At 33.1% G+C, this 72,089-nt stretch overlaps 5 protein-coding genes and 2 long non-coding RNA genes across 7 annotated transcripts in view; 5 read left to right on the top strand and 2 right to left on the bottom strand.

The window, feature by feature from the left end:
* The first annotated feature begins 13,280 nt into the window (after positions 1–13,280).
* LOC112040555 (topless-related protein 3) lies at positions 13,281–24,777 on the top strand. Its single transcript, XM_065766330.1, is given in 25 exon segments — positions 13,281–13,695; positions 14,366–14,479; positions 15,308–15,466; positions 15,887–16,061; positions 17,140–17,266; positions 17,805–17,920; positions 18,041–18,176; positions 18,297–18,406; positions 18,930–18,999; positions 19,073–19,146; positions 19,224–19,319; positions 19,396–19,488; positions 20,483–20,610; positions 20,730–20,964; positions 21,055–21,222; positions 21,314–21,400; positions 22,216–22,234; positions 22,237–22,367; positions 22,559–22,656; positions 22,773–22,903; positions 22,906–23,084; positions 23,225–23,320; positions 23,551–23,733; positions 23,813–23,988; positions 24,321–24,777. Coding segments are annotated over 25 exon segments (3,198 nt in total). The 5' UTR covers positions 13,281–13,615; the 3' UTR covers positions 24,538–24,777.
* Positions 24,778–30,032: 5,255 nt separating this feature from the next.
* On the top strand, positions 30,033–31,947 carry LOC136064505 (uncharacterized). Its single transcript, XM_065766331.1, has 2 exons — positions 30,033–30,832; positions 31,731–31,947. Exons 1-2 carry the CDS (start codon positions 30,033–30,035, stop codon positions 31,945–31,947), a joined length of 1,017 nt encoding a protein of 338 aa, XP_065622403.1.
* Positions 31,948–39,587: 7,640 nt separating this feature from the next.
* Positions 39,588–42,473, bottom strand: LOC112040564 (sugar carrier protein C). The gene is made up of 4 exons (XM_065766332.1): positions 42,335–42,473; positions 41,583–41,905; positions 40,146–40,781; positions 39,588–40,022 (listed from the first exon to the last, which is right to left on the bottom strand). The coding sequence occupies exons 1-4, from the start codon at positions 42,471–42,473 to the stop codon at positions 39,588–39,590; spliced, it is 1,533 nt and encodes a 510-aa protein (XP_065622404.1).
* A 10,424-nt stretch (positions 42,474–52,897) lies between these two features.
* LOC112022324 (pre-mRNA-splicing factor 38) lies at positions 52,898–58,324 on the top strand. The gene is made up of 7 exons (XM_065766327.1): positions 52,898–53,055; positions 53,279–53,491; positions 54,816–54,937; positions 55,083–55,173; positions 55,325–55,451; positions 55,955–56,025; positions 57,487–58,324. The coding sequence occupies exons 1-7, from the start codon at positions 52,979–52,981 to the stop codon at positions 57,968–57,970; spliced, it is 1,185 nt and encodes a 394-aa protein (XP_065622399.1). The 5' UTR covers positions 52,898–52,978; the 3' UTR covers positions 57,971–58,324.
* Positions 58,325–58,664: 340 nt separating this feature from the next.
* Positions 58,665–62,318, bottom strand: LOC136064500 (uncharacterized). Its single transcript, XM_065766326.1, has 2 exons — positions 62,126–62,318; positions 58,665–61,506 (listed from the first exon to the last, which is right to left on the bottom strand). Exon 2 carries the CDS (start codon positions 59,970–59,972, stop codon positions 58,950–58,952), a length of 1,023 nt encoding a protein of 340 aa, XP_065622398.1. The 5' UTR covers positions 59,973–61,506; positions 62,126–62,318; the 3' UTR covers positions 58,665–58,949.
* Positions 62,319–65,977: 3,659 nt separating this feature from the next.
* On the top strand, positions 65,978–68,548 carry LOC136064507 (uncharacterized). The gene is made up of 2 exons (XR_010626120.1): positions 65,978–66,193; positions 68,170–68,548. It is a non-coding gene; the product is annotated as an uncharacterized LOC136064507 (long non-coding RNA).
* Positions 68,549–71,658: 3,110 nt separating this feature from the next.
* LOC136064499 (uncharacterized) overlaps positions 71,659–72,089 on the top strand; it is a 1,186-nt gene continuing 755 nt past the window's right edge. Inside the window, exon 1 of the long non-coding RNA XR_010626114.1 lies at positions 71,659–72,021. This is a non-coding gene — a long non-coding RNA (uncharacterized LOC136064499). The remainder of the gene's footprint in view (positions 72,022–72,089) is intronic.

Here is a 72,089-nt window from a genome sequence, read left to right on the forward strand (position 1 = left end):
CAACCAAAACTACCGCATTGAGTCTATATATAATTTATCAAAGTGAGAATATGTTTTTCCTATCTGACAACTGTCAAGGTAGTTTGTCCACTGTAGATTGAATCTAAGTGCAAACAGAGTTCTTGATCGCTGATAGCGTTAAGACTTAATGTAAAAATGCTCTATTGTTAAAAAAAGTAGGCAGTTAAGCAATAAGAGGTACCAGTTGAACCCCAAATGTTTCTGATAAAAATGTCAATTGAGCCATAAGACTCTTGACATACATGTTTCACTTAATATTGTTCTTGTCTGAATCCTTTCTTAAATGAGAACTTGATCCAACTGCACATCTTGCGGACAACAATCCAGCCATTCAGGTCGTTTTGTGTGCACTTTAATGCCTCTTCTTGTGTTTTTGTGGTATTCTTGCATTTGGGTCAACTTGATATAAACTAGTGCGATTTTTTTTTTTTTTTTTTTTTTACCAACATATTAAACGCAATAAACTAGTTCCAACTTCCAAGTACCCTTCAGGGGAAAAAAATCCAAGTATTTTTTTTTTTTTAAATAATAATCACATATACGTCATTCTACACGCGAATCTGTGTGGGGGGCATGAATAATGATAGTCACTTACAATTAAGATTCTCAAGCAGCCAAACAGATGTTTACAGTGAAAAAAAACGCATGGGTTGGTCTTACAAAATATCATGCGCTGTCTTTTCAAACCATTTTTTTTTTTTTATATAATACGTTAGTTTCAAGTTGGCCAGGATATGAACTTTGAATATCTTTATTGAGATACTAACAAGTTGAATTGTAAGATTTTTTTTTTTTTTTTTAACGAAAATCAAGAAAATTTTATTAAAACTGCAAAATTTGAACAAACTATTCTGAATTTCCAACTAATTTTCCAACTAATGCTTGCTTAGCTATAACTACATCAAAGAAAACTTGAGGGGCAGAGCGTAAATAAACAAACCAGCCAGCCTGTTCGATAAAGACCAGGTTGTTGAGTAATAGGCTGCACCTAGGGCTGTAAATGAACCAAACCGTTCATAAACAGCTTAAGCTTAGTTCGATAAAAAGTTCGTTCAAGTTTGTTTGTTTATAAACAAGTCAAGCTTAACCTTTAGTTTTAGGCTTGTTTAATAAACAAGTTTAGCCTGAGTAAAAAATATTGTTTATGAACAAACTCTTGAACACCAAGACTCGATACAAAAGTAACAAAATAAGTTGAGTCTAAGCTTATTTATGAGTTTGGTAATAAAATTGATATGAGCTTGACAAGTAAACTCATATGACTTTAATTAATTATACTTGAGAGCACTCATTCAAACCAAATAGACTAGATAATAAACTTAATATAAGCTTGATAATATACTTGTTTTGGATCTCAAGCTCAAAAACATGATATTGAGCTTGAGTTTGGGCTTGATATTGAGCTCGAGTTTGGCTTAACTAATGAATCAAGTCAAGCCAAGTCAAGCTCAAGCTTTTATATTTTATAACAAGCTCAAGTTTAAACATTATTATTAGGCTTGCATCAAGTTCAAGCCAAGTTTGAACATTCTACTTTTTCTGTCAAACCGAGCTTGAACATTCATTACTCAACAAATCTTGGCTCGTTTACAGCCCTAGCTGCACCATTTGCTTCTCTTAGAACCCAGTTAAACTGCATATTCTGAGAGAGATTTTCCAGCCTAATTGTATAAGAAATCAAAACTGCAATTCTCCATGGATCCTCTCAAATATTCATCGATAAATAAAAATTAATTTTTTTATCAAAGGAAAACCTAAAAAAGAAAAATCTTTTAATTAGATGTGACAATGATTGTTTGTTTTTCTGAGTTTTAAAGTGTATAAATCATTAGTGTCTGTTTGGTATGTAAGTTCAAATAACAGTTTTCAGTGTTTAAACAATGAAAACTATGGGTTCTAAGGAAAAGTGTGTTTGGTAGGAGTGTTTGATTAAGAGTGTTTTTGAGTCACAATTCTCAATTTAAAGTGTTTAAACTATGCATTTTATGTACTTATCCAAAGTAGCTTTTAGTTTGTGTGTAACAGTTTTGAGTAGCATTATTGTACGTAATTATTTTGAAAATTATAGGACCAGATAATATTGAGCGCACATAAAACACACAATTTTTCTTAAAATGTTAGTAGTTAGTGTCCCTCATGTAGGAAAACGGTCCCATGCATACAACTTAATTAGGTGAGCTGATCAAGTTGCCTTGCTTAACATAATTGAATCAACTACTACTATTTCGACGTAATGAGATTCCCATCCCAACAGACACGGAAACATTTAAAAAGCAACCTTAGCTAGCGTGATAGTGCCTTCTTTGTGTGTAAAGAGCTCTCTCAAGCTCTCTCCACCTTTTCTTTTCTTTTTTCTTTTTCTTTTTTTTTTTTTTTTCCCTAATCACTCTCCACCTTTTCTTTTCATGCATCTGACCACCAAAGCACATAATACAGAGTACTGTTTGTTACACACGTGTGTATATACAAACGTGCATGTTAAGTTTTAGCCTAATACATATTATGTGGACTTTTTTTTTTTTTTTTTGGTGGGGAACGATCAAAATAAACATATAATATAAAATATATGCATCTAGTGAACTGGGGTATTAAGGGCCGTTTGGTATGTGATTTTGAGCAACAATTTTACATGTATTTCCACACACTTTTTCACCTACACGTATTTTCAAAAAATACAAATAACGTTACTAGAACAACATTATCAAATGAGCCTAACTCTTTGCAAGCCTAGGGCACTCAAAGAATTGAGCATATGTAAGATTGAGTTATTTAACACACGAACTCTATTTTGGCCACCACTTTGAAAAGCAAGTATTTTTCGATAAATATATAAATATATATATATATATATATGTGGAATGGAAGAGCCATGTGGATGTGAAACCTCTAATGCAAAGACACAATCCCTACCCAGACTCGGTGCAGAGTAGGCTCTGGTACATCTATAGAAGCGTATTAATAATTATGGATCTAGCAAGGAGAAAAAAGGGCCAAACAGGAGCAAGCTTTGGCCCTTAGGGCATCTATTAACATTTCTCATGTAATGATAGAATGATTGAGTAGAAGCATGAAAGAGATAGCACATATAAAAGTTTACGTGATTCGGCTTAACAGTCTATGTCCATAATAAGAAAACCCTTAACGATTGCATATTATATTAAGAACTTATGTTACAATGAACCTAATATATAGTTTATATATTAGAGAATATTTTACTAACTTAAGACTAACCATAAATCAACCTAAAGTTAAAATATGATTGTTTTACAAGTACATAAATCTACAATTGGTATAAGCAACCCACACCATAATATGTCATTTTCGAAGTTATGCTCCTAGTTACAATCATTTGGCCTCCTTTCAATGGATCCAAGCATATAGACTATAGTCTATACTAAGGATTGTTGCTCAAGGAACAACAAATGCATGTTTTACCCATCTACACGCCCAACTCAATAAAGAGGCCCACAAAATGGAAAACATATATAGTGGAACTCTAAACATCCCATGCATGTCTAGTCACTCTATTTATATATGGAAGCTGTTTCATAATGTTCTTCAAAGTACGAGCTCACAACAGGAGTAGAAGACATCTAAATAGGAACAACTCTTGTGCATTATGCGGGGAACAACCAGAGTCCAGAGTCCAGAGTCCAGAGACACAGGATCAACTATCTTTCTGATTCTCTGAATTGCCACTTCTCTCACGCCATTACTGCCTAGCTAACGTGTCTTTGTAATTTTGTTGCACCTGCACCCGAAAAATAAAAAATTAATCACAAAAGCGTTTGAAATATATACGGAATCATTTCATACATACAGACAAAGTAAAGGTTTAACTCCAAACATATATTTACAAATATTTTTCTCAGTCATTAAATAGATTATTTTTAAATATAGTTTTAGTTATATAATTTTTTTAATGAATTATGTGATATATTTTAATAATACATATAAATATTCTTATAAATTGTCATTAAAAAAGATAACTTCAAACATGTTTAAAGTCAATTTTTATTCATACATAAGAATTTTTCTTTCAAATAATTTGATAATTAAGCAGGGTTGAATGTTTCGTTTTCAAATGATAGGAGGTTCAAGGCTCTTCGAATAATACAACAACTATTAAGACACATGGCTTCAAAAAAAAAAAAAAAAACTATTAAAACACATGGCCAAAATAATAATTAAAATTAATGATTTTATATTTTGATGACCAAATGGCCAAATCAAAATTTGAGTTGAAAATGGCCAACAGCACATCATTGAGCGTGAAAAGGCACCATAGATTAGAGATTGGAGAATTCGGTGGAAATTGGAAAGTAGCCAACCACGCGCACAAGTGACAAACCACAAAAGACTTCTCTCGATAGGATAAACTGAAATTATCGCGACAAAATCAAGACTTTCCGGCCATGTCATAATGACGCACAACGTGCGCACCATACGTTACTTTTCTATTGCTAACTAATCTCGCGCGCCATCTAAAAGCGCTCAAGCGCGCGTTGTTTCTATAAAGCCAAACTAGCCGGATAGATGGCATGTGTACAGGCAACGATGTTTGTGAGGGCCCTCCAATCTGCGTGTTTTAACTCAGTGACTCATTTATTTTTGGAATAAATTTATTTTTGAATATGCGTCATAATAGTAATGAATTTAGTATTATGTGACATTGAACATAAGTCACACCCCTTTTAAAAAGATTTAGAACGGCTATAAATGCTCTGATGAATTATAGATCTCATTCATTTTATATATATATATATATATATATATGAGGTGGTATTGGTATTACATAATTTATATAGGACAAAATTTAGGTATAATATTTTAATATTGTTATTTAGATTCTCTTTTTAAAATTTAGTCATATGACTATTTAACAAAAAAATATATTTTATTTCATGAGAAAAATTCAGATGGCAAAATCTTAAAAAGAGAACCTAAGGAACAACACTTAAGTATTGTACCTAAGTCTTACTCATTTAATATATCAATATATGTATCTATCACTCTCTCACATAGATGATAATCCGACCTCATCAAGTCACACTCGCAATATAATTGATGGACGTACTCATCACATCGAATCTCGCTAAAATTTGATGGAGTACTTCCTCGATAGTGCATAAGAATGAGTCAACTGAATGGCATGATGATCAACTGAAGTGATGAGCCACTAGTTCTGCCACTGGAGCTGAGAAGACGTGGAGAGACTTATGCTATGACTAGAGTGATGACGTTGAGATGACTTGTGATCAGTTAGATACTTTGTATCATAATATGATTGTCAATTTAGTATTGTCATATCCTAATCTTCTTACTCTCTAATCTTATCTAATCTTTCTATTAATCTTTGTGATTTGAATCATTTGAACAAAGTAAGATTGTAAAATCATATGATTCTAATAGCCTCATATAGTACCAAAGTTTAAGTGACTAAATTGGAATGCCATATATAATTTAAGAAATAATAATTTAATAATACAAATAAAAAATAATAATAATATCTGATGTATTTATTAGTAAATTTTTAAAACAGTAAATAAGTTACAATGAAAGAAAGTGTGGAACTAAATGGAAAAACTATAATTCTTCATATTTTGTTAAACCAAAAATAAAAACAAACAAACAAAAGTAACTATTGAGTTACCCCATTCCATTTCTATGCACAAATGTAAACTCAAGAAATGACAATAGACAGAAGCAACAAGATCTCTTTAATCAAGTGAGCATACATAATCATTGGCAATAGCTACATTAAATGACTTGGAATAAACTCAGCATCACCACACTTTGAAGAGAAAATGGATTTGTCAATAAGTATTGAAGGGATGAAATTCTTTACTTGCCAATAGGCATTGATCAATGGACTAGACTTGTGCACACAATAACATTAATGAGAAACTTTTCCAACCACTTTTAGAATTAAAGATTGGAGAAAAAATAAGAGTCAAATTATCTTTTCATGATTTTGCGTAGAGATGGCTTTGATGAGAATTATTAGTAAAAGAAACTTGAGAATCGAAATTGAAAGAGAAAATCATAACTGAATTGGACACGCAATTTTAAAGATGTTGTAGTCACTGGTACCTCTATTAGATAACCACATAAAGAAAACCTATTGGACATCTTTTTTTTTTTTTTTTTGCTAAATTATTGGACATCTTAAAGTATTATAAAATTTGAATAATATGATTAAAATGTGAATAATTTTTTAATTTTTTGAGAATATATGTATATATATATATATATATAATTAATAAAGGGCCCTTCTTTTTAGAGGAATATAACCCCCTTTCATAAGGAAAAAAAGAAAGGGAAAAAATATAAAAAAAGACCAAGAAATGTGATAGTTCTGGTCGGTTAAACCAATCACATTGAAAGAAAAAATCAGGTGCTAATGAGACCACGTAAACAAATGGGTCCATAATGGAAAAAGTTCATTCTTTCTTTTCTTTTTTCTTTTTTAAATGGAAAAGGTCATTTCAAAGGCCCGTCGTAGAAATTTCTAGGAACGGATATAGAACCATCCTCTAAAGACCACTCTTATTCTTAAGGGGGAAAAACACTTGTATAATTAATCTCCCATGGACCATGGTATACACGAGAATCTCCTTTTCTTTTTTTTTTTTTGGCATGTTGTGCATTTCTCACGTGCATGTTTGATTACTAAATATATTGGTTTTATGTGCATGTAAGATAAGTATATACAATATGCAAGGCTTAAGATACCGGCTATTAAAATAATAACAAGGTCTTTTCCTTTTTCTTTTTTATAATTTCAATTTATAGTATCCCTTTTAATAATTATGCTCATTATTATCAAACTAAAATACCAATAAGTTTTCGATTTTTCGGTGTAGACGGAGATTGAATTCTAGATCTCTTTAACCTTTAACATATTCAATAATATCTTGAAAAATATATTGTCAATTTGTCATGCATGCATTAATATCATTTGGTTTTGGATATATATATATATATATAAAGATGAAAAATAGTTTTATGTTTTTTTTTTTTATGCATTTTTAGTTAAGTGGAAGTTTTTGTATAACTCAAAAAAAAAAAAAAATTAATGGATGATTTTGTTTTCAGTATTGTTGCGGATAAGCTAAGGTATCTTATTAATTTATCGGATACATACGTCCTACAACTTACAATATATGAGTCCAGTTTTTGTATAACTCAAAAAAAAAAAAAAAAAAAATAGTGGATGATTTTGTTATCAGTGTTGTTGCGGATAAGCTAAGGTATCTTATTAATTTATCGGATACATACGTCCTACAACTTACAATATATGAGTCCTACACAGTTATAAAATCGATACGTGGGTGATGGTAGTTGAATGATCGACTAAAACTTCCAGCACCAGCCGAAAAGCTCTTGCCAATACAGCACAAAAGGTTTTGTTCCCATGCCACTTTATTGCATTTACAACCATGAAATGCACTCACAAAACCTAGTTTGAAATGATGAAGCCTACACGCTTCTTCCTACAAAATTTTCAAACATGCAATCATATATTTGTTTCCACACTAACAAAGCATTTGGATCATTGCTCTCTTCTTAAACATGCTGCGTCATACTTCCTTCCTACCACATTCCATCTATTTTAACATATCAGATCACAGTGGTCAAGTATAAATGCACCGGTGCAAGAGTTTAGAAAAAAATGCTAGGCTACTAGCCAGAACAAATTTTTATCGCACTTAATTATTCAGTGTAATGTCATGATTGGTGCAATACCACATTTTTCATGAACTCACACTCACTATTAATACAATTTTTATACCGCACCAATCACAAGACAATACCTCAAACATGTTGTAAAAAAAAAAAATATATATATATATATATAATATAAAATTGAGTTAGTACACTTATAGTTAGATTTAACATATAAAGCACACAACACAAGTCATAAATATAGTGAATGACTGAATGTGATAACATGTTTGCTTTTTTTTTTTTTTATTTTTTTTTTGGGGGGGGGGGGGGGTGGGGTATAAGGCATGTTGAAACTGTACTTTCACACTTAAGTAAGGACTCAGTGCAACAAGCTCTTCTATAAAAATTATTTGTCACTCACTCTCTCTCTCTCTCTCTCTCTCTCTCTCTCTCTCACACACACACACACACACACACACACATATATATTCCAACTTTAGGATAGTTAGAGTTTGAATCCATGATACTTGTTTTATAACTTACTAATAAGATAAACACCTATAAAAAAGACACATATAAAATAGGTGTTTTATCTTCTTCTTCTTTTTTTCTTTTTTTTGGCTATATATGTGTTTACATGAAAATGAAACTTACAAACTGAAAAGTTTGCCCTCTTGATCAATTCTACGTTGAGTGTCTTGCATTTGTTTTTGGCACGTATCAAAATAAGCTTTAAAAAGATTAATTCATTTCTTATACCATTCCTACTTACTCAAAAAATCTAACCAAATATTCATTATTAATAGCTATTTAAAGTACCTTGATGAGTGACAAACAATCCCTTCTTCGTCAAGTAATGATGTCATTATAGAACACATACACGAAAAACAGGTTAGAGAAGATGGTATAGACCTTTTGTAACCTATAGTATATTGGCAACAATCTTTAAAAGTATAGGTTTCTTGTATTTCAATGAGTATAATTTTTTTATTGTCAAATAAAGAATATAATTTTTTGTCATCAAATACAGAATTTAGTTGAGAAGAAGATGCTCATTTGTTGATGTGATAACTTGTTATTTACATAAATCTATTATATATACAACTTTTATTAATATCAATTTCAACATACCAATTTAACACTTCTAAAATAAATTATAAAAACTATTGAGACCTTATCATAGGTGGTAGTTATTAGTTTTAATTTGACCCCACCTTTGAAATTACTTTTTTAACAACTAACTAGTCTCATCACACGCTCTTTGCGCATGGGATGAGCTTTTTTTTTAGTGGTCATATTTTGTAGAAAAAAAACTATGTTTTTTTTTAATTTATATATATATATATTTATTTTAAAATTTTAATTTATAAATGGATAAAGAATTTGAAAATTAATAGAAGAGTTGTCCTATTTTTTAGGCAATGTTTTATTGGGAGTTAGAGTTGTATTTTTACCAGATTATTTTTTAATTTTGTTTTTACTTAAATATAGGGACGTAGAGGTATTTTTGAATTAAAAAAATAGAGATGCTATATCTACAACAATTTTACAAATTTTTACAACAAATCATAGGTGTTAGTTGTTATTGGTTTCAAATTTGAAAACAACAGTAAGATTACTGTTTAAAAATGTTGTAGACATATCATTTCTCTAAAAAATTGAAAAAATCCAAACCAAAAAAGTCCTTAAATAGTAGTTTAGATAACATTAGTAGTGAGTTCTAATTAGCTTAATGGTAAATTATATTATAATTGAATAAGAGATATGAGACTTAATCCCTATCTACACTAGAATCTGATTAATATCTTAGTCTGCTGATAAGATGTATTATCAAGAACAGATACCATAAATTGAAATTTTCTTATAAAAAAAAATAGTAATAAGAGTATCATTTTCTTTTCAAATTCAAGCATTGAAGAGTATCATTTTCTTTTTTCTTCTTTTATGAAAGCAACTAAGAGTATCATATTCATATGCTCCATTACGCCCAAAAATAAAATAAAAGAGAAATATACGAGGGGATCATATCCTCCACTTCAATCTTTGTCGCACTTTCCTAAAATCAACCAGATCTGAATCTCTAATCCTACGCATTATGGGACCCACTCACATTATCACATAGTTTCACACTAATTGTCCAACAAATCCCAAATTAGAAACTGACAAAAACCCAAAAAAAAAGGGTCCCACCAGGCGCGTGAGAACCGAGTATGGACTTTTGAACCCAACCAGCCAATCCCAATCCCTCAAAAAGATACAGCCACAAAAGAAAAAACCGCGAGAAAATTTATGTTGAATTTAAAAATGAAAGCCACGAAATGAAATAGCGCAAGTAAACCGACAACATAAAAAACTAGTGGGTGGCATGTTGCGTAGGAACAAAAAACATTGTACATATGTTGCATTGTCTCCCATCTTATCCTATTTATTAATAATATATAATTTTTATAATTCAATAAAAAAAATTTGTTACCATGGTTGAGAGGATAGCCAGTTGAGTTATAGAGCTTTTGATACTATTTGTGCGTTTGGATACAGTTGATGCGCATCCAGTGTCTACATTTTTTTTAGAAGCGTGTAAAGATAGTTTTTGAGAGATTTTAGTGGGTCCTGTGCACTATTTATGAGACCTACAAACATACTTTTTCAACAAAATTTTCATTAAAAATTGGTCCTACAATACTATTCACACATTTAAAAATTATTTTACTACAATGTTGTCAATTTTCAGCAAAATAATTTGTATCCAAATAGACCTTATATATTTTTACAAATAAATAATAAAAGAATAGAGATAGAGTTTGAATATAGACATGAATACAGTATCATTAGAATATCATTTGATATTTTTATTTTCTATAATATGTGAAAACTTAATATAGACTGTTCATTATCTTATAAGCCTTTTTTGGTATAACTTATAAGTTTGGTTTACATTTTAGGTTAGCTTTCGTCCAATTTCTTTAAAAAAAAAAAAAAAAAAGCTTTTTTCTTTTTAAGACTTAAATTTATTTCCAAAAAAAATTTTGGTTTCCGAATTTTTTTTTTAATTTCCAATGTATAATTGTATTTTTAGTCAATTTATTTTCTAATTAAAATAAATTAATGAAAATAAAATATCCAACACTAGGAGTACGAGCCGTTTGAGAAAATGGTTTTTTTTTTTTTTTTTAACTTCTTATTTAAAAACAATGTATTTTAATATAAAAAAAAATAAATAGACTTTTTTTTTTGTTGAATAAAGGAAATATTATAGAAGGCCACCCACAAAAGTACACCAAAAAGGCAAAGTGCCAAATGGTACTAAGAGACCAAACAATCTCAAACTTAGAGCATTTGTATCAGTTCGGTCATATAAAAATTTATGTCTATTTTAACATAAGAACATATATTTTCTATTTTACATACTCACTTTTCAAAACACACCATGTTAGATTATCTATTTTATACTATATTTTACTAAAATATCAATTTTTAAAAATTTTTTAAAAATTTTTTCTCTTTCTGCACAAACAATAACTATCTTTAACTCTCTTCTTTCATACTCGAGATACGTAAAAAGAAAATAAAAAACTAAATGCAAAATAAATAATGTCAATATAAACTTACACAACTATTGTAATAACCACATTAATGTGAGTGCTTTTAGCATCTTACTGTGCCAAAATCCAATTTGGAATAGCTAAGATGAGGACAAACTTCGAATTGAGTTACAATCCACCTAAGCAGGAAGATTATTGGCAAAGCAGCTTAATAATTTATTATGAGTGTAAACAAAAGAACTTATGGAATAAAAGGAAAGAGATAAAGACATTAAACATTTAATATGTACAACAACTTTGTCACTTCTCTTTTATAAAGATATATATATATATATATAAGGATACAATAAAATCTCACAATATTTTTACAACATTTTTATTTTAAGCTCGGATGAGTCTCAAAATTTTTTTTTTAATTTATTTCATTTTATTTTGACATATAGAGTCTATTTGAAATCCGCTTATATTGCTGAAACTGAAAATTTTTTGCTGAACGTATTGTAAATAAAGGTAAAAGTTACCTAAAACAGTACAATAAAATTCATGAATAGTATCAAAAAGTTCAATAAGACCTACAAATAGTAACAAAAATAAACTAAATAGTAAAATAAGCTGGTAAAATTAAGTCATGCTATAGTGAGCTAATAACTCAATTTATTGAGAAAAATATTGTAATATTTTGTTGGGTTAAATTTTTTTATTTTTTATTGCTGGACTTCAGTGGATCATGAGTGAAACCAAAAAGTCGCGAGAAAATGGGGTGAAAAACAAAGTGATAATTTTAAGATTGAAAAGACCATTCACCCAATAGAACGAGAAAGATAAAAAAGCGAAAGCGACAGTGCGAAAAGAAATAAAAAATAAAATAAAAATTTGGGTACGATACGACTGGACGTGTGAAGCGAATATTCACTAGATTTGAATGTGTGGTTTCGATTCCGGAACACACTCTTTCTCTCTCTTTCAACTGACTTATCACTCAAGCAATGATAAGGACACAACGACAGATCATAAGTAACTCTGCAGATCAGATAAGTACATGGGGTTATCACTGATAGGTCAGTAGAAAGAGAAAGGACCCAAGCTTCTTCTCTGTACAAACGCATCGAAGATAGCGAGACCAGAATTGAGTTACAATCCACCTAAGCAGGAAGATTATTGGCAAAGCAGCTTAATAATTTATTATGAGTGTAAACAAAAGAACTTATGGAATAAAAGGAAAGAGATAAAGACATTAAACATTTAATATGTACAACAACTTTGTCACTTCTCTTTTATAAAGAAATATATATATATATATATAAAAGGATACAATAAAATCTCACAATATTTTTACAACATCTTTATTTTAAGATCAGATGAGTCTCAAATTTTTTTTTTAAATTTATTTCATTTTATTTTGACATATAGAGTCTATTTGAAATCTGCTTATATTGCTGAAACTGAAAATTTTTTGCTGAACGTATTGTAAATAAAAGTAAAAGTTACCTAAAATAATACAATGAAATTCATGAATAGTATCAAAAAGTTCAATAAGACCTACAAATAGTAACAAAAATAAACTAAATAGTAAAATAAGCTGGTAAAATTAAGTCATGCTATAATGAGCTAATAACTCAACTTATTGAGAAAAATATTGTAAAATTTTGTTAGGTTAAATTTTTTTATTTTTTATTTTTTATTGCTGGACTTCAGTGGATTATGAGTGAAACCAAAAAGTCGCGAGAAAATGGGGTGAAAAACAAAGTGATAATTTTAAGATTGAAAAGACCATTCACCCAATAGAACGAGAAAGATGAAAAAGCGAAAGCGACAGTGCGAAAAGAAATAAAAAATAAAATAAAAATTTGGGTACGATACGACTGGACGTGTGAAGCGAATATTCACTAGATTTGAATGTGTGGTTTCGATTCCGGAACACACTCTTTCTCTCTCTTTCAACTGACTTATCACTCAAGCAATGATAAGGACAAACCTCAGATCAATAAGTGCATCTGCAGATCAGATAAGTCCACTGGCTTATCACTGATAGGTCAGTAGAAAGAGAAAGGACCCAAGCTTCTTCTCTGTACAAACGCATCGAAGATAGCGAGACCAAGTCTCTCTCTCTCTCTCTCTCTTATCCGCAGCCTTTGAAACCCTAGAAACCTCGGAATCAGAGCTGAGAAATAGCCGGAAGGAGCTAGAATTTCGGGGGGTATAAGGTTGTTTTGAGCATTTCTGAGCTTGGAGTGTGTGATTTGGGCTTAATTGGGTTGTTTCTTTGGTGGGTTTTGAAGCTTTTTTTCTCTGTCTCTCTTTGTTTGAGCTGTTTTTGTTTTGGTTGTTGGGGGGTTTTGGGAATTTGGGCTTTGTTTGTTGGGTTTTTTTGGTTTGGAAAGATGTCATCTTTGAGCAGAGAATTGGTGTTTCTCATACTTCAATTCCTTGAGGAGGAGAAGTTCAAGGAGTCTGTGCACAAGTGAGTCTCTGTTACTCTCTCTTTCTCTCTGTTGCTTTATCTCTTTGTGTTGATATATTTTTTTTGATATGCTAAATATGTGTTTATGTATGTGCTTTTGATGTGTTCACGTGATTGGTTGTGGAGGGAAATGGGTGAAATAGAAGGAAATGTTTGTGATTTCAGCTTTATATGCATGTAGGTGATGTGGATTTTGTTTTTGTGTTGTGAAAACTGAAAAGGGAAAGTTTGTGAATTTGAAATTTGTATGCATGTATGTGTGTGTGAGACTTTTGGGTGTTGTGTACGCAACTTGGTGAACATGATAGGGCTGAATTGTTGTATTGATTCCAGTTAAGTGGAATTTTTTATAATATTTTTTTTTTTGGTCTGGTTTTAGTTGATAAGAGTGTGGAATTTGATGTAGGATTAGCTGTTTTTCTTTTTTTTGAAATCAGAAATGAGACTGTTTGGAAATAACCATAAGTAAAGGGAAGAAAGGGAGGGAAATTTTAAAATAAATTTGTGTTCCGTTGTTTTGGGTTCTTAAAAGTGATAATTTCAGTTAAACTTAGAATATAACTGCATTGGTTGTCACCGAGTGGGGGGTTTTGTTGTATTCGATTCCAGAATAGTATTAATTATTTCTTCTCTTAAGAAGTATATTTGCCTCCGTTTAATGATATTATAGGCAAGACAAGGCAAAGGCTGTTGAAATATTAGTGAATGATTTGAAAGTTTTCTCAACATTCAATGAGGAATTGTACAAAGAAATCACTCAGCTTTTAACTCTTAGCAATTTCAGGTAACTTCTCATACCTTTATGGTAAATGGATTTATTAGCTGGTATAATATTGATCAACTAATTCCTTCTGTGGCCTGTTTAATGAATTAAAAAAATGTATGCAAAGAAAGTAACACTGGTTTTCTATTTTTCTAAATTCAAAGCATGGAGAAGGGGATAAAAAGGGGGGTTTGGGGGGCAGGATTAAAAGATTTAGTTAATTGAGTTTGGTTTAACAACTTGGCTAAGTCACTCTATTTCATAAGACCTAAAGCAAAATATAAGGCAAAATTTGAGTCTCATCTTTTTACCTTTCCCACTTCTGCTCATAAACCTAATGAAGCACCCCATATAGTGTTATAAGCGCAGTGTATGTATGGTGGAGCTGTTTTGTATTTCTATCTAAGACTGTGGGTATAACACATTGTCCGCAGCACCTGAAAATGACAGGCATGTATTATGTATTGGATATTTGTTGATGTTGTTAAATTATAATTGGTAATTTGGTGGTAAATAAAATAATGGAAATTAGGATAAAGAAGACAGAAATCAATTGATTGGTCACCAAGGCAGAGTGAGATTGCAAGAATTTGATTATTGCTGGCTTACACTGGTATAATTCATTACATTGGTACAATTTGCGAGCAAGTGATCTACTCTGAGTCACAAACCCAAATTTATCAAGTGATTTCTATGTGCTTAAAAATGTTAAGCCTTACCCTGAAGATTCCTTTCCATATACATCTCCCCTTAAGGAAAAAAAAAGAGACAAAGTTTCAAGGTAGAATTCTAATTTATGGTTCTGCTTGTGTTATTTGTGTTGATGAGTCTCAAGTTATTTTTTACCAGGGAAAATGAGCAGCTGTCCAAGTATGGTGATACCAAAACAGCTCGTAGCATAATGTTGATTGAGCTTAAAAAACTCATTGAAGCAAATCCCCTGTTTCGCGAGAAGCTTGTTTTCCCTACTCTGAAGTCATCAAGACTTCGGACTTTAATAAACCAAAGGTACGGCTGATGATGTATGGGGTAAGCAAGTTAAGGTTTTGAATTTATCCTCTTTTGTTGTGCTGTTATACCGACTTTGCATTTTTCTAAATCCTTTCTATATAACAAGCTGCCCTACTTGTTTGCTCCTATAGAATAAGGAAATAGTGAATTACTGTGGCTGTTGCTATTTCGACATTTGTACTAATCAAACATTTGTCTTCTTGCAAGAAAAAATATTTTCATAAAACAGCTCTCCTCTCTCTCTCTCTCTCTCTCTCTCTCTCATTATGCTGTAAATAAAAATACCAATGCAATTGAGGATTATTGTCGCTCCCTTGCCCCTCTCTCATGTTATCTTATATATAGCTCGTAATGATTCTGATTGTTGTGCCTATATATGGTTGTCTGATATCTGATCTGTGACTGTTGTCTATGTAGTTTGAATTGGCAGCACCAGCTTTGCAAGAACCCAAGGCCAAACCCAGATATTAAAACTTTATTCACAGACCACACTTGTTCACCTCCAAATGGTCCTCTTGCACCAACACCGGTCAATCTCCCAGTCGCCGCAGTTGCAAAGCCTGCTGCTTATTCCTCACTTGGAGCTCATGGTGTATGATATTATGCACTGAGAAAATTTTATGCCTTCCTCCCCCCCCCCCCCCCCCCCCTTCTCTCTCTCTTTAAAGCATACCAAGTAATAAGTTGTTATTTGTGGACTAATTAATTTTTTTTCTTCCCTTTTAATGTCTGTAGCCCTTTCCACCCACTGCAGCAGCTGNAACAAAAATAAATTTAAGATGTAGGTTCCATTAAAAAAAAAAAAAAAATTTCTGGTTTTTGGCTTTTGAGAAATTCTGGAATTGAAACCGGAACATGTAATCTGAATATGAAGAAGAAAAGGAAAGAAATTTCTTAACTTTACTATGCTATTTAAATTTGTTGGTGGGGCTGAGTGGTCAGTGTGGACTTCATTGCACTCAAGTTTCTTTCCATTTGTCTCTCTCTCTGTCTCTCTGTCTCTCTCTCTCTCTCTCTTTTTTTTTTTTTGGTAAATTAAATTATTTCATATGAATTGGTAATTTGCTTGGCCATTTTTGTTTACTGAAAAAAGAAATTTTGGTTTTATAGGCTTGAGAAAGAAATCAGGGTTTTTCTTCAACATGAAGTACTTTGAGGAAAAAGTTCAGGCTGGAGAATGGGAAGAAGTCGAGAAGTATTTATCAGGATTTACCAAAGTTGATGATAATAGATACTCCATGAAGACATTCTTTGAATCAGGAAGCAGAAGTATCTTGAAGCACTTGATCGGTATATTTAATCTATATTTGTTATAATTTTTTTTTTTTAATTATTTCTTTTTATAGAAAGTATAATTTTTGCCTCTGTTTAATGATATTATAGGCAAGACAAGGCAAAGGCTGTTGAAATATTAGTGAATGATTTGAAAGTTTTCTCAACATTCAATGAGGAATTGTACAAAGAAATCACTCAGCTTTTAACTCTTAGCAATTTCAGGTAACTTCTCATACCTTTATGGTAAATGGATTTATTAGCTGGTATAATATTGATCAACTAATTCCTTCTGTGGCCTGTTTAATGAATTAAAAAAATGTATGCAAAGAAAGTAACACTGGTTTTCTATTTTTCTAAATTCAAAGCATGGAGAAGGGGATAAAAAGGGGGGTAAGCCCTTTCCACCCACTGCAGCAGCTGCCAATGCTAATGCTTTAGCTGGTTGGATGGCCAATGCCTCTGCTTCATCTGTCCAAGCTTCTGTTGTTACTGCATCATCCATACCTGTTCCACAGAATCAAGGTTAGAATTTTTCATTAGATGAAATGGGCATGTAAATGGTTCATCTTTCTTTCAAAGACAAAGGATTGGTTTTAACTTTGAAGAGCATGAAACTTATACTAAATTGTGCTTATAACATTTTTCTTCTTGAGATGCAAAATTGCCCTTAAAATTGTAAAACACTAATTTTTTCTTTTGATTCATCTGTTTCTTTTCTTCTTTTATTTGGAAAGAAAAAAGAAAAAGGGGAGGGGGTGGATGTATGAATGAAGAGATGTTGAATATCATTGTCAATAGTTACTGATTTCTAGTGGTGTTCTAAATAGATTTTGGAGGGTATTTTTTTTTTTTTAGTCTTGCAAACTTTGGTACCAGACCCTATAAAGACTCCTGGAAAATTTTGTCCAATTTTTTTTGCTCTGCTTCGGCAGGTGGCAGTAATAGTCACTTCAACCTGAAGGATATAATCTGATATGGGTTCTCAAGTTGATTTCTACTTATTTAATTATCTCTAAGTAGATATGTATGCATGGGATGATCTACTTTTTAATTTAAACAGTTCCAATCTTGAAACGTCCAAGAACACCTCCAGCAGCTCCAGGTATGGTGGATTATCCGAGTACTGATCATGAACAACTAATGAAACGGTTGCGGTCTGCTCAATCTGTTGAGGAGGTAATATTCTCAACGTTTCTTTACTATTTGTGATTTTGAGTTCTTGCCTCTTGTATTTCTGCTACTAAACCATATTTAGTGATCAATTCTGGTATTCCTTTCTGCTACTTCAATTTTCAGGTCACATATCCGACCACTCGACAGCAAGCTCCTTGGTCACTGGAGGACCTGCCCAGAGCAGTAGCTGTAACACTGCATCAAGGATCCACTGTCACAAGCATGGATTTTCATCCTTCTCATCACACATTGCTAGTTGGTACAATAGTTTTATCTTGGCCCTTCTTACAGTTAATAGCTAATTTTGTAACAAATAGATTATTGTTTAATTTATTTATTTAGTTTTCCCTTTGTCTGACTTGTAGTTTCTGTTTAACAGTTGGTTCTAGTAATGGTGAAATTACCCTCTGGGAAGTTGCCTCACGTGAGAAGTTGGTTTCAAAGCAATTCAAGATATGGGAAATGGCGTCCTGTTCATTGGGGTTTCAGGTGTCTAGTCTCACCTTTTAGTGTGTATCATACAATGTCTGAGTTTTAATTTCTTAATCCCCATTTTTGTAAAGTTAATAATATAATTTAAAAGTCAATAAAATGTATCTTGAAATAATGCTGACATTTTGGCAACTTTATTGGGTTTTATTGGAAAACTAGTATCTTGATGGTGGACCAATAATAATACTCCTTTCGTCCCAATTTGTTTGTCCTCTATTCCATTTTGGGATGTCCCAAAATAGTCCTGTTTCTAAAATTAAAAACCACTAATATATTAATGTTCCTATTATGCCTCTACTTTATTTCCAAAACCATTTTTGATAAATTTATTTAAGGGTAGTTTTGGAAACTTATACATTTTTATACAGCAGACAAGACAATAAATGATGTTTTCCTAAAAAGTTGGATTTTTGAAATAGGACAAACAAATTGGGACAGAGGGAGGAATAATTAGTACCATGGTGCTCGAGAATATGAACCTATATTCATTTTGGAGTCTGACAATTGGGTGTCTATTCAGGCTTCTGTTACCAAAGATGCACCGATATCTGTCAGCCGAGTTACATGGAGTCCAGATGGAAATTTTGTGGGTATGTGAACAAAGTGGTTGACTAAAAATTTTAACATGTCAGTTAGTGTATCTTATTAGTTTTCTTGCTGCAGGGGTTGCATTTACCAAGCATTTGATTCACCTGTATGCTTATCATGGATCAAATGATCTTCGCCAAAATTTAGAGGTGAAGTGATGTTTCTGCTTTTTTATCTAGGAAAAATTTGTATGTGTAGCTTGACTCGTGTTCCTTTGTCATGGCAGATTGATGCCCATAATGGAGCTGTGAATGACTTGGCCTTTGCCCATCCAAATAAACAACTATGTCTTGTGTCCTGTGGAGATGACAAGCTGATAAAGGTGAGAACCATTTTTTATTATATGTTACAATTGATGAAAAAAACTCCACATTATCTAAATGGAAGAGTTGATACAGGTGTGGGATTCGGCGGGGCGAAGACTATTCAACTTTGAAGGTCACGAGGCGCCAGTATATTCCATCTGTCCTCATCACAAGGAGAATATTCAGGTATAGTGAAAGGAGAAAGCTTTATGGGTTGTCAAAATATATTTTTAGAGCGGTCATCAATATTTGAATCATATAAGAAGGCTCTAAAGCCGATTTAGTCCAAAATCCTTGTACATTATATAACATACATATATTACTCATACAACTGAGCTTAAGCAGTGTTTTTAAGGTTGACTAAGCATATATTTATTTCAATCTCAGAATTTACACTTTGATTAACCTGTAATGGTCATGATAAAACTTGAATAGTGTGATGACATTCACCTGGTAATTGCCATCATCAAGCCCTTAGTTCCTACCATATCATATCTGATTAACTGCTACTTAAATTTAAATTATACATTAACTGGCTGTTCAATAATCCCTTTGATATTAATGACAATTCCACCAAGATCATGGCTCGTTCTTGCGGCCAACAACCTTCATGACATAACTGCCTCCACTGCTACCAAACACTTCAATTGCATTTGCACCACCATCACACAAGTAGCTCCACACCACTACCACCTTATAACCGTAGTCAGCTTGACTACCTGCTGTAGCCAGAGCACAATGGTTAAATGCATGCATGAAGATGGGGTAGGTGTTGCATTTAATACAGCCGCCCCCTCACACCCCCCCCCCCCCCCTCTCTTAAAAACACAACCCAAATAAAAAAAGAAGTGTTTTACATCATTAGCATTGGCTTCCCATTGCTATTACACTATAGTTGCACCTCAGTTACAGCCTCACCATCTTAGTAACCATTGTGCTACCAACTTTCAGTCACAAGCTTCACCATATGTTGAAATTCACTGGACCACCATTATTGCTCTGCCGTTGTCATAATTACTGCTGCTTTACCTTTCCATTAATGCCTATTCTGTTAGTGCGAACTCCCATGCCTTCCATACATCAATCATGAGTGTGAAGCATTTATTGTATATTTCAAATTCTTTTTCCTAGTGAAGAACTTGCTTCATTGGCATTAACAGTTACACTTGTGAATTTGCAGTTCATATTTTCAACAGCTTTTGATGGAAAAATAAAGGCCTGGCTATACGACAATATGGGTTCTAGAGTTGATTATGATGCTCCTGGACACTGGTGTACTACAATGCTTTACAGTGCTGATGGAAGTAGGTAAGATTAGTTGAATCTATGATAATAAAAAAATTAAAGTGGGGTAAATATGTAATTTATGTTCTCTCTATTCCATTTAGATGCATCTCTTACCTCTTCTGGTTTTATCTCTTTTTCAGGTTGTTCTCTTGTGGGACAAGTAAAGATGGGGATTCTTTTCTAGTTGAATGGAATGAAAGTGAAGGAGCAATAAAGAGGAGTTATATTGGGTTTAGAAAGAAATCAGCAGGTGTTGTGCAGTTTGACACAACTCAGAATCACTTCTTGGCTGCTGGTGAGGATAGCCAGATAAAGTTTTGGGATATGGACAATAACAATATTCTCGCTAGCACGGAGGCCGATGGTGGGCTCCCGGTCAGTATTACATGGATTCTTTTGTAGATCTTCTCTGAGACATCTCTGCTTTTAAATTGGGCTCTTACCTCATTTTATAAATTGTTTCAGAGTCTGCCTCGCTTGAGATTTAACAAGGAAGGGAATCTTCTCGCTGTTACAACAGCAGACAATGGATTCAAGATACTTGCAAATGCTGCTGGTCTCAGATCTTTAAGACCCATTGAACCCCCATCTTTTGAAGCATTGAGATCGCCCATTGAATCGGCTGCAGCCAAGGTTTAAACCATATCTTTTAGTTTTGCTTGCATGCTTTTAAAAATATGAAATAAATATCTATTGGGATCTCCTTTTTGTGTCTATTCATTAGGTATCTGGCTCTCCTGCCATAACAAATGTCAATCCAGTCAATTGCAAAGTGGAAAGGAGCTCTCCTGTCAGGCCTTCTCCAATTATTGTACACAGCTTGATCTTTCTTAATTGGAATATGAAATTTTTGTTGAAGTTTATATGTTGGCTGTAGCAGCAATTATGCATATTGGTTAGCTTGCGTTCAACATATATGAAGAGGCACATGCGCTATTTAAATCCTCTGATTTCCCTAGTTCTGGGTTTTAACTAAAACATGTCAAGGAAATAAATAAAGCAGTCAACTTCCTTCCCCTCATGTATTAATTTCTTGACATGGTTCCCTTTTATGGGCCTGCCTTTTTAAACTTTTACTTTTTGTGTGTGGTGAACATGCTTCACATGAAACATGCCTAGTGACTGGTTCAAGGATGTGGCACTAGCTGTTTTAATTTTTTCCACTGCTTATGATATTACTTTTTCTTCTTGGGAAAACCATTTTCTATTATTTTTCTTTCCACACCCTTCCCCCCAAACTTTCTTTGGAAATGAGCTACTGCATTTTGGCAAATACATTCTGGCGAAATGATGATTTTTTTTTTTTTTTTTTATTTATTTTTTATTTTTTATTTTTTTTAATATTTTTATTTTTTTTTTTATGTTGCCCTGGCCATGCATATAATTTGATGCAGAAGACATCTTGACAGTTATTTGTTTAGTTGGTAGTCAAACTATATGTAAGACACAATTGCATTCTTCTATGCTTCAGAATAATGGGTCCAACTCCAAAGCACCCAATTTTTTTTTTGGTGGTGATTTATGTCTGCTGATTATTGTGGTGTGCTTCGGTTTGTAATGCCTTGTCTCATTTCAATAAAATTATTCATACATATATAAAAAAATTAAACTTTTATATCTTTGAAGAATGGAGTTGATCCAAATGGTGAAGCATGGAAAAGCCAAGAACCATGGAGGATGTGACTGATAGAACCAAGCCCTGGCAGTTGTCTGAAATTCTGGATGCTGTCCAGTGCCGATTAGTTACCATGCCTAGAGGCACAGATTCTTCCAGAAAGGTTTGTGAAATATCTTGTATTTAATACCTTATTTTCAGTAAGTATTATAAATTTTTCTAAAAGTTCAAAAGAATTAATACACAGGTTGGTTATAATGTGACCTCTCATCTCTCTGCAAGTTTACTATATTTGTCTTTTTATTATAAAGTTTGTATACTTCTTGATGCATCCTGTCCTATGTTTATACTTAGGTTGTTCGACTTCTATATGCAAATTCTGGCGTTGGGGTTTTGGCACTTGGGTCAAATGGTGTTCAAAACCTGTGGAAATGGGCACGGAACGAGCCAAAAATCCAGTGGAACGGTAATTGCTATCTTAAAGCATGTTCACCTAGTTTTTTTTCCTTAATAATTTGTGCGTGTCTACTTGAGATTTTTCTTTCTTGGGGGAGATTTCTGAAGTCTGTGTGTGTTTAAAGGCCACTGCCAATGTTGTTCCTCAGCACTGGCAACCAAACAGTGGTCTTCTTATGGCTAATGATGTCTCAGGTGTCAACCTTGAAGAATCAGTACCATGTGTAGCACTATCAAAAAATGACTCGTGATGTTAGCCTGTGGTGGAAAGGTTTCATTATTTAATATGATGACATTCAAGGTAAGAATTTCATACATATCTTGCAAACTTCATCAAAATTGGGATTATTTATGGATTGCCATCAATTGCTCTAATTTGTAGGTAATGACAACATAACGCATATATAATGTTCGAGTTGATGAGGTAATTACTTACTACATAGATTCATCACGCCACCCCCCACCCCCAAAAAAAAAAGAAAAAAAAAAAGAAAAAAAGAAAAAAAAGAGTGATTTCTTCTGCTCTCTTAATATAAACTGGTGTGAATTATATGTTGTTTTTAGGTAAAATCAAAACTGAAGGGACACCAGAAGCGGATAACTGGTTTAGCTTTTTCCACGAATCTTAATATCCTGGTTTCTTCAGGGGCTGATGCTCAAGTAAGTGGCATATGTGGTTCTTTTGCTATGTTTAATACTATTACAATACAATAATAATTGTCAAATAGCCTTTCAGTTTGTTGCTTTATCTTAAATATGTTGCCCAGTTGGGAGGACATTGTACAAGCCTGCTGGAGCACATTTATTAAATTATTTAATCCAAAAATTGATAAACATTTTAGGATGATGGCTAGGTTCTAGTTTTAATATATGTCAACTATTTTGTGCAGCTTTGTGTGTGGAGCATTGACACATGGGAGAAGAGGAAGTCATTTACAATCCAAATACCTGCTGGAAAGGCACCTGTCGGCGACACTCGAGTACAGTTCCACTCTGACCAAATGCGCTTGCTGGTAGTCCATGAGACACAGTTAGCTATATATGATGCCTCAAAGATGGACCGCATACGGCAGGTAGGAAGTTTGTCAAATGCTTGTAAATGATTTCTTGGAACACGCTTGGTGCATGTGCTTATGCATTCTTCTGTTGCAGTGGGTCCCACAAGATGCACTGTCTGCACCCATTTCTTATGCAGCATACTCTTGCAATAGTCAACTAGTTTATGCTACCTTTTACGATGGTAATATTGGGGTGTTTGATGCTGATAGTCTGAGACTAAGATGTCGTATTGCCCCATCAGCATACTTGTCACAGGCAGCTTTAAATGGGTAAGTTAGGGCATCGTGGTTTGTACACCAAACACAGTATTTTCTGTCTAATTTTTCTGAAATTTTATCATTGGTATTGAGGTGCGATAAATTTTTTTTCATAACATATTACACTCTTGTGCAAATAAACTCCCTGCCTTTTGTTTGCCCTCATACATCCTTGCTCACTTTCTGACTTCTGAGCTAGCACTGTTGCTTCATTTATTGGTCAGTATATATATTTTTTGTAACTCACAATAAGCTTGACATGCATTGAGTGGTTATTCATACTAATTTTCATGCTTTTGGTATCATTATATGAGTCTTAGAATCTGTGTTGTACTCTAATGTAGAAGCCAATCTGTGCACCCTCTTGTTGTTGCGGCAAATCCACTGGATCCCAACCAATTTGCAGTTGGGTTGACTGATGGATCTGTAAAGGTTATAGAGCCAACAGAATCAGAGGGGAAGTGGGGTTCAAGTCCACCAATGGATAATGGGATACTAAATGGCAGGACAGCATCATCATCTACCACAAGCAACCACACACCTGATCAGACACAAAGATGAGATCCCCTGTATTTTACATAGTGATGTTAATCCCATCTGTATTTTATCAGTCTACATTTTTAGGTTTTTATTCCACCATTTGTTCCTTGTCAAAGATAAGCTTGGACATAAAATGTTAATGGTTAGAAATACATTCTTGTATACGTAATTTGTTGTAGTCAACTCATAAAATGAATTGTATCTTGTAGTAATATCCTGTTCCTCGGAACAGTTGTAATGTATTTATTCTTCTTTTCCTCATTGATAAATATGGTCATAAGGTTTTTAATGGAATAGAGATCATTAGATGGCATGTTCTAATATTTACAATGAAAATGTTATTTCTTCTGTTGCAGAGGACTTGTCGCAAGCAATTAGCTGATAAGCCTTTTTCTAGGCTTATCTATATATTTTTTCACACAGAACAATACTAGAGGTACAAACAAATTTAATATGTGATTAAACAACATTATTTTCATATAGGTTCATTAGTGACATTATTTTTATAATGTATCAATCAAAACACAACACATTAGCAATTGTTAAAAAAAATTGAAAATTTTTCCATCATTAGATTTATTCACATAATATGCCATTTCTCCCATAGTTGATGACCTTTGTTATTTAATTGGTAAGTTATACTTGCATTTAGACTCTCCCCTGTAGGAGTCTGTTTTCTCACTCATTACAGTAAGAGCTTATTCCCTCCCTTAAAGTCTTTTTAGGGTTCTTTCTTGGACTACACCATTCTCCTGTAGTGGTTGTAGCCCATTTTTCTTCGGAAGTGGCTGTATGGATCAAGAAGTAGTGAATAGTTTGGGAAACATGAAGCTCACAAAAGAAGAAGAGGAGGATATTGTTATTGCTAATAGTATCAGTTCTAGAATTTTTGAAGAATGCTCTCTGAGCTTATTTGGGCGTCTACTTTCAGACTGTCATCAAAATCTTAGGGCTTTAAAGAACACCCTAAAGGCAGCATGGAAGATGGGTTCTGATTTGAGAATTGTGGAAGTGGGGAATAACATTTTGCAATTTAAGTTTGGGTCAAGATGTTAGTTAGAGTGGGTTGAAAAAAGTGGTCCTTGGAATTTTGACAATAACCTTCTCCTTCTCTGTCGATGGAGGAAAGGTTTGACATCAAAAAACATTAGTTTCTCCCATTCTCCTTTTTGGGTACAGATTTGGGGTTTTCCATTTGAGAATATGACTGAAGATATTGGAAGAGATATTGGCAATAAGATTGGAAGAATATTAGAGGTTGATAAGAGAGCTATGCAAGCATATTAAGCTAAGTTTTTAAGAATAAGAGTTGAGGTGCAGATTGATAAACCTCTTCGTAAAAGGGGGTATGTGAAGAATGATGAAGGTGGAAGATTTTGGGTTGATTTCAGGTATGAGAGGTTACCTACTTTCTGTTATAGATGTGGAATACTTGGGCATGATGAAAAACATTGTCAAGCAAGTTTATTGGAGCAATCATCAGGAAGGCAATATGGTGAATGGATGAAAGCTGGTGGAGTTTTGAAAGTTAGAGGAGAAAAGGAAAAGCTAAAGGAGCAATCCGTGACCGAGAAAGGAGGTTCGGCTTCTATGGTGGTGGACGATGAAGATAGAACAGAGAATGGGGTAGGTGGCCGAAGTTCTTCAGTGTTGGTGGTTGACGGAGGAGTTGAGCCAGCTAAGGGTTCGGTAAGCATGATGGAGGCAGATCAATTGGACTTTGTGATGAATCCTGTCATGTCCAATCACAGGAAACATGGTGAGCTGGTCAGGTGGGAAGAGAGGTTGCCAAAAGCTTCGAACAGTGAGAAGGAGCAGAATGCACGTGAAGGGCTGAGTGGAGATAGAACTAATTCAGTCAGGACTGAATGGAATGGGACTGAAGTGGGTCAACACGTAGTTAGTAAGGAATTTGGGCCGGATTTGAGTGGGGCTGGAAATTTAAGCCCAATAAAGATAAAAGAGACAAAAGATTTAAGAGGGGAAAAGAAGAATGGGCCAGATTTAAATGAAAATGAAGGATTAAAGCCCATTGTCCAGGCACAACCTCATTGTCCAGACCGAGTGATCACCCAAGGAGCTAAAGGAAGGATTAAAAAAATAGCAAGAGATAAAAGGAAAGCCCAAGAGGTGGTGAAGTTTGGAAAAGCCATGGAGGTAAGCAATAAGAGAAAGACTTATAATGATATGTTATTTATGTCTGATGAAAATGTCCAGAAACAATTATGTGTTGGGGAACAGGAAGGGGGTGAAAATTTCTTTGTTGAAACGGTGGTGACTGCTGAGCAGCACCGCCTAGATCAATGATTGCTTTAGGTTGGAATTGCTGGGGGCTTGGGAACCCCCAGTCAGTTTGAGTGTTGCGCGAGCTTGTGCAATGTTGGAAGCCCAAAATTGTCTTCCTGTCGAAGACAAAAATGAAGAAGTATCAGATGGAAAATGTGAAATTTAAAATTGGTATGTTGAATGGTTTAATTGTTCCTTGTGTTGGGAGGAGTGGGGGATTAGCTATGTTATGGTGTAGGGATGTAAAGGTAGAAATCCAAAGCTATTATAGGAATTTTGTTGATGCAGTGGTGACTGGCCCTGATTCAGGTTTTAAGTGGCGTATTACCAAGTTTTATGGAAATCCTGAAACTTATCGTAGAAAAGAATCATGGGATTTATTGAGAAGCCTTAGCCGAAAGTACCATCTGCCCTAGTTATGCTTTGGTGATTTTAATGAAACAGTATCGGTGAAAGAGAAGTTAGGTGGTGTGCAAAGATCCCAAAAACAGATGGATGATTTTAGAGAAGTTATTCATCAGTGTAGATTCAAGGATCTTGGGTTTGTTGGTCCTGAGTTTACTCGGTGTAATATGCAAGAGGGTGAAAGCAGAATGTTATTGAGATTAGATCATGCTTTGGCTACTCCTGATTGGGTGGATCATTATAAAGATGTTAAAGTGCATCATTTGGTGGAATCCACATCTGACCACTGCGCTTTGCTTTTAACTGATGCTACTGTGGCTCAAAAGTATCCCATTAAACGTAGATTTCAATTTGAAGCTATGTGGACAAAAAGGGCAGAATGCAAAGACATCATCCAAGGGGTTTAGGATGGCAGCCAAGATTTAAATTCTCCTATGGGAATAGCTGCTAGATTGAGATGTTGTGCTGATAACCTATCGAGATGGAACAAAGTGGTATTTGGGCAAATTCCAAAGAAAATTTGGGAGAAAAGGGAGACTCTCAATACTTTGGTTTGCAAAGATAGAAATGGCAGCTTGGGTGGTGAAATCAATATATTAAGAAAGGAGATTAATGAATTATTGGAAAGTGAAGAAATTAACTGACAGCAAAGATCTAAGGTGCATTGGTTAGGCCTTGGGGATCGAAATATGAAATATTTCCACACTAAGGCTTCAGATTTTAGGAGGAGGAAAAATACTATTAGCTGTATCATAGATAAAGAAAAGAATTGGCATGACTCGATTGATGGTATTGCGGAGGTGGCAGTATCGTATTTCAAAAATTTATATTCGTCTGCCTTCCCAACTTGTATTTCGGAAGTTCTTGATGCTATTCCAACAAAAGTCACGAAGGAAATGAATCAGTCCCTTATTAAGGAATTCACTAGGGAGGAAATTGAGATAGCGCTAAAACAGATGCATCCAACAAAAGCTCTAGGACTAGATGGTATGTCTACTATCTTTTTTCAAAATTATTGGGGTATTGTTGGTAATGATGTCATATGCATGATTTTAAATGTTCTTAACTCTAATATGTCTATGGCTGATATTAACAAAACAAACATCACTTTGGTGCCAAAAATAAAAAACCCCACAAAGATGATAGATTTTAGACCTATTAGTCTTTGTAATGTTGTTTATAAACTCATATCTAAAGTTTTAGCCAATCGTCTTAAAGTGATCCTTCCTCAAATTATAGCTGAAAATCAGAGTGCATTCCTTTCTGGGAGGCTTATTACCGACAATGTGCTTATAGCTTTTGAACTTATGCATTATCTTGAACACAAAAAGGAAGGTAAAGACGGTTTTGTAGCAATAAAGTTGGATATGAGTAAAGCTTATAATAGGATGGAGTGGGGTTTTATGAAACTAGTGATGGTAAAAATGGGCTTTTATGAGAAATGGGTAGAGTTGATCATGCATTATATTACTTCTGTATACTACTCTATCCTAGTAAATGGGGTTGCTTATGGTAATATTATTCCTACGAGGGGTCTCCGTCAAGGAGACCCTATTTCGCCTTATATTTTTCTTTTATGTGCAAATGGTTTTTCCTCTCTTATTAATGATGTTGCCAGAAATCACAGAATCGGTGGAGTATCTATATGTAGAGGCTGTCCTAAGATCACTTATCTGTTTTTTGCGGATGACAATCTTTTATTTTGTAGAGCAAATAGTCAAGAATGCCAGAATCTTATTAATATTCTCCAATTATATGAAGATGCTTCGGGTCAGAAGATTAATGCGGATAAATCTTCAGTCTTTTTTAGCAATAATACCCCGGATGATAGAAGAAGTGAAGTGTTGAATATGTTGGGGCCTATGCAAGACACTTGCCATAAAAAATACCTTGGATTACCCTCAATTATTGGCAAGTCTAAAGTTGAAATTTTTGCTGAAATTAAAGAGAGGGTGGAGAGGAAATTATCAGGGTGAAAGGAGAAAATGCTATCAATGGGTGGCCGAGAGGTCCTTATTAAAGCTGTTGCTCAAGCAATTCCAACATATACAATGAGCTGTTTCCAAATCCCGAAAAGTCTTTGTGATGAGATGGAAGCAATGATGAGGAAATTTTGGTGGGGTCAAAAGGGTTAAGAATCTAAGATTGCTTGGGTTAGCTGGAAGAAAATGTGCAAGTCCAAGTTGAATGGAGGAATGGGGTTTAGAAATCTTCAGGCTTTCAACCTTGCTATGCTAGCTAAGCAAGGTGGGCGGTTGATTTCGAATCCTAACTCTCTGGTGGCCCAAATTTATAAAGCAAGATATTATCCACATGGTGATGTTTTTCACGCAAAGCTTGGATCCAGCCCTTCTTATTCTTGGAGGAGCATTTTCTATGGGTTGGAAGTTGTAAAAAGAGGCACCCGATGGCGTGTTGGTAATGGTGAGAGGATTCTTATTTGGGAGGATAAATGGTTACCGACTCCAACAACATACAAAGTTATCTCCCCCCCGAAGTCTTTTAATGATTACCCTAGGGTCTCGGTGCTTATTGATAGAGATACTAGGAGGTGGAAAGGTGATGTAGTGAGATCTCTATTCTTGCCTTTTGAAGCAAGGACTATTCTAAATATTCCCCTTTGCCACAGCCTTCTAGAAGACCAAATTATATGGGTGGGTAATAGAAAAGGAGAATTCAGCGTAAAAAGTGCGTATTATATTGCTCTTGGGGTGGTAGATACTTTGGAGGAAGGTGAATGCTCTACCGGTGATTCTAGAAGTCCTCTATGAAAAAAGCTCTGGCATTTAAACATACCTCCCAAGGTTCGTATTTTTGCTTGGAGAATGTGTATGAATGCTCTTCCTACTTTTGTGAATTTGCAAAGAAAAGGTGTTGATATTTGTGATGTTTGTCAGGCTTGTGGTATGGAGCCTGAAATGAATTCTCATGTCTTTGTGAAATGTGAAGTGGATAAAAGGGTTTGGAGATGTTGGTTGGACTGTCCGACTGTGTTGTTGAATGTAAATATGAATATTTTAGATATAGCAATGGAGATTTTGGAATCTGGTACATCCAGTGACTTGGAGACTTTCTTTGGGGCTGCTTGGGCTATTTGGTACAATAGAAATAGAATTGTGTATGAGTCCTCAAGTCAAATTCCTGATCTTATTTGGGGTTTTGCAAAGAAATATATTTTTGAGTTCCAAAGTGCTTCAACAGCCTGCTCTCAAAACTTGTCTCGGTCAGAAGGAAAGTGGTTAGCGCCTTCTCCAGGTGTGTTCAAGATCAATGTTGATGGTGCTACTTCGGGAAGTGAAAAGAACTCAAGTGTGGGAGTTGTTATAAGGGATGCAGCTGGTAATATTATTGCTGCTTGCTGCAAATATTTTCAGGGTCATTCCTTGGCGGAGGAAGTTGAGGCTTTGGCTATGGAATGTGGTCTCCTTCTTGCCAAAGAGCAAAAGCTCCCCCAAATAATCTTGGAATCTGATGCTCTAACAACGGTCACTAGTGTCTTAGCAGCTGAAATTGGTGGCAGTCTTGGCCATATTTATCAGGGGATTCTTAGTCTGCTTGCTTCTTTTAGCTGGAAAATCAAGCATGTGAAAAGAGAATACAACAACGCAGCTCACGAGCTTGCTCAGTATACAAGGCAAAAGGAATCATCTCAAGTTTGGAAAGGAGTTTGTCCTCCTTGGCTGACTCAAGTTGTTCAAAAAGATAGTTTGTAGTTTGTTCTGTGCCTTGTACTTTTCTTTCATGGATTTGTTGTACTCTCTTTTCTATTTGGCAATGAAGTTTTCAGCAGGTTGCTTTGCTTTCAAAAAAAAGTTATACTTGCATTCAGTGGGTCTTGAATTCCCAATTTCAGCCTCTAATCAATTAATATGGGAGAATTTTTTATTAGAATGTGTTAAAAGTGATTTCGCTATGAGCCTTTATTTTTTCCTAAACCAAATGTCGTTTTCTATGACATCTAGAGATTTTTTTTTCCTAAACCAAATGCCATTTTCTATGCTATCTAGAGAATGTAAAGAAAATGGCATGTCGTTGATTTCTTCTTCTAGACAACATTGGACCAAAACAATGCCTATTCACACTATTTTCAGATACTCAAGATGACAAGGACAAAACAAAATGATTTGACTATTGACATGCTGTTTTGAGTAAATGGCTTGTCTAGATGACACGATCACAACGATATACCTATGTTGGAGAGCATCCACAGCAATGAAGCTATTTTTTTAGCTATTTGGTGTCATAAAAAGTCACTTTATCTATTTTACCTACTCATTTTACAAAACATCCAGCAGCAGTGAATCTATTTTAGCTTCAACACAATAAAATAATATAAACATCACAATAAAATAATATATCTACTACAATAAAATAATACAACTCACTGCCAAAAAAAAAAAAAAAAAAAATATTTTTTGTAACTCACAATAAGCTTGACATGCATTGAGTGGTTATTCATACTAATTTTCATGCTTTTGGTATCATTATATGAGTCTTAGAATCTGTGTTGTACTCTAATGTAGAAGCCAATCTGTGCACCCTCTTGTTGTTGCGGCAAATCCACTGGATCCCAACCAATTTGCAGTTGGGTTGACTGATGGATCTGTAAAGGTTATAGAGCCAACAGAATCAGAGGGGAAGTGGGGTTCAAGTCCACCAATGGATAATGGGATACTAAATGGCAGGACAGCATCATCATCTACCACAAGCAACCACACACCTGATCAGACACAAAGATGAGATCCCCTGTATTTTACATAGTGATGTTAATCCCATCTGTATTTTATCAGTCTACATTTTTAGGTTTTTATTCCACCATTTGTTCCTTGTCAAAGATAAGCTTGGACATAAAATGTTAACGGTTAGAAATACATTCTTGTATACGTAATTTGTTGTAGTCAACTCATAAAATGAATTGTATCTTGTAGTAATATCCTGTTCCTCGGAACAGTTGTAATGTATTTATTCTTCTTTTCCTCATTGATAAATATGGTCATAAGGTTTTTAATGGAATAGAGATCATTAGATGGCATGTTCTAATATTTACAATGAAAATGTTATTTCTTCTGTTGTAGAGGACTTTTCGCAAGCAATTAGCTGATAAGCCTTTTTCTAGGCTTATCTATATAAAGAGGTACAAACAAATTTAATATGTGATTAAACAACATTATTTTCATATAGGTTCATTAGTGACATTATTTTTATAGTGTATCAATCTAAACACACCACATTAGCAATTGTTAAAAAACAATTGAAAATTTTTCCATCATTAGATTTATTCACATAAAATGCCATTTCTTCCATAGTTGATGACCTTTGTTTTTTAATTGGTAAGTTATACTTGCATTCAGTGGGTCTTGAATTCCCAATTTCAGCCTCTAATCGATTAATATGGGAGAATTTTTTATTAGAAATGTGTTAAAAGTGATTTAGCTATGAGCCTTTATTTTTTCCTAAACCAAATGCCGTTTTCTATGACATCTAGAGATTTTTTTTTCCTAAACCAAATGCCATTTTCTATGCCACCTAGAGAATGTAAAGAAAATGGCATGTTGTTGATTTCTTCTTCTAGACAACATTGGACCAAAACAATGCCTATTCACACTGTTTTCAGATACTCAAGATGACAAGGACAAAACAAAATGATTTGACTATTGACATGCTGTTTTGAGTATACGGTGTGTCTAGATGATACGATCACAATGATATACCTATGACGGAGAGCATCCACAGCAATGAAGCTATTTTTTTAGTTATTTGGCACCACAAAAGTCACGTTATCTATTTTACTTATTCATTTTACAAAACATCCAGCAGCAGTGGATTTATTTTAGCTTTCAACATAATAAAATAATATAAACATCACAATAAAATAATATATCTACTATAATAAAATAATACAGCCCATTGCCAAAAAAAAAAAAAAACACCACAAACCGATCATCTGAAGATTCTGGAGAACAATATGCAAACCCAAAACCCCAGCCACCTCCATTACCACCTACAACCACCTCCACTGTCCACAAGCCACCATTAACACAACATAAATCCATCAAATTTGCAACAAAATCATCTCAAAAACCAACCAAAATCACACATAAAAACAACTAAAATTCAACAAACCCACAAATCCAGCAAACAAAAAAACCTAGGGACAACCAACAAAAAAAACCTACACCACCGCCACGGCCAACAACAATCGCCCACAGTAATGGCTTGGGACAACCCACCACCACCAAGCTTGGGTTGCCGGCAGCTTGGGACTTGTGTCGGCAATGGCTTAGGACTTGGGTCACTGGCGGCTTGGCGGGTAGTGGCTAAGGAGTGGTGAGGAGTTGGAGGAAGAAAGAAATAAAAAAAATGAAGGTGGAGAAGAGAAGGGCTGGGTTTGGTGAAGAAGAAAGGTGAAGTAGAAAGAAAAAATAGAGAAAAAATGGCTGGAGGAAGGAACAAAAAAAAAAAAATTTGAAAGGGAGAAGTGCTGGGTTTGGTTCAGTGAAGAAGAAAGAGTGAATGTGAAAAAGAAAGAGAAAAGAAAGAAGGAGAGAGAAAAGCTTAATTTAATAAAAGAAGAGAGAGAAACCAATTAAAATATATATATATTTTTTTGCCTTTGAACTACAGTGCACATCTATCTTTAGATGTGCATTGTAGCTAAGAAGCTAAATTTTTTAGCTTTACCTCCACTGCTGCAGTTCTACTTTTGTGATTAGTGGGGCTAAATAGCTATATTTTTAGTAATAAAACTATTTAGTACCACTGTTGTAAGTGCTCTGGCTAAATAGCTATATTTTTAGTAATAAAACTATTTAGTACCACTGTTGTAAGTGCTCTTAAATGACAATTCTACAAATGACCAAATGATTGTCCTCTTCATGCCACATCTTTGTTGCCTAAATAGTAAATGGCACTCAGGCCCAAAAAAAAAAATGGTCATCTATGATAAGGTGGTGGTAATGCTAATAGTTAAAAAAGGGGAAAAAAAATGGAACTAGTCTACATGAGAGAGAGAGAGAGAGAGAGAGAGAGAGAGAGAGAGAGGCATTTGTGGCAATCTAAAGAGATGAGCTTGCAAGATTAATACTTTACATAAGATGTCACCTTTAAGCAAAAAAGGTTGCAAGATAATACTTGATGGAAAATGTCGCTATTGTGCTCCTTTAGGCTCAAAAGGTCAAGGCACAATGAAATTATTCATTGTATTACAATTCTCTAAAATAAGATGAGCCACTTCGTAAGATTTTAAGAAAAATTTATGCCACCCACATTTAAGTGATAAATGAAAACTCATATTTTAAGGATTTTATTTGTGAATAACATTATGGTGAATAACAATTTCTAAGTAACTCTCAATCAGTATAACCCATTTGGTTAATAAACATCTTGAAGTTAAAAGTTTTAAATTCCTTGATAGAAATAGGGTTATGGAACAAATCTCCTATTTTTATGGGCAAAAGTTAATAATTTGCATATATTATAATTTAGAAATATTTTTTTTCAAACAAATAAAAAGGATAAACTTTAAAGATAAGTAACAACTGTAATTTTTTTTTTTTTTTTTGAACTTGAAGGGAAAAAAATCTTAAAATTTTGGGAATTCTCTTTTTAAATTCAAAGTGAAATTTTTTATTTGACATTTATGACCCTATATCTAAATGAAATTACCCTTCATTAATAAGGGTATTTTTGAACCACATAAAAATCCAGTTGAAAGAAAGGAATCATCCTATATATAGTATATATATAGAGTTTGTCTCCATCAAAATGAATTATGTGAGGTAAATGTCATAGACTAAAAGACACATTTTATAAATACACTATCATATAGTGAGTCTTCTTTTTCTCCGAACACTCAAATAATTATGACTAAAGGTATGTTTATATTTGTTTTGTTTCCACTACTGTCTAAAAAAAATTTCTTACACACTTGTGAATTGTACATAAAATATACTCTTACTAGACTCTGATTATATTCAATACCCAACAATAAAAGATTCTCACCCTTTTTGTAATGCAATGGTTCTCTCAAATTAACATATAAAACCCTAACTCAAAGCACACAAAACCAACAACATGGAAGAGAACCAGATAATCATTACCTCTAATCTTGCATTATCAGAGAAAAAATACCACAAAATAGAATATATATATATATATATATATAAAGATGTGGAAAGAAATAAAAGAGAGACTACAACATGATAAAAGTAGGCTAGGAGAATTGAAAAGACTCACTACTGAGCTCAAAGCCAAATGCCTCCTCAGTTATGTTATCCTCTGGTGGTGGAGTGGGTTGACAACTTGTCTAGCCCAATTGCTCTTCATTTTGTGTTCACCCAATAGCAGAGAAAGCACATTAGAGCAATGAAGACAAGGGCAAACCATATGATCAGGATTCAAGATTATGATCTCCTTCTTTTGGGAAAGATCAAAGGGCACAAATGGTTACTACAAGAAAAAAAAAAACTCTATTGCAACAAATTGTTTTGTTGCAATAAAGTCGAAATTTTTGCAATAAAACCTTATTTTAACGAAAATATTTCGTTGCACGTTATTGCAATAAACTCTGTGGTGACAAAATTTTCGTGTGCAATAGCATTTTATTGCAAAAAAGTATTTTATTATTATTATTAAAAATACTTTATTGCAACAAAAATATTGTTCTATAATTTATTGCAATGTCATTAGGCTCCACACTCTCAAATTTTTATTTTGTAAAATAAACGGTGGATTGAGAGAATAGGAAAGAGAAAAAGGCAAAGTGTGCGAGAAACAAGGGAAAGGGTTATTTTTGTAACAAATAAAATATTGATGCAATATATTAGTATTTTTAAGTCTCTATTGCAACAAAAAGTAATATTCGCACATATTTATGTTTATTGCTATTGTCTCTTTGTTGCAAAATGATTTTTTTTTTTTTTTTTTTTTTCATGTAGTGGGTATTGAGGAGTTAGGGACGCGATAGGTCTAGGGTGAGGCCAAAAATACCCTACCCTTCTATCTCGCACAAAAAAATAGCAATCTTTTTGGCTCTCATTTGTAACAATAATGAACCTGATTATTTTACTATATATTGATGTGGTCTTTTTTTTTGTTTTAATTTGACAGGTTGTATTTACACACGCTATATATTGCCCTATTCACTTTTATTATAATTTCTTATATTAGAAACAATATTATGATCCGATAAAAATATGAGATTGGTATCAAAAAATTAAGAAAAGGCCAGAGGGTAAAATAAAAGACTAAGATTGGCATCCAATTCCTGCGTTGCCAACATAGCGTGATTTATAATTAAATAGATGTGTGAAAATTGAAAACTGAAAACACTATAGTAAAATAATTTTAAATGTGTAATAGTGCCATGAGACCCATTTTTAATATTTTTTCTAAATAAAAAGTTATGGTGCTCATGAATAGTGCGTGAATATGTGCAAAGCTGAACAGTGTGATGAAACAGTACTTTTGTGTGTGAACAGTAACTTTGTCTCTACACAAAAACGCGTGCATCGAAAACAAAAAAAAGAAGGAAAATGCTAGATGCAGACACGCTGGTTTTTTCAGCCGAATCCAAATAGTCACTAAGTTGTTGTGGATATGAGATTGATTTGATGTTTATGAAATTAATATTTGTGTAAATTTCATCATTAGTTTTGAAATATAATTTCTTCTTCTTTATTGTTGTAAAAATTAGGTAAATTTAAACTTTATAAAAGTACTTTGATAATAGACTAATAACACAGGTGGATGAAACTATACATGAAAGGGAGGGAAAACTGTAGCCTCTAATGATCCGTTTGGATTGATGAAGAGTAGAGTAGAGTAATTAAGTAAAATTGGCTCAAAATTAGTCTATTTTCAGCCAATTCTACTCTATTCTCCTTCACTCTCCTCTCAATCCAAATAGGTCCTGAGTTGTGAAAAATCAATTAGACAGTCATATAAATATAAGAATTTGTGTGTGTTTTGGTTTTAAAAGATAAAGAGATTGGAACTTTCAAGCAAGAAAATATTATCCCTAAAACAAAGCTACGAGAGATTTTAGAAATAATAAAAATGTCTAATTTACATTCACTTTTATTTTATATATATATATATATATATGAGAAGATGATATTGGTTAGGGAGTACAAAAGAGAAATTGAATTAAGAATCTGAGTTATATTATTGATTTAGACCTTTATATCAATGAAATATTTTGCTTACACTTTAATAATTAAGCAAAGATATACAAATACAAGCATGTAGACCTGCTTAATTTTATAAATGCATATATATTGATATTATATAGTTTGGTCCCAAACAAAAATTTCTGGATTCAGCCCTAGAAAATACCAAATCACTAAAACACTGAACAAATTAAGTTAATTTTCAATACGCACACTAGGAATTAACCTTTTGAAAAATAAATTCGAAATTTATTGGTTCAAGTGGTATGATCCACGGACATTATCAATTTGATTTGCCTATTTGCTCCTGAATATACCGTTATTTCAAGTTTATTCTTTTTTTCATGGCCACTAAATATATCCAAGTGTGTCCTATATATGTATTGGAGTAAAGGAAATAATTATAAAAAATTAATAACCAATATTATATTTTCTTAATTTATTTCTTCACACCATCAACAATCCAACTATAAAAATAAATAAAGAAAATTTTAAAAGACCCGTATTTTTGGATACTTACTACTTTTCCATTAAACATTTTAATTGTTTTGTGGTGAGAAAAAAAGATAAACAAATGAGAATAAAAGGAATAGGTAAGCGTAGAAATAATCCACGGGGGAATTGTTATTTGTAATTCATTTTTATACCTTTTAAATTTTGAGGAAACAAGCAGACAGGTAGGACAAATGTGGTGAAAATGTCTTTTTTTAGGTTGCTAAGTTTTTTTGAGAAGGAAGACATCTAATATTATTAGCTAGAGTCGGCGAAAAGAACAGAATAAAGGTGGGGAGGAGTATCCTCCATCCATACAGACAAACCTCTGGCATGTCTAGCTAGGTTATGAGCAACCTTATTACCATCCCTATAAGTATGAGAAAAAGAAATACACTCGTTGGTAACTAAGGTGGACTTAGCCAAAGAGATGATGTGACCAAATGAGGAAAGAGAGTCTTCTGCATTCATGAAAGTTTTGATCACCACTTCCGAATCACCTTCGAGGATAAAAGGTCTAATACTGTGCTCCTGAGCAAATGAAATCGCCCTAGCAGCAACCATAGCTTCTATAATATCAGGGGAGAAAGGAAGTGGAGCTTGTTCCGAAAGAGAAGCCATAACACTCCCTTCCCAGTTTCAGATTACAACACCAAGCCCTGCCTTATTTATGGCTTGTTTGGAAGTTTAGAGAGGGAGGAGAGTAGAGGGGAGTAAAGGGGAGGAGAGTAGGGGGGAGGAGGGTAGAGGGGAATGGTTGTCCTCCACCTTGTTTGGATGTTTTTAAAATTAGTAAGGAGGAAGAGAGTAATTAGCCATTTACCATATTTTGATGTTTTAAAAAATAGGATAAAAATGAGAGGAAATGATTTAAATAGACAAATTTACCCCTTTAATCAACATTCTCTTTTCTGATCCAAATCACACAAAACCAATAAAGTCAAAATCTCAAATTCAATTTTAACCTAAAATCCACAATTCCTTACAGTGATTATTCCGCAGACCAAAATCCTAGGCAAATCCCAAAGCGCAGAGATATTCAAAGCCTCTTGGCCGTCATATAGGTGGCAAAACCCGCGAGTCAGTTTGGCCTTGTAGAGCGAGTCAACGGTGATTTGCATGCGGCGCATCTTCAGCATGTCGTGGAAGAAGGAGAGGAGCTCCGACGGCTTGGTCTTGACAGAGCGCGATGGCGATTTGCATTTGTGGGAGGTGAATGGAACGGAGGTCTCGATCGTGAGGGTTCTAGTGTCATCAGTTGAGAGTTGACGGTGGAGATTTAGGGAGATAAAGGTGGAGATAGGGCGAAGGTGATTGGAGTGCGAGGTTGAAGAAGCTCTAGGAATTTGAGATTTCTGTACTATTAACAACAACTTTGTTAATTACTGCTTGTTTCTAGGTAAAATGTTACTTTCTTGGAGAAAATATCAATGCAAATATTGAAGAATTTCTTTTTAAATAATCAAAGATTATTTATATAATCGGTTTGTAATTTTGTTAATTTAGAAAGGGTAAATTAGAAAATTTATTTGGTCAATAATTTATCTATCCTTCCATATCTCTCCAATTTTGGGAATTAAAAATTAGGGGTTAGAAGTAGTTGAAACCCCTCCAAACTACTACCTCTCATTCCTTAAAAAACTTCCAAACAAGGTAATTGAATTATTCTCCTTTTCTTTACTCTACTCTCCCTCCCTTTTTAAACTTCCAAACAGGCCATTAAACTTGGGGTTGATCTTCGGGCATGAATCTCCTCCAAAACCAATGCTCCTTCCACACACTTGTCATTTCCTCAATGGGAATGTTCTTGGTCTCCGGCAAGAAGAAATAGACAAAGAGGGTCATGAGTACCACGAAAAAAGCAAAGAGGATGAACAAGCCAAACTTCAAGTGACAGAGCATGGTAAGGAATAGTTGGGCCACAATGAATGTGAAAAGCATGTTCACACAGACAGTGATACTCTGTGCAGCCGATCGAATCTCTAGTGGAAAAATCTCACTTGGCACTAACCATCCTAATGGCCCCCAAGACCACGCAAAAGCAGCTACATAGGCACAGATGAAGAACACAAGAAGGCCAGCGTACCACTTGGGCAAGTCAATCACTTGACCTGATACCCCAAATTTCCATCCAATGAAGACTGTCACCGAAACCTACAACATATATGCAATGTAATTTACATTATATAAAAAATTTATGGACGCAACTTTTGATATAGGAATATAAATGAATACACATAAAAAGAAATGTAGTTAGACTTTGTATATGCGTGTTACCTGAAATATGAGCATTTGAATTCCACCCTCTAGGAAAAGAAATTTTCTACCCCATTTATCAGTACCATACATGGAGACCAATGTAGCAAAACAATTTATTCCACCAGTGATGAGTGCGGATAAGAGAGAAGCATTATCCCCAAACCCAATTGTTTTGAAAAGCTGAGGAGCATAGAACATGATAACATTGATGCCCGTAAATTGCTGGAAAAATGGAATAGCCATGGACATAATCAATTGAGGCCTATACTTTCTATTCCGGATGTTTCTCCAAGGGTGTTCAACAGCTTTGGAGGCTTCACTTGCTGCCACAAGATCCTCGAACTCGGCCTCAATTTCCTTATCAGAAACACCACGAATTCGCTTGAGTATTGCTCGGGCTTTTTCGGGTTCATTCTTCTCAAGCATTGAGTTTGGGGTGTTGGGGAGGAAAAATGAGGAGATCACAATGAAGAGGGCAGGAATAGCTGCACCACCTAGACTAACACGCCATCCATAGCCACCTTTGATCTTGGGTGTGAGGTAGTTAACAACATTGGCTATCAAAATGCCTATTGTAATACATAGTTGGAAGATAACGTTGAGAGAACCTCGAAGTTTGTATGGAGCCATCTCTGAAAGGTAAAGTGGTACAGCCTGCATGCAATAGAGATCACAATGAAGAGGGCAGGAATAGCTGCACCACCTAGACTAACACGCCATCCATAGCCACCTTTGATCTTGGGTGTGAGGTAGTTAACAACATTGGCTATCAAAATGCCTATTGTAATACATAGTTGGAAGATAACGTTGAGAGAACCTCGAAGTTTGTATGGAGCCATCTCTGAAAGGTAAAGTGGTACAGCCTGCATGCAATCGAATAAATTAAAGTTATTTAGTGACATATTTGTACAGCTTATATACTAGTTCAATTTTGAAAGAAATAAAATAAGCTTGTGAATAATTCTATCAATTAATATATAGAATTAGTAAAGTTTCATGTAAAAATAATTTTTTTAGTCATAAATTGAGGATTTTAAGAATTATGTACTTCCCCTATAAATTTAGGATAAATGCATGATGTAACCCTAAGGCAACCCATGAATTAGGATTGTGATTATTTTTCGAAGCTAGTGGCTTCATTATATTACTTAAAAAAATTATTTTTATTACATTTTGATTATAAAAACCAGATAATTAAAAATATAAATATATTGAAAAAACTGATATTAGATACCAATAACAAGAAATAAATTGGTACAAACAAAAGCTTAATTATTTTATTATTATATCTAAAAAGATCATTACCCAATGCTAGTCCCAGTTACGTAATATGATTTAGGAAGGATAAAAATTAAAATTTGCATGTAAAAGACTAAAACTAAAAGCAGTAAAAGCAAAAGAGAGAAAGAAAAAAACAAACAAGAAAAGCTAATAATTAAGGGATTTTATATTTACCTGATTAGCAAAGCCTACACCAATACCCAATAAAATTCGACCAATGATAAGCATAGCAATATTTTGAGCAGCAGCATTGATGATAGCTCCGGCCAAGAAAACCAAACCACCAGTGAGCATGGATATTTTCCTACCCAACTTCTTGGTCACCCATGATGCACCAAACGATGCCAAAAGTGCAGCCAAGTATAGAGAAGATGTAAACATGGTCAGTGTCACACTGTCAAATTTACAGTACTGATTGGTTGATTTATCTAAGGCCTCCTTATGATAAACCGATGGGAAAAACTTTTGCAAGAAGGGATCCATGGATGTCACACCACCTATATACAAAATTATCATATGTTAGAATCTGTTGGTGCAAATACAATGGTAATAGAAATAACATAAAGAGAAACTGAGTCCACTCTTCACCTCCCCATTGCGCACGTATCTAGCCCAATATCTAAGTCAATACATTTTTGCCCATTAATCACCACAATTAAAAAGAATAAAAAAGTCTCTCTCCTTTTCAATGTGGGATTAAATATTTACACTAACTCCTCATCTCCCATATTTACTCCCACATCTTTACATTTATGTTATTACATTTATTCATTTTATTTATTTAATATTAAAAATGCTCCTACAGAATCAAATTAAAAACATCAACGTACATGCATGGAACGTTGGTGAAAGAAGAATTAATTATGGAAAATTAAAGAAACATATAGCAATATTATATTGTGGTTCTTGAATGCATATATGCTTACCTGAGATACCAATATCGTAACCAAAAATCAAACCCCCCATGGCAGCGACAATGCAAGTTACCAACACATAGAAAGTGATTTCTCCAGGGTAATTCTTTGTAGGATCACCATTGTTGGGACCAATCCCTCCAGCAGCCATAGCAAACAGCAAGAAACAGAGAATAACAAAGATCAAGGAGAAGGACAAGAAAGAAAGAAGCAGAAAATATGAAGAAAGATATGGGTTAAATTAAAGAGTATATGGTTTCTTATATATATATATATATATATACATATATATATATATAGAAAGCTTAAGGCGGTGTGTAAAATCTTTACCCTGCTAGTAATATAGTTACTATATTGTACAATTACTGCTAGCTTACTCTGTGAGTTCAAATCTTCTGTCTCACTTTTCCTGCTCTACTTTATGCTCCACCAATAAATACTTGCCACGTGTTCACTTAATTAATTAAATACTACAGTTATTAAATACTGTCATTATTGACTTATTAATACTACAGTTATTAATTAATAGTAATATTTAATTAATTAGATAAATACGTGGTAAATATTTATTGGTGGAGTAGAAAAAGTGGGACAGAAGATTTAAACTTTTATCCTACGAGTAATAAAGTTACTATATAATCACTGCTAGCTTATCCTGCTATTAATAGAGTTACTATATTGTACAATTACCCATATATAGAAAGCTTAAGGCGGTGTGTACAAAATCTTTATCCTGCTAGTAATATAGGCCTTGTTTGGATCCCTTTTTTTCATCATTCAATTTTCATCACTTATCACTTAAATACTCTATCTGTTTGGCACTATCACTCACTTGTCATTACTCAATATTTTTCACACTGTTTATGGGCCCCATACCTGTCATTCAGTGCAACTTTCATTTTTTTTTTTTTTTTTTCAGTATCACCGAACCCAGTGGAAAGAAAAAAAAAAAAAAAACAAGAAACTTGAACCCAGTGAAAGAAGAAAGGAAAAAGAAAAAGAAAAAAAAAAGAAACATGGATCAAATCACCAAACCCAGTGAAAGAAGAAGAAGGAAAAAAAGAAAAAAAGAAACCTAGATTAGATCACTGAACCCAGTGAAAGAAGAAGAAGAAAAAAAAAAAACTGAAAACTGAACCCAGTGAAAGAAGAAGGAAAAAACAAAAAAAAAGGAAGAACTGAAGACCGAACCCAAGAGAAGAAAGGGGAAAAAAAAGGTCAAAAGGTGCGGCTATGGGTCCCTCCATGTGTGTTTAATTACAAAAATGTAATTAAGTTATGAGTTATGGAAACTAAAAACAGCTAAAATGTGTTTTCAGTTTCCATAACTCATAACTCAAAAATTAGAGAATTGAGTGATGGAAACAAAAAACTGGAAACAGAGTTATGGTGCTCCCAAACAGACTTCTCACTATGGGCCCACCATTTTTGAGTTATAAGTTATGAAAACAGAATTATAAGTTATGAAAATTGATGATCCAAACAGCCTTATAGTTACTATATTGTACAATTACTGCTAGCTTATCCTGCTGGTAATAGAGTTACTATATCATACAATTACTGTTAGCTCTGGCTCATTCATCATGCATCACGTAATTGGGTTCTAAATTTCTAATAGGAAAGGTCTTTTTGTATCATACAAATTAGCCGCTAATCCGTGCGATGCACGGAAAATCTATTAAATATGAGTTTTAAAATATTTTTGTTAATTTTTTTGCCATTGACAAATTTCTTTTTTAATTGTGGTAGTTTAAAAAATTATTTCAAATATCCATTTCATTATAGTTAGCTTAAATGTTTATAAATAAGAGATGACATTAATGATATAGTATATGTGGCAATTATACAAGATACCATTCAAACATGAATATTTAATTAAAAAAAAAAAAACCCAACAACAACAACAATAACAACCAATTGTGATCAATTGAAACACAAAATATAGCTAAAGAAGTTTCAATCACTAAAACTCCTCAATTGTACTCGCCTGCTATACTTATTCTCCAAATTTGACATTAAAAAAAAGGGCAATATCCAGAGCCTATAACTAATGCCATGGCATCTCTATATGCAAGTCTAGTATAATTGAGACATTTTTTTCAAGGCTCACTGATTGAAAGACTTACAAATTCTTTTCAAGAACATGCATTAAATACGCAACAATTAAAGAGTTTCCTTAACCACAAAACATTCACACCTGTTGTGTTTAAAATGAAGCTCTTGTAATTCTAAAAGCAAAGCCAGAAAAGAAAATGTAATTAATAACCTCCAACTCAAATATTCCTTTTCTTCGATTCTTATCTAACTAACGTTATTTCTAAAAAAATTCAAGCTATGTGAATGCAGATCGTATTAATTTTATCATTGAGAGCATGACACAAATTATGAGCAGCCAAAGAAAAAAAAATCAATAATTCTACAAATTCCATTGGTAAAATTCTACCAAACACAAAACAAAAAATTCTACCAATTTTATTACAAATCAAACTTATATTCACATGGTCCATAGATTAAAGATTATCTAGCAAATATAAAACAAAAGAATCCATCTTAGTAAATCATATCATCTTAGTATATGTATAGGGCATAGATATTGCCTAGTTCTGATTTAGTTCCAAAGTTAAATAAGTAGATTGGAAAATAAAATTTACTCCTAGCCCCTTTCCAATTTGGCTTAGACATTTTCTCTTACATTTTGAGTGCGATCCAAGGTTAAGCTAAAATCTAAACCATATCAGCTATATCACAAGATCAAAGTGAATCCTCTGCAGAGATGAATTTTATGCCTCTAAGCAAAATCAATATACAAAAGTTTTGCCAAAACTCTTTGCCCTCCCAAATCACTCTTTAAGACCAATATATTCAGTCACTTAAATCTTCCCTTACTTGTGACCAATAAAACCCTTTGTCCCTTTCACAAACACTTTCACAGGTCTTTTCTTTTAATGTGAGCTAAAAATAAGAATAATAGTGCAATCATAACTAATGTAATATATATAAAACAAAAAAGTTCAATGTAACAACAGTGCTTAGCAGAAGCAACAACTTAAGGAAAAAGGTTAAAAAAAGTTTATTGATAATAAAATGTCTTACAAAGTATTTCCCGTGTCTGTTCTGATTCAATGCAGTACGTATATGTTGCCACACCTCTCATCTGAGTTTAAGGAAAACGGTAGAATACCACAAGAAAGACTCTACAACATTAACAGTTGCTTGATTAGAAGAATCTTAGGCAAGCAAGGAGACTTCTACGGTGAAAGAGAGTCTGTAGTTTTGGATGGCTATGCGTCTGTAGGGTTTTTAGTTTATGAATTCATAGATGAAATTTCGTAGTCAGTTTTGGGTTTTCAAAACTTTGCGTGTGTTTAGTTCTTATGAAGTCCTGTACCCTCTTTGTAAAATCTTCAATTTATTGCTATGTGTGTTTTCTTTGTGAAAATTTGAGTGAGTATGAAGGGTTACGACATTGGCAGGGGTTACAACTTTCAACAGTGCTTAGCAGAAGCAACGGCAGGAAAAATGTTAAAAAAAGTTTATTGATAATAAAATGTCTTACAAAGTATTTCCTACGTTTGTTCTGATTCAATACAGTACGCATATGTTGCCACACCTCTCATCTGAGTTTAAGGAAAACGGTAGAATACCACAAGAAAGACTTTACAACATTAACAGTTGCTCTGATTAGAAGAATATTAGGCAAGCAAGGAGACTACTTCGGTGAAAGAGAGTCTATAGTTTTGGATGGCTATGCCTCTGTAGGGTTTTTAGTTTACGAATTCATAGATGAAATTTCATAGTCGGGTTTGGGCTTTCAAAACTTCGCGTGTGTTTATTTCTCATGAAGTCCCATACCCTCTTTGTAAAATCTTTAATTTGTTGTGTGTGTTTTCTTTGTGAAAATTTGAGTGAATATGAAAGGTTATGACCTTGGCAGGGGTTTATCTTTGTTAAAATTTTTGTTATAGAATTTTAGTTAAAGTAGAATTTTCAAGCTCTTGAAACATATATTTAAAAGAGTTTTATTTAAACTAAACTATTGTAATACTTGATAGGATAATTACACGTTGAAGAAAAATAATAAATATATAAGATATAAAACCTAAAATAAAAAAGAAAAAGAAAATAGTAATGACATGGAAAATTGTGGGAGCTTTAAAGGTTTTGGTTATATATATATATATATATAGACTAGTCGCTAACCCGTGCGATGCACGGGATAAGTAAATAAAAATTAAAAATAGTTATTATTTTTTTGGAGCAAAAATTAAAAATATTTATTTTGCTTAACTTGGCTTAAAAAATGTATGACTTGAAAACGGTTGAAATTGAATGAAAATAAGTAATTTTATTCAAAATAAAGGTTTAGAAAATTCTTTTTCTTTCATATTATTGGTTCCACATAACATGTATCGGCATGGCTCACAACATTTTCGCTACTCTATGGTGATGATTTCAAACATACACCAAAATATATATATATTTTTTTTTCCAGATTGTGAGTTCTTTAATTTTGTTAACATTAAACCTGATAAAAAACTTACATACCTTTTTGACAAAATAAATCCAAAACCCAAGTTTTGAAGGCACTCCAAGAACCAAATCAATGCAAAACCTTACCAATGTGAGCAAAGAGGAAGAGGACATACGGCATATGAAGAGACTAAGAAAAGTAGTTGGTGGTGGGAGTGTGTTATGTATTTGGCTAGAAGTCAAACATACGACCATGTTGATTACCACATAACAATACATTGTAGAACAATACGAATTGCAAAACAAAAACATAGAAAATTCATCAAATATTAAAACGTGAAAACATACTAAATAAAGAATAAATGCATTGACAATAGAAAAGACTATAAATAAATTTATTGAGTTTATCTAAAAAGCCAAACAATCATCATTAGAACAACCAAACATCCTTAAAAATTTTTTTTTTTTTTTTTTTTTTTTTTTTTTTTTTTCAACAATTCCATTCAAACTATGAAAAGAAACTACCTTTAGAAATTACAGTAGATGAAGAAGTAACAGCGAGAGCCTTTTGGTTTTTGAGAAATTCTCTCTAACAAACTTTGTTTAAGGATTTGGGTTTGTGGGTTTTAGATTTTTCTGTCTAAAAATTTCAGTGTGTGGTGGTGAATAATGAATTCAGATTAAATAAGGAACCAAGGGGGGAAAGGCGTGTCTCAATTTGTTTATGTGATCTAACTTACTCTTGCAGAAGCCGTGTAATTATAGGTGTGAAAAATTGTAAACGTGAGTCCTTATAGAATTTTTGTTATAGAATTTTAGTTGAAGTAGAATTTCAAGCTCTTGAAACATATATTTAATAGAGTTTTACTTAAACTAAACTATTGTAACACTTGTAAGATATAAAACCTAAAATAAAAAAGAAAAAGAAAATAGTAATGACGTGGAAAATTGTGGGAGTTTCAAAGGTTTCGGTTTTATATATATATATATATATATAGACTAGTCGCTAACCTGTGCGATGCACGGGAAAACTATTGATTATGAAAAAAAATCCAATAATGAATGAAGAATTTAAGCTATCACCTATGCAATTTTTTTTGTGCATTTCAGTTAAACTTTGACAATAATAATATGGTTATTACTTCTACTATTTTTGGGTTGAAATAAGTTTTTTTTTTCTTGAATTGAAATAAAGTTATTTGTTTACTTTTTTTTTTTAATGTTGGAATTTATTTACTGTTATTGTTAAGCTAAAATATTTAAAAATGATTATTTATTTAAAAGAAATATTTTTATAATCTTTAAATAATTATTGGGTCAATCTTGTACAATTATGTTGTAGTATTGGTCAATACCATAAACATCTTCATTAACTCAATCTCAATCCCTTTGTGTTCAAAAAATAAAAGCCCAACTCCTTTTCCAATTCATTTTTTTAATTTTATTTTTCTTCCACCGTCTTGTCCAGTAAACTTTATCTTTTTGTTTATTTACTTACTTTTTATTATTGTATCATTTTTCTTTAATTCCCATCCACACATTTTCAAATTGAATCTTACCTTAAGATCTACTACACAGTAGCCCACGTTGTCTTTCAGTACTTGTCCCTCACAAATTTGCTTCTCTCATTCTCTCTCTAATAGTCTCTCACGCATACTTTTCTCATCAAAAGATTGAAAACTAACCCATAATCACACTTAGATCTATTTCTCTCTTTCCCTCACAGATCAATTTCTCTCTCGCAAGTTGCTTCTCCTCACTCAAACGTTGCACCAACTGGTTCGACCACCCTATGCTTGAGCTACACTGCCACTTCCATGCCTTCTTCTCTCTCTCTCTCTCTCTCTCTTTTTAATTGCATGGGAATTACACTCCAGGCCGAGACGCAATTTTCGGCTGGAATGACCGAAAATCGTCGGAAAGGCTGGTACAAACTGGAATAGTCCGGTATTTAAAAAGAAACAAAATAAGGGTCGTACCGGATTGTTCACCGGTACGAAAAATTATTGCTATACCGGCCGGTACGAAACGGTATTGACTTCCTTAGCCGAATGCCGGTATAGGCCGAATTTTGGAACGGAATAGAATAGTAGGGTTACCTATATCGGAATGAAAAATTCCGACTGAACGGTATTTAAAACATTGATCTTGTACTGTGTTTGAAGAAATTTATGGAATAAGGATGAAGATGACGAAGAGGGAGATGGGAGATGGGACTGTTTTGGTTTTTTTTGTTTTTTTTTTTTTTTGGGAGAAACTTTTGGTTTTGGATTGTGCTATGCTTGTGATACAAACGAAGATGGGAGGAGAAAGAGTTGATCGGGTTTTATAAGGAAGGAGGACTATTAGGGAGAAATAGTTATTAAAATCAGAATTTTTATTTTATAATGCTGATTTTTTAAAAAGAATGATGACGTGAAAAATTGTGAGAGTTTCAAAAGTTTCGGTTTTATATATATAGACTAGTACTATGCCCATGCGATGCACGGCTTAATAAAAAATATTTTGATAATATAATTAAATTTAATAACAAATAAAATGAAAAAAGAATTAATTTAAAATTTAAGATTAAAAAATAAATTGTTCTTGTACACTTTAAAGAAATTTAATTTTTATTTCTTATTTTGATATTTAAATAATTTGTTTTAGTGTTGATTTCATTCAAATGGTTATAAGTTATATCAACCTTAAACCAACGTATGTATCCATATGTAACATTCTAAATTAATAATAAATAAAAATATAATACTCTAACTTAATGTAACGTTCTAACGTACTAATAAATAAATATAACACCCTAACTTAAAGTAATGTTTGTGATTGTATTGTGTTTTAGCCTTTAAGAACACATATATTATTTTTTTTTATCATAAAAAATAATGAATTCAATAATTGAAACGGTTGAAAACAAAATTAAGCCAAAACCTCAATTCATTAATGAAAAAAAGCTTTTAAAAAAATGGAGTTAAGTAAAGATAGACTTATATAGAAATTTGGACAGATGGATTCTCTCGTATCCAATTTCATGTTTGACAGCAAATTTTGCTTTTAATTAAAGAATATAGATTACATGGAACAAAACACCAAACAAAAGTCATAACAAATTAAATCCATTATAAAATATTGATGTCAATAACAAATAATCATGTAATAAGAAATTTGAAAAATACAAATATATTGCTTGCTATATTGACTTAAAAAAAAAAAAAAACACTAAAAAGTGTGATCAAAAATAGAATTTCAGTCTATTTATAAAACTTGTTGATAAAAATCATATTATATATAATAAAAAGGCAGCAAATACACAAAATCTATTAAATTTGATGAATGGAAAAAAAAAAAATTACCTGCAAGGATGTAGGTAAGGCAGAGAGGAGAAATGTAGCACTTTTCTATTATGAAAGCTGCAACATCAAAAATAAGTACTCATGAAAAGCATTACTGCACCAACATTGTTAGAGGTAACACTATTTACATGTGGCCAAGCCAAAAAAAAAAAAAAAAAAAAAGAGAGAAGAAGAAGAAGAAGTAAAGAGACATACACTGCTAAGAACTATATGATATATATATATATATATATATAGATATAGATACACTTACTTTATGATAACAATGAACTAGAGATAAGAATGAATTATAAATTATAGGATTCTTTTCAAATTTTTTTACACTTACTATATAAATTTTTTTTTTAGAGATACATTTACCTTATGATAACAATGAATTAGAGATAAGAATGAATTATAAATTATAGGATTCTTTTCAAATTTTTTTATGCTTACTATATGATTTTTTTTTTTTAGAGATACACTTACTTTATGATAACAATGAATTAGAGATAAGAATGAATTAGAGTCATGATTAATCTAATATCCATTTAGAAATTATAGGAGAAATAAAATTATATATATTTTTTTCTTAAAATCTAAAATTTTAATAAAATTTCTGCAATTTGGTGAAGCCATTTGGCGCAACCACGGCGTCTAAGCCTAACTTTTATTATATATATAATATATATAATATTATATGATATATATTATATTGTAAAAGGTAAACAAAAGAAAATTTTGATAAATATTAGTAATATATTGTTAGATCAAATGGTATGTAGGTTGTTAAATACAATATCTGTTTGTTTAATCCTAGTCTAAATTAACGAATATATATATATATATATAGATTATCAATATATGATATATCATCTACATTGAGGGTATGTAGTAAAAATTAGAGTTTACAAGGCTTTCACAAATCACATTAATATACTAGTAGTTTGCACTATATTGTAGTTAATTTATAGGCGAAAAGTCACTTTGAGTCCTTACATTTTCAGGCGATTCCCATTTTAGTCCCTACATTTTATTTTTACTGCTTTAATCTCTATCTTGAAAAATGCTTCTCGTTTTGATCCCTGCCATTATAGTAGAAACGGAGAAAGCTGACGTGGCAAACGGTAGGAATAAATAATAGTAAATTAATGTCCACGTGGCCTAAATTAATAATAAAAAAATGTTTTTTGGCATTAAAAAATGTCACGTCAGCATCTAAATTAAAAAAAAATTAATTTATTAATTTTAACTAAATAAAAAAAAAAATTAAAAACAGAATTAAAAACTAAAAATTACATGAATTGAGATCTAAGTGTGTCTTGAACAAGAACGCAAACCTAGATCTAAGAACACAAACCCAAAAATTAAAATCCAAAAATTAAAAATCTCAAGATCACCATTTTCTCAAACCCAGCAATATCATCAAATCCTAAAACCTCATAGTATCAAATCAATCCAAAAATACAACACAACCAATCCAAACAAAAAAAAAAAAAAAAAATCTCAAACTCAGAACAAACCATATAACAAAAAAATAATAGTCAAAATTTTAAATCACATAACATTGAATACACTTTAAAATTTGTAATATTTAATTTATATCATGAATTTGATCCATTTCAAATGTTGAAGAAATAGTTTTGGACTTCAAAGCCATGGTAACCTCTTGTCTAAGGAAGTTGCTTGTTAAGTTTTTTAGTTGGCAAATTACATGACAATGTAATAATTCAAGAGTTGAGTTATTTAATTTTCAAGATTGAAATGTGAAAATGCCAGCTCAAAGAAGGCATACACTTTGTTTAGATTTGGACTGTCATTCAATCATTTATCTATCAATAGAAATGTCCATGTTTTGATAAAGGCTCAATCGATCAAAAATCAGGTTTGACTTGTTTTAATTTTCTAAATTCGATCATTGCATAGAATTTTGTATCCTACTTCTATATCTTATAAAAGGCAACTTATACACGACTTCAATAGGGGTTTGATTTTGAAGGCTATTGCCATGTTCTTAAATTAGAGAATATCATAAATATATTTATTAGCTTAAAATTTTAGTTTATACACAACTTCAGTTGAAATTTTGAAAGCTATTGTCCTGCACCTAAATTAGAGAATACCACAAATTCATAATACGTGTTATAACTTTTCCCAATAATTTATATATTTAGACCACTTAAGAAACTCGAGAGAAAACATGGGGATAAAAAATTATAGAATTTCTCTTAAAAAAATTATTTGCATCTATATAATTAAACTAATTTACATCCATATTTATATACAATGAGAGTTTCAAGTACTAAATAAATGAAATATATAAACTCTAACCGTTCTAATAACAATGATGAGAAATTGCTTCCTAAAAAACCAAAACAAAACAATTATTAGAAGGGAGCATTTAAAAGAATATTATAAATTGCTTCTACAAGAACAACTACCTCCTAAAATACCGTGCACCCTTAGCGTGATAGTTTTTATATAGATACAAAATTCTTATGTGGTAAGGGGTAGGAGCCGGGTTCAAGTTTTCAAGAATGAGTTTCACACACATATACACTTAGATTAGACTATATTAGAATTTCTATCTTATATTAAAAAAAATAAAAAATTAAAAAAAAGGTGAGCATTTGTTCATTTACAATTGGGCTTGGGATTCATTCCTAGCATATAATATTCATAAAGCCCAGTTGGGCTTTTGCTCTTCTCTTACAAAGCCCAACACCACTCCCATTTTCGAACACGTTGCCCAAAACGCACCGTTTTTCCCTCCTCCCCTAAACAGATAAATCTCTCTCTCTCTCTCTCTCTCTCTCTCTCTCTGTGTTAGGGTTTGAAAGCTTTTGCGAGGCCAATAGGAATGGCGAACCGTACGGACCCAGCGGCGAAGAGCATAAGGGGGACGAACCCACAGAACCTGGTGGAGAAGATCCTGAGGTCGAAGATTTACCAGAACACGTACTGGAAGGAGCAATGTTTCGGTCTCACGGCGGAGACGCTGGTCGACAAGGCCATGGAGCTCGATCACCTCGGCGGTACTCACGGCGGTAACCGCAAACCGACGCCGTTTATGTGCCTCGTCATGAAGATGCTCCAGATTCAGCCCGAGAAGGAGATCGTCATCGAGTTCATCACAGAACCTGGTGGAGAAGATCCTGAGGTCGAAGATTTACCAGAACACGTACTGGAAGGAGCAATGTTTCGGTCTCACGGCGGAGACGCTGGTCGACAAGGCCATGGAGCTCGATCACCTCGGCGGTACTCACGGCGGTAACCGCAAACCGACGCCGTTTATGTGCCTCGTCATGAAGATGCTCCAGATTCAGCCCGAGAAGGAGATCGTCATCGAGTTCATCAAAAACGACGATTACAAGTACCACCTCTCTCTCTCTCTCTCTCTCTCTCTCTCTCTCTCTCTCTAGTTGGTTATGGTTATTGTTTTTGGAATTAATGGATTGAGAGATAAAATTAGGGTTTTAAGGGGATTGTGATTCATTTTGATGGAAAGTGTGTGCGTGTAGTGCTTATAATTGTTGCTTTTAGTAAAAAATTAATGGATTGTGAGCTAAAATTGTAGTTATAAGGATATTGTGATTGATTTGATGGAAAACGAAGTGTTATTTGTTTGTATAGATGGTGTATGGGTTTTGATTTTGGACTGAGCTAAAAACTAGAGTTATAAGGTGAGTGTGATTAGAGTTGATGGAGAATGAAGTGTAACATATACAAATACGTTCTCGTGCACGCATAAGTAGGGTTGGATGTAGTTGTATCTTGTTTGAATTGTTTTTCTTGCTTTGTGAAACTTCTGTTTGGTTGATGAGAAAGTGGAGGAAGAAGATGGAAAAGTAAATATATTGGAGTTGCAAAAAGATATGGATATATAGACGGTGAAGTTTTCTATTTAATTTTTTTAGTAATTTCTGTTTTAGGGATAGCTGCTAAGGAAGTAGAGGGAAAGGAAAAAAAAGAGGGAATTTTGGGGTTCTTGCGGTTGCTGTTGATTTAAAAATTTTATTAAAAAAAAAAAAATGAAGAAGAAAGAAAGAGAAGCTGTATTTCAGACTAAAAAGAAATGAGGAGGGAATTTGGTGATGGTTTGAGTTGATTAGGTTTTGAAAATGCTACTTGTCAGTTTTGCAGAAATAATAGTAAAATGGAAAAGTAATAAAGGGAAATACTAGGATCTAATTAGTATCTGACATCTTAATCACAATGAGCAAAAGACAAGCTGATTTAAGTGAATTTTTTCCTTCATGCCATGTTTTGAGGGGTTGGTATTGAAATTTGGAATCTTAAGAAATTGGCAGCCCTGATTTATATTTTTTTGTAGAGTGGGCCCTGCAATATCATCCAATTCCATGCTTCTGAATATATATAAAATAAATGACGAAGAAATATTATTCTTGCTTTGTGTTGTTTGGATTTAGAAATTTTTTGATAGAAGGCCAACTCAACTAGAGCATTTTGTTTTATTGGGGTTAATGTTTTTCATGGAGTTTATAATAGCATTTGGATGCTGAAATGGAAATATGGAAAATAAATAAATAAATAAGATACACATACATTTTTAATACGATCATTACTTTAATTTTCAGTGTGTGTTAGCATGTTGGTTTCACTTTGATTTTTGTAGAACTCCCTGTGAAGTGCTATTTCCCTTGGGTTTTAACATCTTTCAATTCTGCATTGTGCAGATATGTGCGGATACTTGGTGCTTTTTATTTGCGTCTTACAGGAACTGATGTTGATGTCTACCGGTACCTAGAGCCTCTGTATAATGATTATAGGAAGTTAAGACAAAAATTACCTGAAGGAAGTAAGATCCTCAACATATTTCTGGAATCTGCCATGATTTCTTTCTCATTGATGCTTTTGACTTCTATTTGCTATTATTTTCATATGCATTTATAAATTTCATGAATACACTAACCTACCTGTGTTTTGCCTTCTAATTGTGTTAGAGTTCTCTTTGACACATGTGGATGAGGTTATTGATGAACTTCTAACAAAAGACTATTCCTGTGACATTGCTTTGCCACGTATCAAGAAAAGGTACTTGTGTATAATTAAAAGTACGATTACTTGACATGTATTTGTGAATTTGATCTCTTTTGTAGGATTCCTGCTGTAATTTTCTGTCTTCATTTTGTTTTCATGATACTCTTTGAAAATGTGTGCTTTATGATTTTCTGTATGCCTACAGATGGACTCTTGAAACACTTGGTTCATTGGAACCTAGACGAAGCGTTTTGGAAGATGATTTTGAGGAGGAGGAGGAGAAGGAGGAGAATGATCAACTTGATGGTTTAGAAGATGAGGCTCATGAAAAGGTTGCATTTCTTTCATTCCTGTTTAACTTCTGTTTTTGATAAAAGGTTTTGGAGGGAAGAAAAGTAAATGGAAGGATACATAAGTGTAATATCTTGTATGGGAGAAAAATTATGGAGAGAGAGAGAGAAGGAAAAAAAAAAGAAAAAAAAAAGAGTGGGTTAGTGATGTATTAGTTTGTCACCGCATATAAAGAACAAGTGTTTCGATATATTTCCCTTCTATCTCACACATAAAATAGAGTCAGTTCGCTATATCTCCCTCTTTTGACTAACAAACAACAGAAGCCAAAATTGTCTCCCTTTACACCACTATTCATCCTAAGAGAGTATTGTTAGTTTTTACTCTTCCTGATGATAGGTCCTATCAGTTACTCTCTCTAAGGATACATACTATTAGTTTCTCTCATTCCTTCTCTAAACTTTTTGACATTATGGAAAAGAAATCCTGCTTGTAATGTTTCTTTCCAGTCATATGATTCATATTTTGGTGTAACTTCTAGCAGGATTATTACCGTGGGCGAAGCCCTGCCAGGGAAAGAGATAGGGACAGAAGACGCGACCGTGACAGATACAGGTAGAGTTATTTTTACACTTCTGGTTTCTGATTTATTTTGTGCAATATTGAATGAATATTAATTTTTTTTATTATTATAGGTCCTTGTTTAATCGTCTTTTGTCTATGGATGTGTTGTTGAGATAGACACCCATGTCTTTTAACAGAATGTTTATTTTTTCCCCTAACGGAAAAGCCTTATTTTTTTTTATTTTTTTATTTTTTCCCAGTCAAGTTGTCCTTATTTCCCATTTATAATCCTATTTGTAGCTTATGTCTCTTTGTGATTGGTCTAAGTGAGCAAGGTTGGGTTTGTGCTCTTCATATTATCTAATTGCATGGTTGGTTTCACACATACCACTTGAGGTGGTTTTTAGTTAAATTAAGTTACATCTTACACATGCAAGAGTTCCTACATAACATGTGAAAGTGATCTGCATATCACAATTTGACATGCTTTGGTTTTTTTCCAATCAACCATTTTGTATGTTATCCAATTCCACAGCTACCTTAGAAATGATAAGCCCTCAAATTACTGGAAGCTGTTGCCCAAATGTATGCATCTATGTCAATGCCTGTGTCATTAAGGCCTTATGTTTCCACTATGGCATTTAAAGCCGTTTAGTGGCGTAACAGTGCTTCCTATAATAATATTTCATGATCCTGCCAGGTTTCTTTGCACTGACAGTGTGCAGCGAGAAGTATGATGGATCGTACATTACTATTTAAGTGCAAATGTGATATGGTCGTCTTTGCTCTATCTCATTTAGAATTGGAATAAAATCTATTTTATGTACAATTGCTTTACAGCTCTTATTTTTGGAGAGTAGTGCAAAGTTCTGCACTGCTTTTAATTTCTTTCACAATTAGGTAACTACTCCACAGTATTTGTTGCTATAAATCCAACTAAGGTGAAATGGTGTCCTATTTTTTGGTTTTGAGAAAGGGGGGTGGGGATGGGTAAGCCATTTTCTTAATCAATAGGGTTGGATATAGGCCTCCTTTTTACCTATTTATTTATTTTATATGAATTCTTAGCTTATACGTGAGTGAGCATATTTGGACACAGTTTGTCAATGTGTGATGTAGAAGCTTATATCATAGTGTCAAGGAAGCTGTCATGCAAGAACATATGATAACAGAGGCAGGCACACACCCACCTTTAAATGGTTTGCTTATTGACCCTTTCACCTTTTTTCCAATTGCGTGATAATTGAAGCTACTATAGTGGTTAAATGGCTTCCTGCAGCAAAGGTATTTTGAATCTGCCAGTTTTCTTTGTTCTGTTATTGTCCAGAGAGAATTATGATGGATTCAGAGTGTAGGTGTGTTTTCATGGGTCATCAATTTTCTTCTATTAGTGTGTGAGACGATTTCATTGCACTTCCTATATTTGTAACCGATGAAGTTTACCATATCTTCAATCCTTAAAAGATGTTATAAGTTTTTGAACTTGGTCATTTTGTTATTCCTGTTTCACAGGGAACGAGACTATGATAGAGACTATGACAGAGATTACGATAGGGAACGTGGACGTGGACGAGATAGGGATAGAGACAGGGACAGAGACAGGGATAGGGACAGGGACAGGGATAGGGACCGAGACCGTTACCGCTTGCGAGATGAAAAGGATTATGGTCGTGATAGGGAGCGAGATAGGGAGTGGGAAGGTAGGGAGCGGGAGAGGCGAGACAGGGACCGTGGCAGGAGGAGGAGTCACTCAAGAAGCCGAAGTAGGAGTAGGGATCGGAAGGATCGTGAGGGTGGGGAGCACCGGAAGAGACATGCACGCAGCAGCACCAGTCCCAGAAGACGGGATGGAGCTGAGGAAAATGGCACTCGGGAAGAGCCTAAGAAGAAGAAAGAGAGAAAGGAGAAGAAAGAGGATGGGACAGACCACCCAGACCCTGAGATTGCTGAAGCTAATAGGCTGCGTGCATCCCTTGGGTTGAAACCGTTGAAATAGATGCTAGTAGCGTAGTGTGCAAGTGATCATTTTCTGTTAATATGGATGGATATATAAAGTTTGTGGGCCGTTGCTTGTAGCAGCTGGGATTGCCAGTATTGAATGTATGTTCTAGTAAGTGGCAAATGGATGCCAAGTACAGATCTTTCATATTTATGCCCCATTGTGTATGTTTTTTCCGTCACTTTAAGAATCAAACCAGTTTTGCCAGCATTCTTATATTTTTGGCTTCTGCTTTAACTGTAGTCAAAATGTTCTATTATTGCTGACGAGAACTGCATACTCATTGTGGGCTTCAACATTATTTTTTCTTTTTTTGAGAAAGATTGTGGGCTTCAACTTGATTATGAGAAACACTTGCTAAATTCTAAAATCCTGTTATTTAGAGGGATAAAGGGATTTTGCAGCATTGTATAGAAGTTTATACTATCTCTATTTAAACAAGTCTTTGGTGAGAAACAGAACTTGGGTTCATTGCGAAGGTGAAGGACTCGTCTGGCTTATGGTGGGTTTGGAATGTACGAAACATAACCCCTCAAATGATATGTAAAACAGGTAAGAAAACAATTTAAAAACAAGATCGTAGCCTTGTATGGAAACAAAAAAAAAAAAGAAAAAGAAAAAAAAAAAAGGTCCCTCTAATTCCCGTTAAATCCAGTATAAATTTAATTTCAAAGGAAAATCTGTATATATATTGGACCAATACTTTCAATGGAATTTATCCAGAATAGAGAATACCAGCGATTGCCAACTGATCTACAATAATTCTTATCTTTGAGGAAACGGTTAGAAGATCTACCACATAATTCTAAGAACAGCAGAAGAAAAACAGTATGGAAGCTACGACCTGATATTTTTTGTGAAAACATTACCATTGAACATACTTCAAATAAATTAATACTTGGACTCAGCTAAAATTTGCTAATCCTGGCATAAACAAAGATGAAATGAAATGAACTTTCAGCTCCTAACCAAAGAACTAGGAACTTCCCCTATAATCCTCACCAAGGACCTCTGGTAACAAAATGCCATCTTTATCATACTGAAGGGTACCAGAAAAACCAAGAGGCCTGCACTTCTCTCCCATTAGAATCCTCTTCTTGCATAGTTCCAACTCACCCTTCTCTTCTTTATCTTTGCCATCATTTTCTTCTTCTGAGCCTCGTTCGAATCGCTTGTTCATTTTCTTTCTCAAGGACCTTGCCACCCTCAACTTTTTCCGAGTGGTAAGTATTTTTGACGGAACTCTAATCAAGTGGCCTGAACTTCCCTGCTTTCCAATCAGTCTGAAACTTGTGGTAACACCACCAACTGTTCTACAATTAGGTGTACTACACCCATCACAGATGCTACAGCTATCATTTTCCTTCTTGATATTGCCTTTGATGAAATTCTTTCTGTTCTTCCTATTAAAAAAACTAGTGAAAGACAAAAACTTTTTCGTGGGTAGTTTATTGGCCACTCTTGGTTGAATTGAGCTTTTTACCTTACCATTCCGCTTCTGCATTCCTTCTTCGTTTCCAGAGTCCAACACTTCCTGCATTGAATGTGACTTGGAAAGTGAAAATTTGGATGCACCCAGAAGTGGATGACCATCCCCACAATCCAAGTTGTTTATAGTGCTTTCAGTGGTATCTTTTTCAGACTTCAGTGTCTCTGATCCCACCTTGTTCATAGTTGTTTTTCTGTAAACTTCTTCATTTCTGTCATTGGAAGAGCATGCATCTACTGATTTCCTTTTACCCATGACACCCGAGAAGACTGAGCCAACTTGTTTAGCCCATTTCTTCTTGTTCTTGCTGTGATCATCTTTGCACTGACGACACCGTTTTTGCATGATTTTGGCTATCAACTTGGGGACTTTGATCCTTATCTTCGGTTTGAAGTATGACATTGAAAGGTTTGATGACATAGTAGGTTTCCTTCTTCTTGTTGTAGTGAGAGTTCTACAAATGATAGTGCTTGCTTCTTTAATTTTCTTTGTGTGCAAAGAAGCTGCCATTGTTAGTGACCTCGAAAATAAGGGAGGAAATGGGCTTTGCAGATTGCACTCCAATAAGAAACAGCTTTCATGAGAAGTGGAGTACGAAAGCGTGAGAAGTGGGTGGAGGGGTTCCTTATTTTGTGGGATTCATTTTACAGGCCTCACGGTTGCTTTTCCGTTTTACTCGCTTGCAATTCCCTCAAAATTGATTTGATTAGGGGGTTTAAAATTTGATTTGATTATGAGTTAGAACTCTCTCTCTTGTTTAGTCACCGGAAAAAGTTTGTCACCAAAATCCTCGAGTTGATTGCCAGTTTTGCCATAAGTTACTTAATAATAAAAAGGTAACAATTTTCACATTTGCTCATCAGTGGCACCCTTTTTGTTTATATTCATTGAAAACTTATCGTCTCAATGATTTTAAATATATATTTTGTGAAAAGAGTTGTATTTATAAGTTTATAGAAGACAATTTGACAATTTATTTTATGCATATATTTGGGACTCCACAATCACATAGTTACTTTTTGTCTTTGATCACTAGGTCCAAATTCATACTGACCAGTGGTCACTTCTACAGTCCATTTTTTGTAATTTATTTAATTACAAAAATTAAAAGAACAATTATTATTATTATTATTATTGTTGTTGTTGTTGTTGTTTACTTGTGTTTATATTTTTAACAAAAGAAGTCTACTAACCCCACAAAGTATCCAGACTGTGGATTCATTATTTTGGGATATGGCGTAAACCTGAAGGCCCCAAGTATAATCTACCATGTGTTCATGGGTTAATTGATCATTTAAGGTTCAACTTTTACATTTTTTTTATGTGACAAATTATGGATTAATGTTCATAGTTCATACCAAAATAAAAATATGATTTTTTTTTTTTTTTAAGAATCGAAAAAAGTATGAATTTAAACATAGGTGTAAGCAAATTTACATATGTAAATGAATTTGGTATGAAGGGGTAGTAAATGACATTTTGTAAAATCAATATATATATAAATATAAAGAGAGATGGATTTAAGTTACACTTAATGTAACTTCACAAGAATTACACCTTTTGTGAACCATTGATTATTATTAGATCTAAAACCTTATATATGGGGTGGGAGAAGGTGCTATCTGATCACAACACAATGAGCATATTATGAGATGCCAACGACAATGATAATGTCATACAGTAAATTAGACATGCCTGAGATATGTTATATCTGAAACAATGAATAAATTATTGGTATCTGCCGAAAAACAGTTCTAATAAATTTAGCCAAGAGCCTTGTAACTCAATTAGTGACTCATAGTATTCCTAAAGGTGACGTCCAAAGTTCAAGTCTCCCACCCCCAACTATTGAATTATCAAAAAAAAAAAAAGTAACTAGGAATAATTACAGTGATAAACTGGCATCTTATGAATTCAAGAGGCAATTACAATGGAAGAGAACAATGTAGCTATTCAACATGTGAAAAGAAAAACCATTTGTACACTGATCAGTTCAGCAGTTTCCCACCCATATTTTTCCTGTTTTTGATTCAGCACCCAATGCCTATTATGAATTTACAAGGAAGCATGAGTTCAAACATCATTCATATGGGTGTAAAAGGTTTCATTTGAAAAGTTTAGATGGATAGATAAGCTGTCAACAACAAAATTAATAATAGTGACAGAAAAAAGATTGCACCACAAGCTAAAATTGGCACCATTTACTAAAAGATTTAGAAAATGAAGTACTAGAACATATATTCTCCTTTTGATGTTGTCAACTTGTCATATTTTTCAACTCTACATAAAGAACAATTCAACTAACTAAATTAATCCTTTCAAAAGAACAACGGGCAAAGTAATACAGGGGATCCAAATACATAGGAAGCCTAAAAAAAATTTCATAACTCAAAAAAGAAGCACACAAGAATCATGATTTTGAGCCAAAATAAAAATCATAAGAACCTAGGCTAGCTGGGAAAAAAAAAAAACAGATTTTTTTTACGGTTTGACCGCTTAAAAATTCAATCAAAACCCATGAAAATACCAAAATCCAGCAAAATCCATACCAAATCAACAAAACCCATACCAAATCAAGTGATTGATATCTAAAAAATAACCCAAACCCATTAAAATCTCAAAATCCAAAATTTGGGGAAATAACAAATCATAAAAGAACACACCTTGAGGTTCGGTGCGGTAGCCCTAGCCCCAAAAATGACGAGTGTGGTGGCATATGGAGCTCCGGTGCTAAGAGGAGAGGAGGAAATGAGATTTGAGGTTTAGGTGTTTAGCTCTTCAGGTTTGTCGTGTATTCGGTTTGCGGATTGTAAGGTGTAATTGAGTTATGGTTGTGTGTTCTAATGTGTATTGATTTTTCAGCAAAGTGATGATGTGGCATTTATTCATTGGTGGCGTAAAACCTCACTTTTGCACCAACTCCTGACTGAAGTTAATCTCAAGCTAAAATTATTGAAGGAATAGGGGTCTATTCATTGCTCTTCTCATTACTTCTTATTTCCTAAAAACTAGATATGAAGTTGAAGACTCAACCAAAATAATTACATGACTATTGTCTCAAATTATTTATTATGTTAGGTCTTTGATGAATTATGTTGCTTCTTTTTGCTATCTTGATATTTTTTTTATGCTATTAATTAATATATTCACTTTCTAATTCCTTATTTTATAAATGCATGTATAGATGAGAACGCACTATATCTAATAACATGATTTACAATTTTTAAATCTAAGCCACTGAATGGATAAAGTGTGTGGTATTGATGTGATTTATCTAATTAAGTATGATACAAATTTGGTGTAGCTAGAGTTGCGCCTACGTGATACTTAAGAGTTCTAAAATGGTTCTAAGTTTGTATATCTTCTACTTTTTCACTAGTATAGTTACCTATACTATCTTCTCAAAAAAAAAAAAAAAAGTTACCTATACTACACTACAACTATTCTTTAAAGTATACTAGTCATAAAAAAATAAAATAAAATAAAAACCATTTTCCAATTCAACTATGGCGTATATTTCTATCCTAGAGTAGTTCTATGTTTGTATATCTTTTACTTTCTCACTAGTGTAGTTACAAATGCTAATGCTGTTAATGAAAATTGGCAACTATCTTTTTTCTTTTTCTTTTTTTTTTTTTTAAATTTAACTACTAACTTTTATTGCATCCTTGACTGTATCTAAATAAATATAAAAAGTAATAAATATATGACAAAAGATCTAATATAATCATCTATCAAATAAATAAATAAATACACCCACTAACATCGTATTATCACATTATTTAGCGAAATAAAGATATAAACTAAACTAAAAATTTTCATTATTCATGGCTGGATCTGTCAATGTTGAGCAAGAAAAGAAAGAAAGAAAGAAAGAAAGAAAGAAATAAAGAGGAAGGATAAAACTGAATGCTCAAACATTAAAGAATAAAAAATGAAAAAGAAAGTGCAAATACAAATACAATTCGTTTTTGTTGTTATTCACGGGCAGCCTCCACTACAGAGTACAGATTGTAGACTGAGAGAGTCTCACTTTTGCATGCTTAAAACAGGACAGCGCATTTAATAGATTCCATTACGTGAAGGGAAAGTATGTGTGATATTTGCGCATTTGCCAGAATTTTTTTGAACAATAGTTGAGGTTTCTCCATTTCATATATTCATTTGGTTACTGGAAATTAAGCTTAACAATAGTTTATCTTTAAATTATTTTCGTGAAAATTGTTTTAGTGACCAGATAATAAAGGTTAATATCATCATTTTATAATTTTTTCTCTGAGATGTCGGATGTCAGTATTTCAAAATAGTATAATCAATATCAATAACCTAATCACTTAAGCAAGCCAACATAATTATGTGAGCTGATTAATTAAGTTGAAAAATTAATTGATTATTTATTCAATAATCAATATGTTATGTTATTTTAACAAATATATATATATATGTTATGTTATACTACTTTTTTTTTTTTAGCTGAACAATATATTATGTTATACATATGTGAATAAAATGCATTTTTATTTTTCTAGATGTTGACGTAGAATCATATTCACAAAAAAATTCCAACATCCTATAATCTAGAATACAAATGTAGTAACATTTTTTCTTAAAAACTATTATTTTATTCCATCTCTAATTATTTTTTTTTTTAGCATTATTCTCTCTAAATTGTCTTAGTGAAATTGTTTCAATCTGATTATAATTAACGTGTGATTTAATATATGAATAATGCTATGTTTATAATATTTTACAACAATTCTTATGTTATAAGTTGTTATTGATTTTAATTTGGATCATCAATGACATCACTTTTTTTTAATCCATCATTAAGAACCTTACACTCATAGTTTGTTTTAAAAAGGTAATTAGTAGGTTAAAGATATGTCATTACTCTTTTATATATACTCTCTTTCTTTTTTTCTTTTTCTTTTTAAAAAAAGATATTATTGCATACACAATTTCTCACTTTTTTTTTCTTTTTTTATGGGACATAATTTCCTAGTTAGTGTCATTTAATTTGCACGCTAAGTTTAGTTATAAGAAAATGCCTTCAATTTTAACGGTTGAGATGTCTCTTAAATGTGTAAAAAAAAAAAAAATCCTAGAGCTTGGGTTTACAAGCTTAGCTTGTTTTATAAACCAATAAAAAAAATTAAAAAAAGAGAGAGAGAGAGAGAGAAATGGAAACACATAAATTTGCTAGAGTTGGAGTATAAATGTCTGTTTGGATACTGCTTATTTTGCTAAAAACTGAAAACTTATTACTGAAAACACTGTAGCAAAATAATTATAAAGTTATGAATAGTGTCGTGGGACCCAAATTTACCTAAAAATTTGAGTTTTTTTTGTTTGGTTGAGTCATGAACAATGCCATGGGACCCAACCAAAAATGCAAAACGCAACTTCAGTGGACACAAAATTATTGCTGAAACGCAAAATGCAACTTCAGTGGGTCGCAAAACATAACTTCAGTAAGACGCAACTTCAGTGGGACGCAACTTCAGTTTGGATACCGCTTATTTTGCGAAAACTGAAAAATTATTGCTGAAAATACTATAGATAAAGGTAAAAATTGGTTGAAATAGTACAGTAGGACCCATGAATAGTGCCAAAAAGTATAGTGAAACCCATAAATTGTATCAAAAATAAGTTGAATAGTGAAATAATTTTCATTTTTCATCCCTACCCAAATGCACACTAACACAGCTAAATATTTTAAAGCAAAATAAGACACTATTCCATTTCCTTTTATTTTTTACCCTTCAATAAAGCAACTGTCACTTCTTATTCCCACTACCCTTATTGCAAACTCTAAACCAGACTTTAGCAACTACTTCTACTCTTCTCTGCCACCACCCACTACCCTTATTACAAACCCTATACCAGACTTTAGCTACTACTTCTACTCTTCTCTCCCACCACCGACTACCCTAAAGAATACCACACATATGGCCAAAAGGGTAAATAGGAGTCTTGAAGATATCGAACTTTTTGATTTGTCCATAGAGGTCAAATCAGATGTTCAATCTTGCAAAGATGATTTAGGTGTGATTGTACATCTGCTTGTTGAAACTATTGCATCTCTAGGAGCTAATTTCTCCGTGGTTGGGGCAGATAAAAGCAACTGTCACTTCTTATTCCCACTACCTTTATTTCAAACCCTAAACCAAACTTTAGCAACTACTTTAGTACTTCTACTCTTCTCTACCACCACCCACTACTCTTATTACAAACCCTATACTAGACTTTATCTACTACTTCTACTCTTCTCTCCCACTACCGACTACCCTTATTACAAACTCTATACCACACTTTAGCTACTACCTCTACTCTTCTCTCCCACCACAGTTACCCTTACTACAAATCCTATACCAGACTTTAGCTACTCTTCTCTCAAAATGGCCAGAACCCATACTCATGTTCTTATCGATTTGTTCAAGATTCGAAAAATGTTAATCGGCTTATTGGTCTCTGTCTCTTGGCCGATACATTCTATTTTCTGTGGTTTTCACATATGCCAAAAAATGGCAACTAAGCTTCCGGTGGTGACTACTGACATCAAGTACTGGCATACTGGTTGTTATATGGAAGAAATCTACACCAAGCCTCAGTTTCTGAAGTTTATCTCTGAGTGCGGTGCGTTGTTTACTAGCATAGTGGCAAAGCTAGTAAATAGTAGAGAACAACTCTTTGTCATTGCCCTAAAGAATACCACAAATATGGCCAAAAAGGTAAATAGGAGTCTGGGAGATATTGAACTTTCTAATTTGTCCATAGAGGTCAAATCAGATGTTCAATCTTGCAAAGATGATTTGGGTATGATTGTTCATCTGCTTGTTGAAACTATTGCATCTTTAGGGGCTAATTTCTCCGTGGCTGGGGCAGATTTGGGTATGATTAAAAAATCGTTGCTAAACTATGAGCTGTTTCAATCAAACTAAATGAATGAGTTGGTTAGGAGTGATCCTAAATTCTATATCAAAAGGAATGAAATAAAATTATTGAAGGAACATAGGGGTCTATTTATTCAAGGGCAAATCATATGATTAGGATTCAGGATATGATCTCCTTCTTTTGGGAAAGATCAGAGGCACAAATGGTCACTCTAAGAAAAAAACTCTATTGCAACAAATTGTTTTGTTGCAATAAACTTGAAATTGTTGCAATAAAACCTTATTGTAACAAAAATATTTCATTACACATTATTGCAATAAACTCTGTGTTAATAGGCTATTGCGACAAAATTTTCGTTGCAATAGCATTTTATTGCAATAAAATATTTTTTTACTGTTAAAAATACTTTATTGCAACAAAAATATTGTTACTATAATTTATTACAATGTCATTAGGCTCCACACCCTAAAATTTTTTATTTTGTGAAATAAAATAGTGGATTAAGAGAATAGGAAAGAGAAACAGGAAAAGTGTGCGAGATAGAAGGGAAATTGTTATTTTTGTAATAGTGTGTAGTGAAAAATTGGTGAAAATAAAATGTGGGAGGGGATTAGTCTATTGCAACAAGGTTATTGCAAGTTATTGTAACACATAAAATATTGATGCAATATATTAGTATTTTTAAGTCCCTATTGCAACAAAAAGTAATATATGCACATATTTATATTTATTGCTACTATATATTTCTAAAAATTAGGCACGAAGTTAATGACTCAACCAAAACTTGGTTGATTCATTAATTTCTAGATGAGTTCAAGAGAAGCAAGGTGATATCAAATATAGTGGTGGCTAAGGATGACACTAGGGATGTTAAAACCATTTCAAGGCGATCAAACGCACTCCAACGAAAACACAGACTACGTTCACTGTGTATATCAAGTCTGAAAATTACAACGAACTTGCAGTAATCTCCTTATCACATAAACTTCAATTTGTTGTTGAAAACTGGCAAACCACCTTTATCCATAGACTGTTATATCAAATTGAGAAAATTTTATCTACCTTGTGCTCTACCATTTTTAGTAAGTTCAACAACACTATTTTTATGTTTTAAATACCTTGCTTGTGGATTTGATGAATACACAAATGCTTTTTGTACTATATTTTGAAACACCTTAAAATGTATTTTGTGAAGATGAATGTGTATTTTATTGAAATGAATGTATAATTTGAAGTGAATGAAACATTTAATTTTTTTTTAATAATTTAATTACATAACTATTGTCTCAAATGATTTATGATTTTAGGTCTTTGATTAATAATGTTACTTCTTTCTATTATCTTGGTTTTTTTTTTTTTTTTTATTAGGTCTTTGATTAATAATGTTACTTCTTTCTATTATCTTGTTTTTTTTTTTTTTTTTGGATGCTATTAATTAATATATCCAATTTCTAATGGTTTATTTTATAAATGCATGTAGAGATGAGAACACACTGTATCTAATAGATGAAGTATATGGTATTGATGAGTCACCTCTGCGTGATACTCAAGAATCTTAGATTGGTTTTAAATTGTATATCTTCTACTTTCTCACTATATAGTTACTTATACTACGCTCCGACCATTCTTTAAAGTTTACTAGGTAAAAATTAATAAATAAATAAATAAAAACCGTTTTTCAATTCAATTATGGCCAATATTCCTATACTAGATGTAGAATGATTTTGTAATAAAAGTAACATTATGTTTCCTTTTTTTCTTATATAAAGCAAGCTCTTATAAGCCGATTCATTCTATTTTCTTGGGTTTTCAGGTATGTCAAAAAAGGCAATTGAATCTTTGGCCATGACTACTACGAGCCCCATTTTATGCACTTCATTTACGAGTGTGGTGCCCTGTTTACTTTCAAGGTTCCCAAGTCAATAGACAATAGGAAATAACTTTTTGTTGTTGATCTAAATAACACAGTTAATATAGCCAAAAACTTAGGTAGCAGTTTTCAAGATGTTGACCTTTTTGATTTGCCCATGAAGGTCAAATCAGATATTCAAGACTTGCAAGGATGATGTTGGTATGGTTGTACATCTCCTTGATGAAAATATTGTATTATTGGGGGCTAATCTGTCTGTGAGTGGGGTAGATTTGGCTGTGTTTGAGAAATCGTTAGTAAATTTTGAGTTATTTCAATCAAACTGTATGAATGAGCTAGTAAGGAGCAATCCTAATTTCTATACTAAACAGGATAAGCTAAAATTATTAAAGGAATAGGGTTCTATTCATTGCTCTTCTCATTACTTCTTATTTCCTAAAAACTAGATATGAAGTTGAAGACTCAACCAAATTAATTACATGACTATCGTCTCAAATTATTTATTATGTTAGGTCTTTGATTAATTATGTTGCTTCTTTCTGCTGTCTTGATAATCTTTTTTTTTTTTTTTTATGCTATTAATTAATATATTTGATTTCTAATGTCTATTTTATAAATGAATGTATAGATGAGAATGCACTCTATCTAATAACTTGATTTACAATTTTTAAATATACTGAATAGATAAAGTATGTGGTATTTATGTGATTTATCTAATTAAGTATGATACAAGTTTGGTGTAGCTAGAGTCACCCCTGTGTGATACTTAAGAGTCCTAAAGTGGTTCTAAGTTTGTATATCTTCTACTTTCTCACTAGTATAGTTACCTATACTATGTTCCAACCATTCTTTAAAGTTTACTAGTCATAAAAAAAAAAAATTAAAAAAAAAAAAAACCACTTTCCAATTCAATTATGGTGTATATTGCTATCCTAGAGTAGTTCTATGTTTGTATATCTTTTACTTTCTCACTAGTATAGTTACCTATATGATGCTCCAACCATTCTTCAAATGTTAATATTCATAAACAAATCGCTTTTCAATTCAATTAGGCCTATATTCATATACTAGTACATATAGTTTTGTGCCTACTGCACCTCCCTAAACTAGCCCTAGAATCCTTAAATCCATACTGACTAGGTGCTAGACCATGTAAGATTTTGAGTCAAATTTGGTTCCAAAGTTCTTAGTCATATATTATGCTTACTGTCTGGATTTATTAAAAATGTAATCTGGTTGTAATTTGTTGAACAACATTAGTATTCCAGAATTGTCTAATCTTAGTAAAGCAGTCCAAGGCCGGTCAAATGAACATTCTGACGGAAGATGGGAGCAATGTGGCGACAAATGGAAGTAGCAAGAAGCATGAGAGTATTGTTTATACATAAGTCACTTATTAGAGCAGTGCCTACTGACAAGTTTTGGTTTGAGAATTTGGCAAATTTGACTTACTTAGCACTGCCATTAGCTACATCAGACATGTTATCCATCATGATGGTTGATTGGGATAGCCAATCTAAACTTCATTCCACAGTTTACATGAAGCATCAGAACATAAGCGTGGGTTCAAGGTTGAACAAGCGGGTGAAATGGAAAGGATGTAGAGCAAATCTTTCCCATGCATAAATACATGTATTTGTCCCAAAAATTTTCTTGAGGGAGAGTTTTGACTCCAAGAAATGGGGTGGTTTCCGTATGATCTAGATATTTAGCAGCTCTATATGTTTATGGAAGTTTTTTTATTATGAAAGTTGGATACTACCTGGCTTACTCACCTTTTTGGAAAATTTATAATTCAGTGAATGTTTAAGACAAATTTTGGATTGTAATAGTTGGCTATATGGAGTTCTTGCATTTATTGTATAGCATAATTTTGCATATGTTATTGATTTAATTTCCTTGTGATAAAAAACTATTAAACCTGCTTTGTGTTCAAACTTCCTAGTTTTGGCAGCTTGTTCTTTCTTGGGTAAGCATCTTATAGGTGTTGTTCTTGTGTCTGTGTATCTTCCATCCTTGCTATTAGACCATATCATTAGATTTGGTGGGGCCCTCTCACTTAGTGTTATACTTTTAATAATTCTAGCCTTGTGATGTGGAAAATTCCGTTCTATCACATGGCTCTTCCATTTATCTAGTCTCACCATCACTAAACATATTCATGATGGTTGTTCTGAGCAAAAGCAATCAGCTTGCCATTGTAAGCCATTTGTTTAACCAAATAGAACAAGGATTATTTGTTATGAATAAAAAGCCAAAATTGTTTAGCTAGTATGACATCATTGAACTTTTCTCATATCCTCAAATCCCATTCCCCCTTGTACTTGGGTTGGCACAATTAGTCCCATCTTGGCCAATGTTTTCCTTTTCTATCAACCCCGCATCACCTAAACCACCTCCTTAATTTACATTTTTCTTTCTGGCCTGAGAGAAGAGCCTTATATGGCTACGTTAAAGTTTATCCTAAGTTCATTTTTTTAATTTGTGCAAATAAACTTTCTTGGCTCTCCCTATAAAGAAGGTAAAACCTAAATACTTCTCCTATTACCGAATAAGGGGTACACCTAATGAGCCTTTCATGGCTTCCTTAGAACGGATAATGGTTGAACAATACAAAATTTCATTTTGGTGTGATATAAATACCTAAATTGTTAGAGAGAGAGAGAGAGAGAATAACATTAAAAAAAAATCACTTTTTAGAAACACAAAAAATCATACTGTTTTATTTATTGATTTGTTAATATCAAGTTATTTGGATTAAATAACCATTTTTTTACTTGGGTTAATCCTACATTGAAAAATTAATGTGAGTTAAAGAAGTTTTAAAGCCCGTGCTGTATATTCAAGAGTTAGGCCCTTTTGGATATATACCACTGTAAGTTTCTTTAAAAAATATTTTCACATCTCTCCTTATGTGTGTATGTTAAAAATACTTAGTATTCTCAAAAAAATTAAAAATAAAAATAAAAACCTTCATCCAAAAATAAATGAAGCCATAATTCCCTTCAATTTTGCACTTTTATTTGTGGGGTTTTAAATCTTTTACTTCTAAACTTGAAATAAAGAGTCAAAAGAGCAATTCTAGTTTCCTATGTATAGCTATGTTTAAATTGAATAACATCTCAATTTTTAAAATTATATCCAATTTCATATTGTTAAAACAGTAAATTAATTGGACTTAGGTTGGGTGGGTTCAGACTTAAGCGTTTAGGCTTCGTTGAGAATGGGTTTTGGACTTGATTTTCAAAGCGATAGGGTATGTGGTGTTTCGGATTGGGCTAAGGAAAAATGAAGAATGGGCCTAAACCTGGATTTTAGTGTGAGCCTCAGACTAGACTGGGTCAAACTTGGTCCTTTAAAATTTGGGTCGAGCTGGTAAACCCGACCCGCTTCATATTTTCCCCCACAAAACGGTCAGGTAATCCCAAATCTAGAACTGTCTCAAGTCTCGCCCTCAAGAGCTCCACCTGAAACCGTTCGTCGCCACCGCCACCGCCACCGACGGCGGTGGCTTTCAATTTCTAGTTGTGCATTTGTTAAATCTATATGTGTAGTACTGCTTATGGCTATTGCTTTTGGAAAACAGTTTGATGAGGAACTAATGGACTGAGAGCTAAATGTGATTGACTGTCTTTGAAAATGTGTGCTTGATGTCTTTTTGTATGGCTTCAGATGGGACTCTTGAATCGCTTGGTTCATTGGAACCCAGACGAAGCATTTTGGAAGATGATTAGGAGGAAGAGGAGGAGGGGATTGACCAACTTGATGGTTTAGAAGATGAGGCTCATGAAAAAGGTTTGCATTTCTTTTATTCCTATTTAACTTCTGTTTCCAGTCTTACGATTCATATTTTGGTGTAACTT

This window comes from Quercus suber, unplaced genomic scaffold, assembly GCF_002906115.3.
Source record: "Quercus suber isolate HL8 unplaced genomic scaffold, Cork oak 2.0 scaffold_699, whole genome shotgun sequence".
In the NCBI taxonomy this organism is placed as follows: Eukaryota; Viridiplantae; Streptophyta; class Magnoliopsida; order Fagales; family Fagaceae; genus Quercus; species Quercus suber.

Excerpts from the sequence above, each read along its gene's own strand:
- LOC136064505 (XM_065766331.1), top strand. The coding sequence starts at position 30,033 with ATGTGTATGAATGCTCTTCCTACTTTTGTGAATTTGCAAAGAAAAGGT. Across the intron at positions 30,833-31,730 it reads GCAGCTCACGAGCTTGCTCA|AAGCCAATCTGTGCACCCTC; the intron begins GTATACAAGGCA and ends ACTCTAATGTAG.
- LOC136064500 (XM_065766326.1), bottom strand. The coding sequence starts at position 59,972 with ATGGCAGCTTCTTTGCACACAAAGAAAATTAAAGAAGCAAGCACTATC.
- LOC112040564 (XM_065766332.1), bottom strand. The coding sequence starts at position 42,473 with ATGGCTGCTGGAGGGATTGGTCCCAACAATGGTGATCCTACAAAGAAT. Across the intron at positions 41,906-42,334 it reads TTACGATATTGGTATCTCAG|GTGGTGTGACATCCATGGAT; the intron begins GTAAGCATATAT and ends TTTTGTATATAG. Across the intron at positions 40,023-40,145 it reads TTCAAATGCTCATATTTCAG|GTTTCGGTGACAGTCTTCAT; the intron begins GTAACACGCATA and ends TATATGTTGTAG.
- LOC112022324 (XM_065766327.1), top strand. The coding sequence starts at position 52,979 with ATGGCGAACCGTACGGACCCAGCGGCGAAGAGCATAAGGGGGACGAAC. Across the intron at positions 53,492-54,815 it reads ATCAAAAACGACGATTACAA|ATATGTGCGGATACTTGGTG; the intron begins GTACCACCTCTC and ends TGCATTGTGCAG. Across the intron at positions 56,026-57,486 it reads CGCGACCGTGACAGATACAG|GGAACGAGACTATGATAGAG; the intron begins GTAGAGTTATTT and ends CCTGTTTCACAG.